Source organism: Scophthalmus maximus, chromosome 11, assembly GCF_022379125.1.
Source record: "Scophthalmus maximus strain ysfricsl-2021 chromosome 11, ASM2237912v1, whole genome shotgun sequence".
Lineage (NCBI taxonomy): Eukaryota > Metazoa > Chordata > Actinopteri > Pleuronectiformes > Scophthalmidae > Scophthalmus > Scophthalmus maximus.
Window position 1 is genome coordinate 21,823,250 of NC_061525.1, and position 69,778 is coordinate 21,893,027.

At 43.6% G+C, this 69,778-nt stretch overlaps 6 protein-coding genes across 7 annotated transcripts; 4 read left to right on the forward strand and 2 right to left on the reverse strand.

Annotated features, from left to right (window-relative positions):
• Positions 1-339: 339 nt before the first annotated feature.
• Positions 340-5,918, reverse strand: mmp13b (matrix metallopeptidase 13b). The gene is made up of 12 exons (XM_035623826.2): positions 5,901-5,918; positions 4,539-4,679; positions 4,334-4,444; positions 3,735-3,862; positions 3,460-3,608; positions 3,219-3,344; positions 2,409-2,564; positions 2,185-2,305; positions 1,440-1,573; positions 1,189-1,348; positions 994-1,097; positions 340-892 (listed from the first exon to the last, which is right to left on the reverse strand). Exons 2-12 carry the CDS (start codon positions 4,629-4,631, stop codon positions 792-794), a joined length of 1,383 nt encoding a protein of 460 aa, XP_035479719.1. The 5' UTR covers positions 4,632-4,679; positions 5,901-5,918; the 3' UTR covers positions 340-791.
• A 6,342-nt stretch (positions 5,919-12,260) lies between these two features.
• Positions 12,261-17,809, forward strand: mmp20b (matrix metallopeptidase 20b (enamelysin)). The gene is made up of 10 exons (XM_035623764.2): positions 12,261-12,470; positions 13,152-13,390; positions 13,921-14,069; positions 14,328-14,453; positions 14,745-14,903; positions 15,041-15,209; positions 15,473-15,606; positions 16,382-16,538; positions 16,958-17,061; positions 17,556-17,809. Exons 1-10 carry the CDS (start codon positions 12,336-12,338, stop codon positions 17,654-17,656), a joined length of 1,473 nt encoding a protein of 490 aa, XP_035479657.1. The 5' UTR covers positions 12,261-12,335; the 3' UTR covers positions 17,657-17,809.
• An 86-nt stretch (positions 17,810-17,895) lies between these two features.
• Positions 17,896-22,474, forward strand: mmp20a (matrix metallopeptidase 20a (enamelysin)). Its single transcript, XM_047335772.1, has 10 exons — positions 17,896-17,920; positions 19,061-19,334; positions 19,454-19,602; positions 19,727-19,852; positions 20,269-20,462; positions 20,556-20,635; positions 20,718-20,860; positions 21,092-21,248; positions 21,810-21,913; positions 22,250-22,474. The coding sequence occupies exons 1-10, from the start codon at positions 17,896-17,898 to the stop codon at positions 22,348-22,350; spliced, it is 1,353 nt and encodes a 450-aa protein (XP_047191728.1). The 3' UTR covers positions 22,351-22,474.
• Positions 22,475-25,361: 2,887 nt separating this feature from the next.
• Positions 25,362-31,707, forward strand: LOC118299769 (collagenase 3). Its single transcript, XM_035623763.1, has 11 exons — positions 25,362-25,622; positions 25,746-25,868; positions 26,923-27,050; positions 27,168-27,316; positions 27,503-27,628; positions 28,262-28,423; positions 28,557-28,749; positions 28,835-28,965; positions 29,068-29,233; positions 31,244-31,347; positions 31,566-31,707. The coding sequence occupies exons 1-11, from the start codon at positions 25,515-25,517 to the stop codon at positions 31,667-31,669; spliced, it is 1,494 nt and encodes a 497-aa protein (XP_035479656.1). The 5' UTR covers positions 25,362-25,514; the 3' UTR covers positions 31,670-31,707.
• Positions 31,708-34,848: 3,141 nt separating this feature from the next.
• Positions 34,849-40,929, forward strand: tbrg1 (transforming growth factor beta regulator 1). Of its 2 annotated transcripts, none has more exons than XM_035623542.2 (15): positions 34,849-35,206; positions 35,945-36,085; positions 36,313-36,370; positions 36,465-36,547; positions 36,694-36,730; positions 37,105-37,167; positions 37,360-37,584; positions 37,683-37,753; positions 37,931-38,172; positions 38,265-38,401; positions 38,496-38,642; positions 39,023-39,120; positions 39,441-39,551; positions 39,975-40,120; positions 40,631-40,929. In XM_035623542.2, the coding sequence occupies exons 2-15, from the start codon at positions 35,967-35,969 to the stop codon at positions 40,717-40,719; spliced, it is 1,626 nt and encodes a 541-aa protein (XP_035479435.1). In that variant the 5' UTR covers positions 34,849-35,206; positions 35,945-35,966; the 3' UTR covers positions 40,720-40,929. The 2 variants fall into 2 exon arrangements, with proteins under 2 accessions (XP_035479435.1, XP_035479436.1); XM_035623543.2 differs by having other exon boundaries at positions 34,849-35,171.
• Positions 40,930-41,644: 715 nt separating this feature from the next.
• Positions 41,645-46,562, reverse strand: siae (sialic acid acetylesterase). The gene is made up of 10 exons (XM_035623544.2): positions 46,326-46,562; positions 46,053-46,214; positions 45,468-45,628; positions 45,017-45,155; positions 44,773-44,950; positions 44,179-44,273; positions 43,961-44,094; positions 43,002-43,156; positions 42,416-42,602; positions 41,645-42,278 (listed from the first exon to the last, which is right to left on the reverse strand). The coding sequence occupies exons 1-10, from the start codon at positions 46,396-46,398 to the stop codon at positions 42,018-42,020; spliced, it is 1,545 nt and encodes a 514-aa protein (XP_035479437.1). The 5' UTR covers positions 46,399-46,562; the 3' UTR covers positions 41,645-42,017.
• Between the last annotated feature and the right edge of the window lie 23,216 nt (positions 46,563-69,778).

Below are 69,778 nucleotides of genomic sequence, written 5' to 3' on the forward strand. Positions count from 1 at the left end.
AATGTTAATGCATTTACTCTGATTCAGTTCCAAAACTCGGGCGTGGAGACAGACACCTCATCGCTCAGAGTCGGACATGGAATATTGTTATGGTTTTAATATTATTCCTGTATTAGTCACTTAACCTTTCCAAGGATCAGGATCCGGATTCTGATTCAGTCCAACAACTTCACATGAAACCCTGAGAGAGGAGCGCCCTCTGGTGGACAACGCAGGGAACTACATGTCATATCTGTCTCTATAGCCTCCTTTTCTTTTACATTTTAACATTTTTACATCGAAATACATTTTCTATCAATCAATCGACGTTGTTACTCATCAAAGACCACAAGCATTGACTTTTTTACTTTTTAAAATGTTTTTATTCGACACTTGAATTCACTGACTATAAAATTCACAGGAATGTTTCAGTGCTACGTTTGAAGCCTTCAAACGACCTCAGAAATGTGATTTTTTTGTGTGTGAAGACAATAACAGATCATTAATTCTGGGACAAGTACAGTTTGTAGTAAACTTGCTGAGCTCTCTGATGAAATTCTCGTACATTAGTGTATCAACAAGTCAAATATCGAGGCGTATCGAGTTGTAAAATAAATAATCTCAGTAACTATATTAAAAAGGAATTTTCCAGCATTCTTCTCGGTCTGACAGTTTGCTTCTATCCAGCACCGGTGAAAATACTGGTGTTCGTGAATGTTTTTTATTTCTTGCCGTCGCCTGCCATACATAAATATATAAATATATATATATAGCCAGCTATATTTAAAGATATATTTCTATAAGCCGCCTCATCAGCAGTTGAGAATGGAGTTGGTCCTCAGGATGCGCATGACCTTCCTCGAGGTGTAGCTGTACTCGTACTGCACGTGCTCGTGGAAGAAATACAAGTGTCCTGAGGGACGAGAGAGAAAAAGGTGTGTTAGAAACGTTCAGTACAGACAAATATGATCTAATATCCGGGGAAAAATATGGAATCAAAGGGCTTCGCCGTACCGTAGTGAAAAACTGCAGCGTCGACCTCGTCATCCATTCCCGGGAAGTCCTGCTCGATGGACCGCGGGGAGTCGCTGTCCATTTTGCCCGTCGCTTCATCGTAGCTGTTTAGTTGGCGACGAAAATGAAACAGACCATTTTCATTCTGCCGATTTTTTCGAATGCAGATACTTTAAAATGACTCTCTGAACCCACCTCCAGTATTCCTCCTCGGTGAAGAGCAGAGTTTTGCCCGTGTCGCCGATGTGCACGGCAGCATCCACCTTCCTCACGGTCTTGGGAAGCCCCAGCTTGTGTATGTACTTGGGGTAACCGTCCACCAGGCTGTAGCCATTCAAAGCCCACATGCGGATCCCTGCGGAAACACAGACCGGAGTCAAACCCAAACAGAAACACCTGCACATTAAAAAAGATCAACTACAACGATAATAACAACAACGACCCACCGCTGAATATGATGACCAGGTCCTTCTCTGGGTTCTCGTAGGCCGCGTCCACCTTGTTGGGAAGGGACGGCCACGTGGACTTGATCAGCGTCTGCTCGGGCTCCACCATCTGAGGGTGGAGGCGCCAGTAGAACCTGCGAGCACGAGTTGACGACAACATGGAATTCACAAATCTCTAATAATAAACACACGCTGAAGAGAAGATACAGCAGCAGGTATCACAGGTATCATTTGATAAACTAAATATGTCAACATAAATCTTGTACGTACATTATTTGCGTTCGAGAAGGGACAGAAAGAAGCAGAAGCTTATCTGGTCGTGCACCTTCGATCTTTACGGCTTCAAATTACATTTCAATTTAAAAAAATAAAAAATAAAGTCTCTCTCAAAACTTAAATGTAAAATCCTGCAAAATAAACAGTATTTTTATACATTACATATTGCATCTACAATACATTTAAATATTGAGCTGCTCCACCTTATACTTGTCAATGAGTAGTCGTTCGTCCCTTTTTTTGAAAACGTTAATTATTATATACAATACAAACTTTAATATTATATGCAATATATACAAAAAAATATATATAAAGATTAAGGAAAATAAATATAAATAATTTATGAATAGAGTGTGGACCCAGATTAATTCTCGTTTGGTATTAGTTCTAGTAGCCTGTGATTATGATTTATGATGATATAATATAAATATCAGCATGTTTGTATGGAGCATCATGGGTCTCACTGTACCTGTCTTTGAAGATGATGGTTTCCCCCCTCAGCTCCGTGGCCGCGTCGAAGCTCAACATGGGGTTGCACTTGTTGGGCGCGTCCGGCTTCGGCTTCACTTTCCGCGGGTTTGGGTTCGGACCTGCGATTGAACAATTTGCCATTATTGCACTGTTCACGAAAATGAATGCATAATCAATGTTTAGCTGTGATTAGATAACTGCGCTGTGACCGGTGAATCCCACCGTAGAGAGCCTGGATGCCCTCGATGTCGTCCTCGGACAGGAGGTAGCCGGTGCTGTACGAGTAGACGGGATACATCAGGGCGCCGGCGTCGGCCGAGTGGGACATGCCGAGGGCGTGGCCCAACTCGTGGGCCGCCACGATGAACAGGTTGTAGGCTGCAGAGAGAAGACAGTGATTGTTCACGTGCGTTGTTCCTCACTGCCACAGTGAGGAGTCTTGCAGAATCAGTGACAACTTTTTGAAATCACTTATCCAAAAGGCCTTTATTTGATCCGAGTGCACCATTTAACTATCTACATCCGCCGTCTGTTTTCATCAAGTCATTGTTTTACTTTAAAGCCCCGGTGTGGAATGTTTGTATTTTTCTGGCGGCCTCTGGTGGTGAAGTTGAAAACCGCAACCAACTGAGAAACCGACGGGGGACACTTTATGGTGACGCACTGCTGATTCTGTTTCCGGTTTCCGGCAGCGTCTGAAAATTCAACGCGACTGGCGCACGCGACGTATTCTGGAACCGTTTTGTGCAACAACCGTATTCAACACGACGTAGAAAAACATGGTCGGGTCCACCTCATGTAGCTATATTTAACTCATTCAGAGTTGACGAAAAAACATTGTGATTATAAATATAAGAACACATAGTTATCAACAGTATTTTCAATTTCTGTGGATAAGTTATTCTAAATAATACCCACTGTAGCTTTAATGTTTAAGTACTGTATCATGTTATTCTTTTGATTTAACCCCGTGTCAACCATGTAACGCACTTAATAATAAAATGCTATTAATAAATGCAGCATAATTCTCACCGGACGAATCTTTGGTCCAGTGCTCGTCCTCGTCGAAGTGCGTGTCTCCTCCCATGCCTTGGCCCGGCGGGTAGGCGTGAGCCAGGAGCCCGTCAGGCCCGTCGAAGGGGTTGTAGTCTCCGTGCTCTGCACAACGTAGGTCGGAGAGGTCTTTTAGACACGTTGAGCAGAATGTGCTCCTCCGCAGATCATGTACAGTAGTTAACACTGTCTGGATGGGGGGGGGGGGGGGGGGTTGTACCTTGTGATCCAAAACTGATCATGATGTCGGCGTTGCCCTGGTGCAGCTTCTTAAAGACCAGCGGCGTGACGTCGGACCAGATGTTGAGCGCGTTGCGAATGGCTCTGTCCACGTCCGACTTCTTCAGATCCGGTGTGTAATTCACGATCCTGAAAAAATAAAACCCCCACCGGGGAGTAGAGGGGACGAGGTGCAGTGAGTGAATATGAAATGTTTGGCTGGAAAAAAAAAAGAAAAAACCCCCCCATAAAACAATAATCGCTTGAACGCTGTACCTGAACGTGACGTTGTTGTTTTGCCATTTGAGGTGTCGGGGGAAGTGGTTGTACTCGCCGACGTCTGGGACGCCACATCTGGGCATCTTCATCACCTCCAGAGTGTTGCAGTCCAGATTCCCCGTCACCTGCTCAGGCGATAAAGAAAAGATATGTGTCGGTAAGAATATTTCCTGGTTGGGTCACTGGCTCAGCAGATTGGCCTTCACGTTTTTAAAAGCTTGGGGTTTTTCTTCGGTGACATTTTGCTAGTTTTAATATCTTCAACAACATAAAAAAAACTGATGCACGTTAATGTATATTTTTGGTTTTGGTTAATCATTTCTTAAAACCGGTGAAGATTAGTAAACCTCCACCTGTTTGCTGTTTCACCCTAATCTTGGATTCCCATCTGCATCTGACCTTCGTCCTTATAGAATGATACAAATTCAATCTCACAGCAATGAGGAAATCCTTCAAAATAAAGTCTCTTTCTTTGGGATTCCTCCCAGGAATGTAGTCACCTGTTGCCATGACCTTCGCTGTCTTTGATCAAAACCTTTCTGCTGGAGGACTCCTGCCGCGACCAAACCAAACCAAAGTAATTCGGAAACGCTCACCTCCAGTTTGAAGAATCTCTGCATCTTCTCGACCTGGGTCCGGAAGGCGACCGGCGACCCCTGTCGACCTTGGAGGCCGGCGGGGAGGCCGTAGAAGCGCCGGAGGTATTTCTGGTAGAAGGGGGAAGCAAACAAACAAACGTCCACAACTGGATCACACGGAGAGCTGAGACGGGACGGGCCCGTCGACTCTGGTCTTCCTTACCTCTGCTAACAGCCGGTCGTCTCTGTCCCGTGGCGACAGAGGCAGAGCGGAGGAGGGAGCGGCCAGCGCCAGCAGCAGCAGCAGAGCTCTCATTGTGGCGGTCTCCGTGTTGTCCCGAGCAGTCGTTGGGATCGAGGCGCTCTGACGGGTATTTATGGTGTTTGTTGGTTCCTGTTTTTTCTTCCCTCAAAGGTCCCCAGTGATTCATGTAAAAGCACCTCGCCACTTCCTCCTCCTTGAGAATGTGCTTGTATCTGTATAACTTCAGTGACTTGTGGTTTGAGTGAACCGCAAGTCTTTTTGAACGCGTTAAACATATTTCCTTATTTCCCAAACTGCCATGACTCCAGGGGGGTTTTTGGCAATATGTTCATTCCTGTCTGCAGATTTATTTTATTTATTTATTTATTTATTTTTTTGAGCAGAGTTTTACCTTTTAAATACTTCAGGATTAACAACGAGCTCACTTTGACTTTGATCCGTCAATCTTACAAGAAATAAAGAGTAAGTGCCGCACTATTATAAAAAAAAGGGGGGGGGGGTTTATACTTTTTAATACTTTCGTGCCGCTGCTTGTCTCATGACAGTGTTATTCTAGGTGAAGACGTGACTAACGGAGACACATCAGAACGAATGACGATCACGACGTTCACGACGTTCACTCCGTCGACGACAACATTTAAGGTGCGCGACGGAAACGCAAATGTATTGGTTTAAAATGTAAAAACCCGTATAAGCTCATATTTTGTAGTAAACATAACGGGACGGGTCCCATGCAAACACATGGAGGAGATAATGTTTTGTCGGATGGTTTTTCCAGCAGAATTACACAATAACTACTGAGCAAACTTCCACAGAACTTGGTGGAAAGATGAGTAGGAACTCATTAACATCTCTTAGTTTTTCGGCGTATTTTTACATTCTTCACAGGAATAACAGATGTTGATGTAAATGTATGAGTGTGTGCAATCTGGTCCAGATCCAAATAAAGATCTGGATGAAGCAGATTTAAACGGAGTATTACGAGGGGACTGTTGGACACCTGGCGGAAGTACTGCGTGCGCTTGTCCGAGTTCCATTCTAGTTTTGTCTTTTGTTTTGTGATAATTAAAACAAAGCTCCCCCTGATTCAAGCATATTTCTCATATTCCCACCGTATGTCGGAGTGGCCCGGATTACACAGGAACACATGGGTGACAAAAGTAATACTTCAACAAACCTGGTCGGACAAATAGATTACAGAAGTATATGGAGGAAAATTCAAGCAATTTGATAAAAGTAAATGTAACATTTGAAATGTTGATTTGTTATTTTTCTCTCTGGCGATGGTGATGATGAGCACGTCTGTTGGTTGGTCCTCACCTCGTCAGACCTTCATCAGATCTTCATCAGACCTTCATCAGACATCAGATCTTCTTCAGATCTTCATCAGATCTTCATCAGACCTTCATCAGACATCAGATCTTCTTCAGATCTTCTTCAGATCTTCTTCAGATCTTCATCAGATCTTCATCAGACCTTCATCAGACATCAGATCTTCTTCAGATCTTCATCAGACATCAGATCTTCTTCAGATCTTCATCAGACCTTCATCAGATCTTCATCAGATCTTCATCAGACCTTCATCAGACCTTCATCAGATCTTCATCAGACCTTCATCAGATCTTCATCAGACCTTCAAGAGATCTTCATCAGACCTTCATCAGATCTTCATCAGATCTTCACCATCAGTACGAAACCTTGTAATTGATCTCGACGACTTTTGACTGGAATCGCCACGAAATGTTGCTCCACAGAGTCGTGGCCCCGACTTCCCCGTGGGTTCTGTGTGCGTCCCCGCAGACGAGGCGGGTGGCGACACGCTGCTTATTGCTGCCTCGTCTCCATCGGTGTCTCTGTGTGAGACAACGGAGCTATATAATTATTAGCCGCTGTCACATCGCTGGAATTCCTTCACCTCCACACAAAGTTGAAAAAGGCCGGTCAGCCACTTTTCTAGCGTGTTTTATTTTTGAAATATTTCGCACTTACCTGAATCAGGTTATTGGCATCATTTACACATCTGGATACAAAAACTAATTTTGTTTCTTCTTTAGAGAAAGCTGTTGAGAACAGAAAACAGTTTCAACTTACTGGCAGCCATCAGATGTCAAACATTTGACAGGATAACGCGACAGGGGTCACGATCGCAGTCTTTATCGACATTCCTTTGGGAACATCACCTCGTAAATGACAATGTTTTGTAAAGTATGAAAATGTTTGTGTCACGTTTTTTTGCGGGGGGTCGAGACGGAATCTCAGACACTCACACATAAATACTGTCACATAATAGCTATTATAAATACATGAGGGATTTAAAAATCTCAAATTGATGCTATACACTGTTCTCTTGTTGGACATGATACATGATGTCTATAATCATCTGCATCCCATGAGATGATATCATGTGTAACGTGGAACGAACACTCCGGCGTCCGTCCTGCGGAAACAAATATTTCTGGAGTGGCATCATTGTTTAGCCAGCGGCGAGCGCGGTGCCCCTGACTCACGCCTCGGGGGGGGGGGGGGAGTTGGCCGTTGGGGGAATTTTTATTTGCTGTTATTTAAAAGTGGTCACTGACACAAACACACGCGTGCGCTGTGTTATGACCCACGTGGTCTGCGAAGAGTTACAGACTTGAACCTGTGAAGCACAAACGACACCGGTACGATGAATAAGATGCTCAGTGACATGAGGCCGTAACGGCTCCTCACGTGGCAGATGAAGAAGTCCGAATTTGGATGAAACAATTAAATCGGTTCCTGATGTTTGTGTCCTAATACAGTACTAGTCGAGTCAAGTTTATTTATATGACACATTTCACTTGACAAGCATGGACCCAATGCGCTTCGTGATATAAAGCAACGAGACTCGACGAATATGTGACATGAAAATATATATAATAAGAGGATACTACTGGTATAAAAACATAAAACATAAAACAAAAACTTGTTAGTGAAAAAATGTAATAACAAAATTCAGATAAAAAACAAATAAGACAAAGAAAAATTAGAGTGAAAAAATTAAGAACAATTAAAATACAGTTTAGTTATTAAGCAATATATACTAATTCTACTGTATTTTGATTTAGCAGTAAAGTATCAACATAACTTAGCGCTTTACCAAACAGGATATTACACAGTATATATATATATATATATACACTGTCAGTTAAATTCTAAAAAGCTGTCAAACTAAGATATGATTTTTAACTGGGCTGCATCTAACGATTATTTTCATAATCGATTAATCTGTCGATTATTTTCTCAATTAATTGATTAGTTGTTTGGTCCATAAAATGGTGAAAAATGTATATCGTGTTTCCCAAAACCAAGAGAATATGTTTGTTTTTTTGTCCCCACACCAAAGATATTCAGTTTACTGTCACAGAGGAGCAAAGACTTTTTACAGATCCGATACAATGTGACTTTTTTTCAGCTGTGATCAGCGGCTCCGTTTCCTTCACACCAACATTGTCAGTTTTCCAGCGTGAACACTTCCAAGAGTGTCCCCCCCCCCGCCCTCGCCTGGTCCCTCCTCGTCCCACGTCAACCCTCCCTCTAATGACTACACGCTGCCTGGTGGTATTTCCCCTTTTTGCTCCTTGTCAACACAGATCAGCACTTTGGTGACGTTCAAAACGAGAGAAAAAAGAACCCCTTGGTGGTTTAGTTATTGGAAGTGGTGTGTAAGGGATCAGCCCACGGCTCTTGTGTAACGCTGGTGCAAGTCAAAGCACAGAGACCCGGTCAGCTCACCAGAGTTTACAGTGATCTAGTGGATCTCTCTCCTTCACATTAAAAAGCATCCCATGCTCACAACACAGATTCAGTGGCTTGCGTGTGCAGCGGCAGGAGGTCAGATCTCGTCCCGCCCATAGGAAAAGCTATGTGACGCCTTTTGCGTCCTGCTCAAATCCGTCCCCACGATAAACCAGATCCACCATTCATTAAACGTATCATCAATAACGTAGTTTTTTTTTGGTAAATACCGTGTCACAGTGCCAGACTCCATTCTGTATTCAGCACATATACTGTAAGTATGAATTGTGTTATAAAACGTGTGCGGTGTGTTGCTGCGGCCGAATCAAACAAGCCTCACAATAAAAGTCCTCTTGAGAAGCTGTTCTCTCGATCTCTTTTAAAAAAATGGTATCATTTGTATATTTTAAGAGCCAGCTAGTGATTTATTTGGGAATAAGGGCGTTGGGGAATCTGCGGTTAGCTCTGCATTGAAGTGATTTACAATCAGTGATGTATCATTAACAGTTTTTTTTTGTGGTCTGAGATTTTGGAAATAGATTCAATTGCTAATGCTGTGACATATTACAGTAACACAAACCCTGGTGACATGCTGAGAAAAAAGGATATTGATGTACAACACTGAGCTCTTGACTGTATTGTAATCAAATGACAATGGCCAGTGAGTGAGTCAGCTGCAGCCTATACAGTAAAAGGGGGGGGGGGGGGATTTAAATTACATGGATGACAGCAAAATAAACAAAAAACAGAACTGGTACAGTGGGCTGTTGAGGCTGTGATTCACTCTGCACACATTGCAAGTCGTCAAATAAAATACCCTGCAAAAAAAAATAAAAAAATATGCAACTGCTAAGATTTAGAGCCACAAGTGACACAGGCCCCGTTCAGCAGAATTTAGAGTGATGCCACAGGAGGGCAGCAGAGAGGCGTCACAGGAGACTCACAAATGCGTTTAATGTCAGATGTGCCCCCCCCCCCACCCCATCAACAGAAGCGCTGCAGAAAGTACATTTCAATAGTTTTCCATTTAATAGAAAAAAGAGAAGAGAAAATGATCCATCCATAAACATCACACACACGATGATTTTCTATCAGGTGTAATCTGCTGCTTTTGAACAATTTTGTTTCAGTGCTATACGCACATTATCAGTCTGAACATAATAAGAGTCGGCTTTGTCGCAGGCGCGTTACGTGGCCGTCACTGTTCACACCCTTCGCTCTCAGAGGAACCAATTACACCACCAATTATCCTTCAGTCGCTGCGGTATCTGTCGTTAGGCTGCTGACCTGAAGAGTTCCCTACATCCAAAATATAAACCGTGGGATTGTAAAAAGACACTCCGAGCAAAAAAACAAAACAAAAAAAGTGTTGCTTTTATCCCATTCATGTCAGACGAGTCGGGGCAACACCGCAGGCTGCCTCAGTCACTTCTTGATCCCACCACTAGGGGGGAGCGAGATAGGTTTTTAATTAAAACATCATATTCATGCTTGTAATATTAAAGGAAGTCTGATAGGAATCAGAAGAGGGGAGGAACATTTCAAAATAAAAGCAGCATTTTGTCAGATCAGTGTTATTTTGTGTCACTGTAGAACATTCTACATACAACGTAAAAGGATGAACTTCAAGGCTTGATGGAAGTTGTGATTGACCTTTCCTGAGTGAAGGACATTAAACGGTGACGTGCAGCGCGGAGAAGTGGATATATTAATGCTATCGACTGGTTTGACGAGTGTCAAATAAAATCAGCATTCATTGGTTTTGCATAATTCTTCGGTTCTGCTCATGACTCATGAGCAGAACATTTGTGAACAGCAAACTCCGTAAACCCAATTTTCCTGACATTTACCGGAGTTCGTGACTGAAAACAGCTATAGCAGCCTCTTCAGTCCTTTGTAGTTATGTTAAAGCTGCAGTGTGTAATATTTACAAGAAATTATTCACAGAAATTGTATATATTGTCCATAACTAAGGGTTCACATATGTGTGACATATGAAGCAATGTTTTTTCGGCAACTCTGAATGAGTTAAATATAGTTCCATGAGGTGGACCCGACCTCCGTGTGAGTCACCATGTTTGTCATGTTGAATACGGTTGTTGCGCGAAACAATCCAGAATACGTCGCATTCGCGTTGGATTTTCAGACGCTGCCGGAATTGGCATCAGCGGTGCGCCACCATAAAGTGTCCCCTTTCGGTCGCTCAGTTGGTTGCGGTTTGCAACTTTACCACCAGATGCCGCCAGAAAATTACAAAAATTTAACACTGGGGCTTAAAGTGCCTTTAAGTAAAACATAAATAAAACTATCAAAACTGTCTGTGTTTTGATAGTTTATTATCATGACAGTCCAAAAAAAAAGACTCTTTCTGATACAGATCTTGCTCATCTCCGCTACTTGTCCTGATACGTAGCATCTCTGGCACGCTCTCCGTGTGAGAGTGTGTGTTTGGAGAACGGAGGTGTTCCCGCTGGTGTAGCTTCCACGGCGGCGTCTCCAACCGCTTGTTACCATGCAGCTCCAAGCTAAACTCCCAGTCATCTTCCCTTCTCAAAATGACTTCATTACACCGTCTGGGCTCAGACCGCAGAACCAGACTGACACAAATTCTCCAACGTCTATCTCCGAAAAGAAGCACAGCGTACTGGAAAGAGTCGGCTCACCGTTGCCCCGCAGAGGAATGCTGTTGTGCCTGTAAAGCGCCACAATGACCAATCAACCGTAATTGTAGCTCGAATTATAGCGCGGCACCACCCTCGCCGGTGTCTAGGCCTCCTGGCTGACGGCCATTTTTTTCCTTATTCGAAGGCCTTAAATCCACCCCTACAATTTCGGCTCTGCTACAGCGAACTCTCTCATTGCAAGGTCTTGCATGTGTTTGGAAGAATGTGGACAAGAATAGGCTTCGATGGCGTTATTTCGGGAGGGCCTGCAGAAATGCGTGGGACTGAGAAGTGGCAACCAGCTGATTGTTGTTGCTTTAAAAACTTCTTCAGAGAAAATCGTTTACTCAATATCAGAAGTAGCTGTATACGACATGTATACGTCTTGTAGAATGAATCTTTTCCTGCGCTGCATCTTAACTCATGTTGCAGTTCCACCACTTGTTTTTGGGCTTAAAAACTCAAACAAAAAAATTATAATCACATCAACCATCATGTCGCCATTTTTAAAATCAGGCTCAATACTTACTTACCTTTTTGATCTAGCTGTAATTGAATTTTGGAACTTGTCCTTTGCTTTATATTTTAGCCTTTTATTAGATATGTATGTGTAACTTTTATTTTTTAATTTATTTTCCTTTTAATAAAATATATTAATAAAATATAACTTATCTGTGAATTTTATTGTTATCATCTTTTATGCATATATAATATATATATATATATGTACATATATATTTTTATTTTACAGTATTTGAATTTAAGTCTTTCTTTTAACTCTGACTCTAGTGTTTCCTCATTGCAAATAGGCGAGACAGTGTTTTTCCTTTGTTAAATTTTTTGCTATTTCCTTAGCCTTGCTATTTCCTTAGCCTTACATCCAGACCATGTTTGGTCTGGATGTTTGCTCGGTAGTAAATGTGTGTGTGTGTGTGTATGTCTGTGGGAGAGGATGGGGTATTTTGTGTTGCATTAATATTTGAATGGAAAGTGCTATATGGATAAAGTCTGATTGATTGATTGATCGAAACAACTTATTGCAAAATATGCATTGCATCCGAATAAGATATTGAAACTGGAACCATTTAAATCACCACTGCAGTACGCATGGGACAAAAACTGTTCAAATGTCATTTCTTCCTTTCTCTTTTTTTTCCCGTTGTCCCTGGCTGTCCGCAAACCCCTCCCTAGTCCCGTCTGAGGCTTTCCCTGGATCTGCAAGTGGCATGAGTCACAATAACCGTTTAAAAAGGGCTTTCTCATTAACCAGAACTCCCGTCTCCTGTGTGTTTGAACTCGGCCACGACAATTCATGTAGGGCAACGTCTGTGAAATGCATGTCATGCTGCTCCCCTGCTGCGTCCTGGTCTTTCTTCTGCCCCGTCCATGTTTTACGGCGCCCACATTCATGCCGGAGGCAGCGGGCTCTCCTTCCACAGAACCACAGGTTGACTTGAAGCTGGCCACAGTAAGTGCATAATTGCATGAGCTGCATGACAAATGTAGCTGTGTGACAAAATGTTAGAGATGCGGACTGCATGTGATTTAATCTCTTGTACAATCCCCCCCCCCTCCAAAAAGACACGGCAGTCTCAAAGTGTTTCTCTACCGCGTGGTAAGCGGAACTGCACGGATCCAGTGTCCTCAGGATGTAGAGATATTGTTTTTTCTATCTATTTTGTATTTGTGTGGGTGGGGGGCAGAGGTAAGTCCCTGCACTGCCCTCTGGGTCCTCTAAGTTGTTATATCGCTCACTTTTGCACATTCTTCCAGCATCTGTATTTTCGCTTTCCTCATCCTAAATCCCTAATCAGCATTATTTAGTTTTCGTTTTTTCTTTGGAAGCAGTTGGAAGGAGAGGAGAACACCATGGGCATCAGAATCGATTACCGTCGGTGCTTGCTAATACTTTACTCAGTTTGTTGTAGCGGATAGAAATGTTTTGTTGTAAATGGAGAAGTTGTAATTTTTACAGTTGACCACAGAAGGGCTGTAAATGGTCACGTTTGTGTAGAAATGATGATTAAACGACGTGTTATCTTGTGTAATGCAAGCTGGAAACAACCTTCCAGCGTTAATTGAGTTGTACAGGGGCCAAATTCATTTGCCTGATGTGATGATCTGACGTGGATCTGAAATCTACTCGTAGGAATACCTTCAGCAGTATTACAACCTGCAGAAAGAGCCTCTGGGGCGCATGAGGCGGAGCGGCTCCACCTTCGCCGCCAAAGTCAAAGACATGCAGACTTTCTTCGGGCTCAATGCGACAGGTGTGCTGGACGCAGACACCCTGGAGGTGATGGGGAGCCCACGGTGCGGCGTTCCAGATGTGGAGGAGTACAGCCACATCCAGGGGACGCGATGGAACAAGAACGTCATCACCTACAGGTACCTGCGTTAAGATCCTCTCCCGTTTAATTATCGTTGAAAGATTACGTGAAAGATGAAGGCATGTCTGACCTGGACTGAACTTTAAAACGATCTGCTTGTTCCCAAGTTGCAAACAAAAGCTGCCAAATATGTGGCAAACATAACATTTGAGCAAGCAGGCAATGAAAACCTTTCGGCAGGAACACCGTCACAAAACATTGTGGTTAACAGATTTTTGGGGGTTTGGGACTCCAGCCTCGGAAAGTTATTACGGGATCGTTACAGAGCCAGATTCAGAATACATGCTTGAACTTATGTAACACTGTCTCAAAACGCCCGCATGCATCTCTGATTGCGACGTGTCAGCTGGATTACAAGTAGAACAAAATGTATGATTCAAGAGAAAATAAGAAACACAGCAACTGTCGTCATTTAAAAAAAAAGATTTTAAGAGTGGATTTCCAGCATAGCCATGCAGTTATTTCACAAAGAGAATATACCGTGTCCTGATCTTCATATTAATCAACAGCGTGATGCATACTTTGCAGCATTGGCAGCTACACCAGGGATCTGCCACGCAACACTGTGGACTCGCTGGTCGAGTCGGCGTTCAGCGTTTGGGCCCGAGCCAGCGGCCTGACGTTTGTCAGGACGCACACCCGCAACGCTGACATCATGGTGGAGTTTGTGACCTATGGTGGGTTTCGTCATTAATGAAGGACAGTGGCAGAAGATGCTTGACCCGAGTCATGCTCACATAAAGAAATATGAATCTGCTGTTATGTAAATGCTTGAATTATGGTGTAATGGATATGCTCGTTCTCCATACAGTGGTGATTTAGCTGCAAACCGAGGCAGCGTCATCACGCAGCCCTGTAATTTTACAGTGGCATGGAAGAAAATGGGTTTTCTCTGTGGTTTCTGTTCCATGTTTGGTCTGGATTCTATCATGAAGAGCACGGTGACTTGTATCCCTTCGATGGACCCAGAGGCACGTTGGCTCACGCTTTTGGCCCGGGGCTGGGTGTCGGGGGTGACACGCACTTCGACGATGGCGAGCACTGGAGTGCAGGAGAAACAGGTGCAGAAGTGAACGAGATTCTGTGGGTTGACATTGTAACAGACGTCACGTGATTCGTCGCTCTCACTGGTTGTACGTCTATCCAACTGCGTCCGGAGGCATTTTGGTCTGCCTCCGTTAGTAACGCCTCTTGGAAATCAAAAATGAACCGAGAGGTCCCAGATTAATACGCATTTGAGTATAAGTCTGGCTACGCCACGCTAGTGAATCAGACTAACACGGCACATTTATACTGAAGGGATTGTATAGATATTAATAGAATTGCATTACTCTTTCTTTGAACCACTGCAGGTTTTAATCTGTTTGTGGTAGCTGCACATGAATTCGGCCACGCTCTGGGCCTGAAGCATTCCAGAAACCCAAACTCCCTGATGTACCCAACCTACAAGTCCTCCCATCCTGCCAACCTGTTATCGCGGGAAGATGTCACCGACATCAACGCACTTTACAGTAAAGAGTTTTGATTCATCTATCTAGCGATACACTACACGGGAAAACTGACACAGCTGTTATAGTTACTGTATATTTCACTTTGTATTTCCCCCTAAGTGGAACCTGATACATAAGTGTGTGCTGATGTACGTTAGGCCGAGCCACAGGTCGTCCGGGTCACGTTCCGAGGTACGACTGGAGCGCCCAGTATCACCCCTGGATGTCGGGACCGTTGCCTCGACTCATGCAGAACAAATGTGCTCCAGACCTGACCTTCGACGCCGTGTCCACTCTCGGGGATGCCACCTTCTTTTTCAGAGAGAGGTTTGTGCATGGCCTTTAGATTTCCATGTGTATTTCATTCACAGAAAAAAGAGCAACACAAGAATTTCCACTTTTTTGTCTCCTCTGAATTCTGTACTGTGTAAAAAAAATATAATCTACAATTCAGGTTAGTGTTGTCTTCATTTGAAAAGAACCTAATCTTGTGGAATTTATAATTCTATGAAGTTATGCATTTTTTTTAAATTAAACAGACAATAATCAAAATGTGTTTTTGACCTAACTGACAACGTTTCTCCGACAAGATATCTCTGGATTAAACACAATGAGCAATATGACATCAAGGAAGGTCCCATCACCAACTTTATGCCCAAGATTGAAACGAGCATCAACGCAGCCTTCTGGGTCCCTCGCAGATCCACTGCTTACCTTATTCACGGTAACTATATTTAGAGGTTACATCATGCCTTTTCAGTTCAGTGTGTTATATAGTGTGTGGGGTATGTAAAAGATCTGCACAGTTAAAGATCAGTGGTAAAGGGAACTCATCTCCATGACAGAAAACTCTGCTCCTGAAACGCCTCTTCAGTAGCCCAGCGAATATTTCCACAAAATGATGACATCACCACATTATGGACGTGCATGAAGCACGTCTAGCGGCTGGTCTGACACGCCCCCCAACAAAGCTGGGTAAAGCCAGAGAACTTCCTACATGCGCTGGAAGTGGCTGACCAATAACAACAGAGTGGGTCAGCTGGCCAATCGGAGCAGTCTCTGGGCTTTGTCTGGAGGGGGGCGGGGGGCCTTAAAGAGACAGGAGCTAAAACCAAGTGTTTCAGAGAGAGGCTGTGAAAAAGGGGGTGCAGGAAACTTATGTGTTTACTGAACTTTAGAGCATGTGAACCTTTTCCCGTTATAACCCAAATTAAAATGATGAACCTGAATATGAAAATAATCTCCTTTAACTATAACACTCATCATTGATCTCACGTCGTGCTCATAACTAAATCTCATCCCAGTCAAACCATTATTCATCCCGGACACTCTACATTTACATTGCATTCGAGATTCAAACTCATTAAAATTATTAAATGCCCCCTAACATCCAAATAAATTAATTAATAAATGCCAGCATCACATGAAAGTAAACAGTTCAAATGTTCATTTGAGAAATGAAAAGAATCACATTTCCATTGATCTTTACCCTTGGACAGAATCCATGTTCTGGACAGTGAGGGGCTCGCTTGTGAAGGGGAAGCCCCGGGCACTCAGCCACTTTGGGTTCCCAGCCTGGGTGCAGGACGTGGACGCAGCCGTGCACATTGTGAAAACGGGACGCACACTCTTCTTCATGCATGATATCTACTGGAGGTGAAGCAATTAAAACACAACTGTTCCCAACTTCTGTTTACATGCACAGTTTGCAGATTTTGATCATATAAAGTTATTGTAACAAACTGTTTACCGCCAATTATGGAAATATATCAAAATATAACACTTTGCACTGGACGATGCCTTTTTTTTTCATTGATAAGCAAAAGAGAACGTTAGTAAATCTGATTGCACTCCTTAATTTCGAAATTGTGTTATATCAAATGACAATGTAATGAGTTGAAGCACAAAGCACTGATGCACATGAACTTGGATGACCAAAAAAAAGTTTACCGACATTTCCCCTGTCACGGGAGAAAAGGGCTCAGTTGGCGCTCTGGCGTTTAATGAGACCATCATAAAGTTCCGGCATATGAGAAGATAATCCAGAGTCGTGGCTTGTTTTTTTGTTTTTCCAGTTACAATGAAAACCGAAGGGTCATGGATTTCGGTTACCCAAAGTACATCAGCGAGGATTTTCCAGGAGTCAACGAGACAATAAATGCAGCTGTTCATAAAGAGGGTGAGCAAATGTTACCAAAGCACAACTTGTGCGATGGAAGTTAATGCAAAAAGAAAGAAAAACGCTCCATGGCAAATCTCCTAATATACGTAACAAGAGTTAACTCATTGTGTGATGCTGAAAAGTTCAGTAATCTTGTTTTATGTTCAGCAGGTTGTATATTTCTGTACTGTAGCTTTAAGGGGTTTGCGAGTTGCTATTAGTAGCGCAGGAATGCTAATGTTCCTGCAGCATCAGCTCCGTGTAGTTAAGTTTTTACAGAGCGCATCCTTCCCCTCTGTCATTTCAACTGTATAATTGACCAACTAAGAGTCCTTCATATGATATACTGTAATTTCAGCGGTGGAGCTCAGATAGATGCTCATCATCACCATTAGGATCATAAACAGCTAACAGCCCCTAACAGTTCTAGACAGCACAACATGAAATATGTGAATCACTTTGTTTTGCGTCTCGCTGGTCTGATTCTTTTCCTTTTCTCTCCTCAATCTTAGGTTTCATCTACTTCTTTGTCGGACCACAAGTCTACAAATACGACTACACCCAGAAACTTGTTGTCGGAGTTGAGAAAGCAAACTCCTGGCTCGGATGTTGAAAGAGCCCAAATCCACGAACCCGCAAGAGGGAAGTTACCTGAAAACCTTGATTAAATTAAGCAACAAAAGAAGCAACACTGTTCAGTTTTGAGCGAAGATTTATTTATCCGTGGTCACGCTTTTTGTTGAAATAAAGAAACTACAATTCCGAACGACAGTAACAGGAGTGTGTGGTTTTTACATGTGCACTGCATTAAAATGCTCCCAACATTTACAGACAAGCTTTTGTAAATCTAGAATGCGCATCGCTGTGGAGGAGAATGGTTTACAGATATGGTGGCAGAGTTTAAATAAGGTTTTCCTCACTAATAGCTTCACTTTTGGCTTCTGGCTTCTATACTACAAAACACACAGTACACACAACTTTCATCATTACAGACGGAGAGCCGCAGACATAGTATGTAGACGTTTCATCGGGAGGTTTTAACCACAAAACCTTCAGAAAATTGGGGCAGGTGCTGTACACCCGGCTGTTACTACCAGGAGTGTGTGTTGTTGGGCCATGTGATTGCCCAACCTGCCCGCGGGAATGCTCCCATATAAAACATGTGAAGCCTGCAGAGAATGTGCAGTCTAAAACATGGAGTCGCTCTGGTTGTGGATACCTGTTCTGGGCTCCCTGATGTTTGTGGAAAACTCGTGGACTCTTGCCACTGATCGGGATCGGCAGCTCAGGACCGAGGATGCGGTGCTGGCTGAGGTTTGTGGATGGAAAGCTGTCGTGTAGTTTATACAGTAACAATCAACAGGCAGAAACTGCCATGCTTACTATAATGCCTGTATTTTTGATGACTAATGCGATTTGATTTTGTTCGACTGTGAAGTTAAGCTACAGTACAATGCAGATGGGTCATAGCTGTGTTTCCAGAGTCTGTATATTGATGCAAGATAGTCATTCAAAATTCAAATACTTGTTTTTGTCACTAAGTGAGATTATCATCTCATCATTATTCTCTTTATTTATACAGTAATATTGCTGAATTCAGTCATGCAATTCCTCTAATTTAGATTTGCTCAAATTCCAATATTTGTCCGAAATTAAGACCCAAAGAAATGATGAACTGGTCATGTCTGCACATTATCTATTTTTCTAACACTAAGCATTTGACAAGTGAAATCAATTTGTGATCCACTTAGTTTTTGCCACAGTTTGTCAACCTGAAATAATCATTTTTTTAAAACGCTTTTCCTGAAAAATCTCTTCTGATGGTCAAACAAATTATTTATTTTAATTTGGCAGAAAGTTACTTGTATACATAGCGAACATTTAGTCCTGGGTGTCTTTGTGCATCGTCTCTCATGAAACGCACAATAAAGTCATACCCTGCATTATGTGGCAGGGCAATAATACAAATGTACAGTAGGAATACCTTCATGGCATTTCATTTAAACATAGACCTGAGCCTCCTCTCACACAAAACAGGGCTACCTCAGGAGGTTTTACAACCTGAACCCCAGAAGCAGATACAGGGTCTCAGCGAGACGGATCAGGTCCACGTCAGCCGTGGAGGAGAAAGTTAGGGAAATGCAAAACTTCTTTGGTCTGAGACAGACGGGACACCTGGACCCTCACACCCTGGATGTGATGAGGGAGCCGAGGTGCGGCGTCCCAGACGTGGAAAACTTCAGCTTTTACCCTGAAAGGCCTAAATGGAGGAACCACACCATCACATACATGTGAGATGTTTTGTGTCAACTCAGAGATGACTCATTTGTTTTATTTCGTACCTTCATCATTCCGTTTGTACTATAATATGCAAAACTGGTCATTTTCTTCTTTGTCGCTGGCATTGCAGGGTTGCCAAATACACTCCAGACATGAAGAGAGAGGATGTGGAAAAGTCCTTTCGCTCGGCGCTGAAGATGTGGAGTGACGCAACCCCGCTGAGGTTCATCAGGGTCAACCATGGCAAAGCCGATATCGTCTTCTCCTTTGCACGCAGAGGTAAATGTCCAAACAACTTCTGAAGCTGCTTTAGATGCACTCAAAACTAATTGTGGTAAAAGATGTGATTTTTTTTTTTCAGATTTTCCGATAAACCCTGACTCATATATTCTGTTTGTTGTAGCTCATAGAGACTTCTCTCCCTTTGATGGGCCCGGGGGTGTGCTGGCACACGCCTTTCAGCCTGGAGACGGGATAGGAGGAGACGTGCACTTTGATGAGGATGAAACATGGACGGCAGGGAGGCAAGGTTTGTCCGTCAAACGCCATTTTTTGCGATTCTGTGAGAAGTGACAGGATTTCCACAGAAAATAAAAGAATGAGTCCATGAATCACAGCAACCTCTTTGTTGAGACTCAACCTTCTTTCCGCCTTGTGATGAATCAATAAATGAATAAAAATCCCTGTGCACTTTTAGTACTGAACATGAAAGGGCATTCACATCACTAACTGACTCAGTCACTGGACAAAAATGAAATTGATGTAATGTGAAAATTGTCAATTGTTTTTTTTTAAAAAAGACATCACTGAGATGGGTGTGGCCAGAAGTACCCGTGAAGCTTCTCAAACCCACAGGCAGCAGCGTGGTGACACTTCCCAGTGTCACCTATTTCCACTCTTCTTCTTTTTTAAAGGGACTAATGGGACTTTGTCACTGTATTTCAGGTTACAGCCTGTTTGCTGTTGCAACTCATGAACTGGGCCACTCGCTGGGTTTGACTCACTCAATGGACCCCTCTGCTATCATGTACCCCAATTACAGGCATCGCAGCAGCACACAGTACTCTCTGTCCAAAGATGATGAGCTCGGGATCCAAACGCTGTACGGTGAGAATGAAATTGAAAAGGTGAAAATAGTTGTTTGCTCCAAAACTGACTTACAGTATGGTATGTAAAGTCTTGTATGTTATTATTTCTCAGGCAAGGCCACCACAAATGTGGAAACCAAACAGGTTCCCAAAAAGTGTGACCCCAACTTTTCTTTCGATGCAGCCGCTATGATTGGAAATGACATTGTTTTCTTTAAAAGCAGGTACGTTGTGGTTTGATCATGAGTGCAGAATGACTTCGGTGTGGTTTCACTGTAACTGAATCTACTTTTTGTTTCAATCCAGGTACATGTGGATGAGGACAACACGGGCCACCTATTGGAATCGCCTGAGAGATGGCCACAGCAGCACATACTTACCGAGCATCAGTTCTCACGTCGATGCCGCTTATGACATCCCTGCCAAAGGCGTAGCGTACATATTCACTGGTAGAGTAATGGGCAGTCTGCAAAGCATCACTTAGGCCTTGTCAGCATGACAAGGCTAGATTTACAGGCGGGCACAATGTTGCACCAAATTACAGCCTTGTGCAACCTAAGTGTTGCAGTTCGTAAAAGAGGAGAATTGAGTTTGTCAGTGCTTGTGGTGTGTGTTGCTGTTGTTTTTTTTGTTTTTTTCATAGCATCCCAAAATGCAGTGACACGGCTGTGTTTTTCCAGGTCATAAGTACTGGGTGGTTCAGCAGCTTAAGACGAAAAGTCGCACCGGCTCCATCTACGAGTACGGCTTCGCCTCCAGAATCCGGCAGGTTGACGCTGCCGTGCATATCGGGGAATATGGGAAAACTGTTTTCTTCACGGGAGAGTTTTATTACAGGTGACTGTTTAAAGGCCAGCATCCTTCACAGTTTACGAAAACACACTGACATTTGAAAGAAAAAAAAAAAACAGCAATCAAAATACTGAACTGAATGAAAGTCTGAATTGAGAGTTTAAATTCATACCGAACAAAATTCATGGAAAGCTGCAGCCAATGGTTATTTTCATTATCCACCAATCTACCAATACTTTTTCTCATTCTTCTATGATGTACGTTGTCAATAAAATGTCACAAATAATGAAAATGTCCTACAAAATATCCTAAAGCTCAGGTGACGTCTTCAAGTGTCTTGTTTTGCCTTTAAAAACCAAAGATATTCAGTTCACCATGATGAAAGCCCCAAAAATAAATCAGCAAATTTTTCTATTAGGGAGGCAAAAACATTGATTTCATGATTGAAAAGGTGATTAATCGATTGTCGACAGAGTATCAAAATTGTATTAATTGACTAAAGGAGCTTTACACTATCGCTAGATGGCTGACAGTTTAATCAGGGAATTGAATTCTAGAGGGAACTGGACGAACCAAACAAACAAATGATGCATGATCCATCCTCAGGTTCGATGAGCGCAAGAGACAGATGGACCCCGGATTCCCCAGACTCATCCAAACAGACTGGCCTGGAATCCCGAGAAGGGTCGACGCCGCCTTTAAGTTGCAAGGTAAAAATAAAATCGGTGAAACACATTGAATGGTCATGAACCCTATATAATGTGGACCTGAGCGGCAGGATGCGAATAGAAAGAGGCCGAAATAGAAGCTGTAATTTCTTGTTTTTTAACGTGTCGAGGTGGTAGATGGGTGGGGTTTACCGCACTGCACACACTTTCATACAGAAAACACCACTCTTTTTTTTTAGAACAATGTTTAGCTGAAGCGGAGATTCTGTTTACAGCTCAACTTTGTCGTTCACATTTCCATCAGCACAAGTAGATTATGGAGACTTTCTTTGCTTGTTTGATTTTACGGCGTTTTTTGTTTGATTCTTCTGTCTTCAGGAAGCATCTTCGTTCTCAGTGGGACCAAGTCCTACCAGTATGACTTCCGGCAAAATCGGGTGGTGAATATCATTTCAGCAAACTCTTGGCTGGGCTGTTGATGCAGCTGATATGACGCTGGGGACCAGTTAAATTGCTTCTGAGAATATAGCCTACAAGAAGAACTCTGAAACGAGAACTGTTGAGAAGAGGCAGTTGTTTATGTCACATAATAATTACGCTGCATTATTTATTTGACTGCAGTGTTACAGTTTTGGGGCATCTAAGTTATACCTCTGACGTCCCTCTGGGGAACAATGGTGCTGCATGACTTATGTGTAAAGGTGTAAAGTACTAAGGATGTCAAATGTGGAAATCGAGTGCAAATCTTTTCTTTTTCCTTCAAGAAACCTAGTGACGACATGACATTAGTATACACGTAAGTTTGTTTTGTAAATCTGATACACACGATATGTGTCATTAAAGTGAAGTTAAATAAAGTGGACTTTTTATTTTTGGAAGTTGCTTTTGTACAACTCATCTTTGCTCTCTGGGGCATTAGTAACTCTAATTGTTTATCTGTGTCTTCTTGGTTTGTCAAAGCACTTTGTAAACCCTGTTTATAAAGGTGCTATATAAATAAAGCTTATTATTATTATTATATTCTAATATAAAAAAAATTGGAAAAAAAACTGTACCACAAGTAAAAGTCTTGCTAATTTTACTTAAAGCAACAGTGTGTAATATTTAGAAGAGCTTTTTCAAAGAAATTGAATATATTGTCCATAACAATTTGTTCATAAATGTATCAACACCTTCAACAAAGAAGCAATGTTTTTTCGTCAACTTTGAATAAGTTAATTATAGTTACATGAGGTTGACCCGACTTCCGTGTACGTCTCCATGTTTGCTAAGTCGTGTTGAATACGGTTTCAGAAAATGGTCCAGAATACTTTGCATTCGCGTTGAATTGTCAGCGCTACCGAAAATGGAAACAGCAGTGCGCCACCATAAAGTGTCCCCTGTCGGTTGTTCAGTTGGTTGCGGTTTGCAATTTTCAGAGCACATCTGTATAAAAACAGATATAAAAAGACATCACGTAAAATAAAGTCTATAAAATTGGGTTTTTAAAAGTGACTTAAAAGAAGGCACAGACTCTGCCAGCCTTATCTTCTCACACAGGCTGTTCCAAAATCGAGGCGCCCTAGCATTGGGACATTTCATATACTCTATTACAATGTATTGTTACTTTGTTAAAAGTTTGTCAAATCTGAATCAGCAATGTAACCTATAACTACATCGGTCATATAATAGTAGTGGAGTAAAGGATGATAGTATCTGCCTTTCACATCTGATGAAGTACAAGTATAAAGTAGCATAACATGGATGTAATCAAGTTAAGTATTAGTACCTCAAAATGGTACTTTAATGAGTAAATGTATAAATTGTTTCAGAAAGGTTTTTTTACTGAACAAAGTGAAAACACTTTGTTATTGCTGAATCCTCCCTCCCACAGGATATCTTTATTTCTCAAGTGGAGCCAGACAGAGTGAGTTCTACCTGCCTGACAAGAAAGTGACGCGTGTGCTGCTCAACTACGGCTGGCTCAACTGTTACTGACACACAAATAAATGTAACGGTTAGCATGATACTAAATTAATCACCAACTAATTGTGTGAATATTCTATGATTTTAACATCTTAAATGTGAATATTTTCTGGTATCCTTGCTCATCTATGGTAATAAACTAAATACCTTGTGTGTGTGGACATATTAAAAAACATCATCTTAAGGTTTGGGAAACATGATCAACATTTTATGACATTTTATGGACCAAACAACTAATTGATTAATTGAGAAAATAATCAACAAATTAATCGATTGTGAAATTAATCATCAGTTGCAGCCTTATTATCCAGTCCTACCACCCATTCTATACAATGTTAGTTTTAATAATACCGATAGTAATCAATAATTAATCGCTTCCATAACAAATTCAAGTGTTGAAAAAAAAAAACAAGCAAAGAAAACCCAATCACCACAACAGTAACAGTAATAGTAGTAATTTAGTTTTGAGATATTGATTTCTCAGTACACAGAAAACTGACCCAGTGTCCTTGTTTCTGATCATCCATGACCCGGATGCTTTGCTCACATGGGTTTGGTCGAGCGAGTAAGATAGTTTGGTCGCTGGAACAATTGTGCTTACTTGCGTCATTCGCATGAATATTTACCGTTCTTCCTTCCACTTTCTCTGTCAAACCTCCTCTGAACAAACACACGTAGACAAAGACAGACACACGCACGTGAACATGAACTGTTGAAGGAAAAAAAGACAGACAGGAGTGACGATGGCAAATCTACACAGTTGTGGAAACTGGGGCGAAGGCTGGCGATCAACTTCCTTGTTCACTTTCTGTCAAGCCCTCTCCTCCTTCACCCGGTCACGATGCAAATAGCAACCTGGTTGGGCTGCACACAAGCGACTACAGTTATCCTCCATTTCTGACACAATGACAGAACGCCTCAACGGTAATTGGCTGTCGCGTCTATTGTGACGTGAATTTCACGTCTTCCACCATCAGCCTCAATCAAATACCAAAGAGAGATATAGTTACGGCCTCCATGAGAGCGTAAACACCTCGGTGCTTCCATGTCAAACCATGTTACGTTGGGAAACTGTGTACAGAGCGCTCGTGTTTACCCTCCAAACTGAACTGTGGTCTGTGAACATTAAAGGTTATCACAAAGCACACAAGAAGACTGTAAACACAGCAAAAAGAAAACGTTGGCAGAGTGAGCTTTTTGCTGCACTTCTGCATGTGGTTTGAAAGACAGTTTGTAGGTTTAAGTTTCTGTTGTTGTTGTTGTTTTTTACACCAAACCAAAGAATATAAAATGAGCAAATTAGTGCTTTAATCCGGGATGATCTTCATTATTGCAAAATGTGATTTTGACTACAAATATAAAGTAATGTTCAAATTTCACAAATGATGCAAAACAATTACACAAAGGAGAAAATACCAAAAGCATCAAAATTAAAAGAAAAAAGTCGGATCACAAATCTTTCAAAAGTGAAGTGAGACTGATTGTATCATCTCCTCCCACTGTCTTATCGCAGGGGCCAATCTTCACTCCCCTTGCCCCTCCGGCACAGGGGCTTATCTTAACATTTTCTGGAATCCTCTTATTCAGCTTTCATCAGAATCATTCACACCACAGGCTGTTGGGGCTGCTCTTTCTTATAAGAGGAGAGTGGATGTAGATACTATAGGTTCTGAACAAGATGTCTCTCACTGAGGTTTGGATTGTGCTGCTGGTTGGTTTAACACTTTGTCAAGCGGCACCGACCATAGCTCCAACAGTTTCACCAGAGGAAGAAGACCTTGCTCAGGTAATGCAGAGTAATATTCTGCATATGTATTAGCAGCTCTGCATTTTTCAGTCATATAATCATCATCATAAATGTCATTATTATCTCTTGCTAATATCCAGTTTCCTCTCGGTCTTGCATCAGGGATATCTTTCTCAGTTTTACGGTGATGTTGGCACGAGTAACTCCTCAGTGCGAGGCATCGTCATTGCCAACAACTCCTTCAGCGAGGACCTAGAGGCCATGCAGTCTTTCTTTGGCCTGGAGGTAAGTACAACTAATGGAATATTTCATTTTCTACAATACTCTACCTGCGCATCGTTGTGTCAGATTACTTTGAAATGTAGTCAGTTACTGATTACAAATTACATGGACATTTTTGTAACCAGTAACGTAATCCATTGGATTACGAAAATAAAGTTATCTAATCTAAATACTTTTGTATTACTTCAAAATCAAATATTGAAAATATTGCACGTCATACCAAAAATGAGGAGTAATGTTCACAGTAAATGTATACAGTTAATATATATATACTTTTTAAAACGTGAGTTTTAAACTATTTTAAAGAGATCATCAAAATGTAATTAAAGGGGCAGTAAGCGATTCTAGAGAAAGCTTGTTTCTCTCTTTGTTGTTAAGAATTTCCTCAACTGGCTAGGCCCCAAACCCGGGTCGACGAGTGATGTTTACAAACTGCGCTCACAGTGTTGTGTGGTGCGGTCCGCACCATTTTTTGTTTCCGATTTACTGAGCCTGGGCTGCGCCAAAGACACAGATTTTTTTAGCTGCACACACAATGGCGACAGCTAACGTACGGTGAGGAAATATTTGCTCATTTTTACAAATGTGTATTGCTTTAGAATCGCTTACTGCCCTTTTAAGTAATCCTTCAGACCTTGACAATGTAACTAATCTCATTACAATTTTTTTTCAAACGTAATCTGGTCTGATTATAGTTACTTATTTTTGTAATCTGATTAGGTAATCCAGATTACATGTAGTCCATTAGTACCAAACCCTGTTTACCGGCTTGAGCTGGGATGAAGACAGAAAAGCCTACCTCTGTGGAAATTCTTAGCAGTTGGATGTAGTATCTTTCAATTTTTTTTTTATTTTTTTTTTTTTATTTTAGTTCCACGGTGTAAAAAGATAAAATTCTATCAACTGAAACATCAACTGTAACATCACTGTTAATGACGATGCAATTGACAATACTTTATAGGAACCATATGGCAGAAGGCAAAATGTCCCCATGTTTCAACATTCACTTTAAGAATCTCTATGCTGAGGATAACTCATGTAATCCTCTGACCACCAGGTGACTGGTGTCTTGAATAGAGAGACCTTGGAGGCAATGAAAGCACCGAGGTGTGGTGTGTCAGACATCAGCCGATATGGACACTTCGGCGGGAAACCCAGATGGGAGAAAAGGCTGATTACATACAGGTAAGTGGAACCTCAGAGGGTTATTATACTGTCAGTGCTGTGGTTTAATACTTGAATTCCATTTGGTGAAATGATAAGAATGAAAACGATGATGAGGATGATTTATGGTTTGAACAGGATCACAAGATACTCTCCAGATCTGACGCAGAGGCAGGTGGATATTACCATCGCTCAGGCCTTCCAACTCTACAGTGACGTCATCCCGCTGGACTTCAAACAGATCTACTCTGGCAACGCAGACATCATGATCCTTTTCAAGGGCGGATGTGAGTCTGGATGAAAAAATAATTGTTTTTTAAAAACTTCTACCAATAAATAATTTAAAGACAAAACAAAACAATAAAAATAGAGTAGGGCAATCAACATCAGTAGGATCTGAAAATCCTTGTTGTCAGAACAGAGTTGCAGACACTGAAACTATAGATCACATTATCTTCTTCGTGCTTTTGCAGATCACGGGGACTTTTACCCTTTCGATGGAGCGGGTGGAGTCTTGGCTCATGCTAACTCTCCTGGACAGGGCCAGGGGGGGGACACTCACTTTGACGATGATGAAACCTGGACTCTTGCCCAGAGAGGTAAACATACTGCAGCAGGTTAGGGGAGCTGAAACTCTGTGCAGTTCCTCCTTTAATAGCAGACGAATAAGAGCTGACAACTGTTTGGTTTTTATGAGGCCTACTTCCTTAAAGAACAGACATTTTAAAATTTGTCTTTCAAATGCTCTAAATCACGCAAATTTCAATCCAAATAATAAACATGTGCATCATCATCATCATCATCATCATCTTCAACCGCTTATCCAGGTTCATGTCAGCTCCAGCAGGGGACCCAAAACTTCCCTCTCCCAGGCCACGTTAACCAGCTCTGACTAGGGGATCCCAAGGCTACCCAGGCCAGTGTGTAGATATAATCTCTCCACCTAGTACTGGGTCTTCCCCGAGGTCTCTTCCCAGGTAGACGTGCCTGGAACACCTCCCAGGGGAGACGCCCAGGGGGCATCCTTACCATATGCATGATCCACCTCCACTGGCTCCTTTCTACGCAAAGGAGCAGCGGCTCTACTCCGAGTTCCTCACAGATGACTTAGCTTCTCACCCTATCTCTAAGGGAGATGCCAGCCACCTTTCTAAGAAAACCCATTTCGGCTGATTGTACCCGCGATCTTGTTTTTTCGGTCTGATTTATTTTATTGTCATGTTTGTGTTCAGGCGTGAATTTGTTGTTGGTGGCGGCCCATGAGTTCGGCCATGCTCTGGGCCTGGATCACTCCAGGGACAGACGTGCACTGATGTACCCGACCTATCAGTATGTCAACACACATGGGTACAGGCTACCTGATGATGACAGGCGTGGGGTTCAAGCCCTTTATGGTAAGAAAAAAACAACCTGAAGGTTTGGAGCATAAATATATTTTTTAGTTTCTTTATGTCGATGGTTGTTTGCATTATGATGCCTGAAGATCGTTGTTTCGTCACTTTTGATTTTACCACTCCTTTTCCCCAGGAAGCCGTACACCAGTGCCCACAACAGCACCAAAACCAAAACCAACTCCTCGTCCAGAACCCGAACCAGAGCCAGAGGAACCAACGGAAGGACCAGACCCTCGGCCCAACCCCCGAGATGAGCAGTGCAGCCGCGCGCTGGTGTTTGACGCAGCTACCTCCATCCGGGGAGACCTGTTCTTCTTTAAAAACGGGTACATTCCGAAAATACTAATATCTGTTTATTTATGTTGCAAATGAATCCCACTTTTTTTAATCATACTCCAATTAAAATCCTAGATATTACTGGAGAAAGAGTTCATCTTTCAATGGGATCCGTTTCACGAAAGTGAGAACAAAATGGCCTGGGATCAACTATGTCGATGCTGCGTTTGAAGTTCCACAAAATGATGCGGCGTATATGTTTGAAGGTAGTTTTCAAGGGTTTTGTTCACTTGATTGTGCTGATGTTGAGCCGTACAGATGTTAGCCGGAAACAGATCACGACATAACCTCCAACTGTTTCCCTACAGGTCGTCAATACTGGGGCATAAAGGCTTATGCAAAGACAATAATGCCAGGTTATCCAAAGTCTATCAACACCCTCGGCCTCCCCTCCTCTGTCACAAAGGTCGACGCAGCCGTTTATGTGCCAACTACTGGAAAAACACTCATATTTGTGAACAAACAGTATTGGAGGTGAGTGTTAGTCATTTTGATTTCAACATAGAACATATATTCTGCCCTCACTGCTTCCCCGACGCTGCTATGCAGATAGCTAACCTCCATTGAAGACTCAGGAAAGTAGTTGTCATTCAATAACCTGCAATAACAAGCTTACGCTAGCGGCTGACGCGCTAATGCTAGCGCCATTATGCTAACAGCTAAATAAAAGAGAAATTGGCGTTTTGTATTGTAAAACAACTATTACGAGGCAGATACACACAAAAACATTATTTATGTTTTATCACAAACTAACCGGCTGTGCTCAACGTGGGCATACAGAGCTTCAGGCTTAAGCATGTCAAGCAGAGAAGAAAACAGCAATACATTTTCTATTTCCTGTGAAATCACAGGTCAAGTGTCAACTTAGTTAAACAATGATGAATTTAAAGTGACCTAACTGAATTCCTTTAAAGGGCCACTAAGCTTTAATGGAAAGAGCTTGTTTATCTCTCTTCGTTGTTGTTGTTGTTGTTGTTGTTGTTGTGATTTTACTGCTCGGGCCGCGATCTCGGTTATGGGAGTCCGACGCGCTAACCACGAGGCCCAAACCGCAGCATTGCTGCATCAAGTTAGGGAGAAAGCTCTGCAAGCAGGCTTCCTGCATGGAGCTTTTTCCCTTCGTTGATTAGTCTCAACTATTCAGACTGTACATAGCTCTGTTGCTCTGGTTGTGATGCACTACTGATTTCTCTGCACGCTGAGCACGCACTCACGGCACGCTGCCCTTAAACGTGAAAGAATGATGGCAGAAGGGAAACAGAGTGTGGTGTGGTGCTACTTTTCATCTGTAAACAAAACCACATCCAGATGCAGTATTTGTGACAATGATGTGCCACACAGCAGCAACACCAGTAATTTATTCAAACATCTAATCTAACGATTAGATATTAACCTTTATAATTACCTCTGCCAAAGAGTTGTCAGAGACTATATTTATGTCAGGCTGTTTAACTTTGTAAAAGTCATCATCACATTCTAGTTAAAAATTCTGTTGGTACATGAGGGTAAATAAAAAAAATAAAAAGTACATTGGTAATCCATTTTATTCATATTTATGTTATAATTACTAGTTTTTTATTAATTATTTAATTCATTTTTCTCTGTATTTTACATTTAATAGCACACACATTTTCTATTTTACTTACTTGTGATGAATTTATTATTAATGGCCAGCATGTGTCATGGGATTTCAATACCTATTCAAGACTGGTTCAGTGTCTCAATCGGTATCATCCCTACCTCACTGCTTCCCCCGACGCAGCTATGCAGATCGCAAACTCCTCAATTGATGACTCAGGGAAGTAGTTGACGTTCACCAGCTTCAGTTCAAAAGGAGTTCCACAGACAGTGTGAAAACTGCAATAAAAGAATAAGCTTGCATCAATAACGAATAATCATATCCTCAAAGTTCAACAACCCATGAATAAGTCTTTGTGTGCTCACGTGAACTGCACAGGCCGAGTTCGGCATAGCTAGCTAACGAGCTACACGTGCTAAAGCGCTAACGCTAGCGGCTAGCGCGCGCTAATGCTAGCGCGCTAATGCTAACAGCAAAACGAAAGAGAAATTGGCGTTTTGATTTGTGAAACAACTATTACCAGGCAGATACACGCGACAGCATTTCTTATGCATTATCACAAACCTACCGACTGTGCCCAACGGGGGCAGACAGAGCTGCAGGCTTCAGCATGTCAAGCAGAGAAGAAGAAGAAAACTACGAACTTCGTATTTCCTGTGACATCACAGGTCAAAGGTCAACACAGTAAAACAGAAGTGAATTTAAAGTGACCTGCCTGAATTTCTTTAAATGACAATTGCAGGGCTCAGAATACCTACAGGAGCCAGAACAATGTGTTTGTTGGCTTATTGACTGAATGGACAGAAATACCCGAGGGATAAGCGACCACTGAACTAGCCTATTTATTAGGGACGGCTACATAATTCACAAAGCATCTTCAACTTTCCCCCGATTCTCTCTTGCAGCTACGATAACAGCAGAAACCAAATGGACGGTGGATACCCACGATATATCTACCAGGATTTTCCGGGCGTTGGCTCCAAAGTAGACGCAGCCTTTGAGAATTACGGTGAGAAATATTCCCTCACGTTTGTCGCGTCCCAAACAGGCCACGATTTAACCAGAAAATGAATAAATGCTAATGTCACACTGTGTCTGCCAGATGTGTAAATAGCCAACTGTATACTATCGTGTCTGCCATTTTACATTTAAAAAAATTTGAAACTGTTTTCTTGCTACTGCCCAAAGTGAAAACACTCTGTTCTTGCTCAATCTTCCCTCCCACAGGATATCTATACTTCTCAAGTGGACCGAGACAGAGTGAGTTCTCCCTGCTGTACAAGAGAGTGATACGCGTGCTGCTCAACTACGGCTGGCTCAACTGTTACTGATACACAAATAAATGAAAATGCTGTTAGCGTGAACAACCTGGAGTCATGTCATGTCAATGACAGTGTTGAGGAATTTTCGTCCATCCTCCCTGAGAAACTGTTGATAAGAGTCTTCTCAGGCACCAAGCAAGGTCGTCTCATCTATGGCAAGCCGAAACAATCACTGAGCAGCTGATGTCTCACTCGAGGTATCATAGTCGCGGGGAGATGACGACATCACTTTAAACTAAATAAACGAAAGAGACCGGGGATGGGCAGACTATCTTGGGACGCCGAACACTGTGAACCTGTTGATCTGTGTAGCGAACTGGAGGTCTCCTCAATATTGAGCTCTTATAATAAATACTTCTGCTTAATACATCCACGGTTTCCGTCTTCCTGAATCAGCATCAACTCAATCAATTATTCCATTTTAGCCGAGTCAGGCGAACAGGACTCTAGATTATTCCGTTTCAAACAGTATTTAGTTGTTTTTTTTATGATATGGGGAACAGTTCTCAGAGTCAGATGTTGTTGTGTAGTTTAACTGCTTGACTGTTGATATAAATAGCCAATAAGTCAACCTGAGGCAAAGGCCAGTGGAAGTTTAAAATTGTATCTACTCTTGGGAAAGAACATACTCATGGTGAATCTATCTAAATGACGTTTCCTCATTTTAGTGACGCCAATTGGCACAATTTCAGTTGTGTTACAAGTAAATGATCAAATTGAGCAGCAATGCAAAACGCTCCTGTGCAATTTCACTGCCCCCTCTCGTCGTGATAGGGCCCAACTTGCAGGATTGTCTTAATTGAATACTGTAACAACTTCTGTTAACTGCAAACGATTTAAGCCATTAGTTATTCTCAATCATGTCGGTCCTAATATGTTGTTAAATATTTTTTCCTGGATGAAGCCATTCAAGAAGTAGAACCACAGAGTCTGTTAAGCCACATCAGAGGAGATCCAGTATAGACAGAGAGCCACATCACTATACTGTGTCATGAACTTGGATGGATTTAATAAATTAAGCATTAAATTGTTTGCTGTTACTTGTGGGCATGGAGCAGAATGCAAGAACCAAAAAAACCCCAACACAACCAGGTACAAAAGTGCAGACGATACAATCAACAAGGTTAAAAGTGTGTTTCACCAAAATTACAAAAAGATATTTTTCTCATGCAAAGAGTTTTGTTTTCATTTGCCCAGATTTTGCGATATCCATCCCTGAGGTTTCTGTTGCCACACAATGCGGGGGAGCTGAAGGGGATATTTATTTGTGACTATCTTCACAGCATTACACAACAGCAAACTTGTGTCCCAATACTACAAATAATCCCTAGCACACACTGTCAACATTTGTTATTTCTATAGTAGAAAGCAGTCTGACTAATAACTGTCCAAAGTGAGGCCTACGGATTATAAGATAAGATATACCTTTATTCGTCTCACAATAGCAGAATATAGCTAGCAAAATGGCGGAAAAGAATGACATTTTAAGAAAAAAAGAAGAAGTATTTATGTACAAAATATAACAAAATATCAAAATAAAAAAACGATGTACAGAGCAGTAGCAATAGTTGCACATGGAGAATAAATATAAATATTGCACAGCTGGTTATTGCACTTTTGTACCAGTGAATTATTCTTTACAGTGGTTGAGTCCTGTGTGTGTGTGTGTGTGTGTGTGTGTGTTCTATTGAGAGCAGTGGTGGTTGTACAGTCTCACAGCAGCAGGAAGGAGCACCTGTTTCTGGAAAAATATGCTGTTGTTAAGAGAATTGCAAATATAATTTTACCACACCACAACGCAAATTTCATTCACGCCCACTGCACAACAGATTAAAAACAAAAAACAACATGTAGGTTATTCTAATTTAGGAACCAACACTTTAATAAATCTGGATTATTGGTGGACTTGAAAACAGGCTGATTGTAAACAAATATTTAATTCATCTTTAAGGAAGATCTATCCATTTTATTTCCTTCCACAGTGAAAGAAAGGTACAGAATGGGCAACTATTGGGCTACTAGTGATTTTAGTTTGGGTATATTGATTTCTCAGTGCAGAGTAAATAGACCCAGTGTCTCCTTGTTTCTGATAGTCACCCGTGAATTTAAAGGATTTGACATTCTTGTTACTTCCTCGACATAGGTGTGGCGTATTTATGCTCTGCAAGATGTGACTGAAATCTATGAGCTGTTCTGAAACAACACATACATTTAGGTCTGAACCACACACTGTGGGTTATTTTGCAATGACTAAGCATATGAGTTAAGTTATGACTGTGAAACACTGATGCTGCTAGAAAGATGAGGATATAGTTCTTCAGGTCATCATTGTTATCGGTAAACTTGCAGCTACAAAAGCAGAGAGTGTATGGTGTAGTGGATTATATCTACATACTTAAGGGGCGTGCATTAACCCCAACACCTTGACAGAGAAACGTGGATCCTCCTTTGGTGCTTCTGACTATTGTGAACCATGGATGGGAGTGGGTGAAGAGAAACAGTCCAGATACACCGGGCATCAGAAGAGGTAGGAAGGTTATCGCTGCATAAAAAATAGAGAGTAATTACAGACAAAACACATCAAATGTTCTCAAAGAAAATGTCCCACGTATTACACTGCTCTTTGTACTTTTTTGTGTACATTAAAGGCATAAATTTCAATGTAAACTTCAAACCGTTACCCTAACTGTTATCTAATGAAAAATTAAAATGTATTATTCATTGATTTATTTAACAGGGACAGTACATATTAATTAACATTGCTCTAAATGCACCAGAGTTTACCAGGTGGCCATTTTTCATATATAGTCCCAGTGTCATCCTGTGATATAAAATGTATACAATTTAAATTAAAAAAATATTCATTATTTTCTTTATTAGGAGAAGCAGAAAAAAATAAGTTAAAAAAGATATTATACTATGTTAATAAAAAAAAAAAACATCATCCTGGGAACCAACATATCACATTGACAGGTAAAATCATGCAACACACAAATGAAATGAGGGATATTAATGTTAATAGAAACATGGACTGAAAACAATTGACACAAAAAGCATGCACATTATAAATATTTTATTCCTTAGTATCAATATATAAAGTAAATGACAAAGTATAATAAGTATATCCTTATTTTGTCAATAACACAAGCTAAAAAAAAGAATCTAACCGGATATCCGGTTAATGTTCGCTCAGTAAAAATGTCCGGTAGAAAACACAATATTATGTGTTCTCTCTAAATCTCCGTTATCGTTTTTGTCTTTTCTTCAAACCGTCGATTCACGCGGTTTTTCTAAAACGACATTACTGAAAAACCTAGTGTGAACAACGCTTCGCAGTATCACCGTGTTCGCGACCGCTGCTGAAGCGGGTCTGTTGGCTAGCTGTGGCTAGCGTTAGCCTTTAGCCGCTCAAACTCTTTAGCGTGAACACCGCGACTTGGACGACCGAAGCTTCCGGTTGACAACAAAACAATCCGGAGCACGAGCTGGAAGGAAGGAAGGAAGGAAGGAGGTGGGCTTGTCGGTTTGCTGTGCAGTCAAACTCTGGTGTGTGTTTTGTGTTTGTTTGTTTGCTTCTACACAACATTTACTCACTTACTGTTTGCTGTATGTATCTTATAGTAGCTGTTAGCACGTAGCACGCGTTAGCTTCTCTTTAGCAGGTGTCTGTGTTGCAAGTCTTACTGTTGACAGTGTGCCAGCTGAGTGTGAAGCATCTGTCGACTGAAAGACAAAAGCTGAAGCAGCTGCTGTGGTGCCAAAAAGTGATCGTCCGCCAGAAACTGATTTCCGTCCTTTTTCCGTAATACACTGTGTTTTATGGGTTTGCATCATGGCCCATTTAAAGGGATTTCAACAGGTGAACAACTGCATGGGTTGTGACAGAGCAGGTAAAACAATGCAGGCATAAGGATTGAAAAAGCAATCATTTCTTTATTTTATACATTTCCCAATGACCATATATAATGCTAATTATTTACATATTCAATCAATCAATTACAGTGTTGTAGTAGTAGTCATACAAACCTTAAAAACAATAGGATTATATTTCCCGATGACGCTATAAACGGCAAACACGTCAGCCACAATTGTGATCATCCGGTCACCACAAACGTTCAGGTTTCATAAAGACCTATGTTTGATATTACTACGGACATAAAGTCATGTGCCCGTCATGAGAGTTTGATCCATATAAAATCACTTTTTGGCAGACGATCACTTTTTGGCACCACACCCGCCCCGTCAGTCTCAAGATTAGTAACATGTCTTCTCTCCACCGGGCAGAGGTTCGTCGCCGTCTCCTCCGATGGAATCCCTCAACACGTTTGAATCGGAGATGGAGGCCGACGGACAGGGGAACTACTCCCTGTTCCCTGCTCTGGACAGCATCGCGAGTCTGTCGTCGACTGCAGAAACTCTGGAGAGGTGATTGTCCAATGTAAAACTGTCACATTTGAAGCTGGAGTCCGAATGAAACCCGGTAGTTCACGAGGAATCAAATCGGTGTTGATGACGCGCTGTGATTTAAAAGCAGCTACATGATTTGATATCAAGCTTACGTTGTGAAATCAAAAATACGGAGTGTGTGCTTCTGCAGATTTTTGCAGATCACTGGATGATACTGCCTTGTTTTTCCTTCTTTCTATTTGCAGTGAACCATCCGGTGACATTGCGGAGAAGCCAAACCTCACGTGGCTGGATGCCGCACAGGTGTCTCGCACTTGTATTCCTCAAATTTCAAACATTTTCTTTGGTCTTTTAAAAAAAAAATGTTTTTGTCTTTAACATTTTTTATTTCGTGCAGATTGTCTTGGAGGAAGCGGGACGTCCCATGCACATAAGGGAGATCAAACAGAGAATCATCGACAGGGGGCTCGTTCAGTCCAAGTACGGCAATCCTCTCAATTTACTAAGCATCTCTGTTTTGGCACGCCTGCTCATGGGCTTTTTGTCTCTCCGCTGAATATTTAATTCTAACGTTAGACCACAAACTTGTACCTGGACCACATTTAGACTCTGCTTATCCTCTGCAGTGCAAAGTCGAGCCTGGAGGCCGTCATGTACCGTGAGGTAAGGGGGGAGTCTGACACTCAGTCTGACAGCAACCTCTGCTGTTGACTATCACACTGTGCACCTCCACTTCACATCTGTGTCGGTCCATTTGATACAGCACAAGTGTCATCTGTATTTCTGTTGCTATTTTCTTCTTTTTTTACCCCTTCCTCCATGTTTTTTTTGCCAATCCTGCTTCTTTGAAACCTTATTTCACAATATTTAAACTTGGAGCGCCACTGTAAACCGAACGTCGGAAGCCCTGTGCTCACACGCACAAGCCTTTCAACCCTTTGTGTCTAATAATGATGGAATTTATAAAAATTTTAAAAAGGCAGATTTGGCATTTTCCAGCGCCGTTGCACGTGGCCTCAGTCTCACATGTCTTTCAGACACAAAAGGGCAGCAGGAGATTCAAGAGGATTGAGAACAGAAATGGAGTCTTTGCGCTGCTGGTGAGTTGATCGGGAGACTAATCGGAGTAGAAATAATTTCCGTCAGTTCTTAAGTTTTGCTCATGCACATTTTTATTTCCGGTAACTTTTTCATTGTTTGTCATTCATTCCCCGGAAGGCAACATTTGAGGCGCAAGCCTCGGGCACCACCCAGCACGTGTGAACAGCTTCTCTGTCCGTCTCTCCTCACAGACGGACGAGGAGCGGCAGCAGGCGCTGCAGGCTTTCCTCGGCTCTCCGCAGCAGAATACCATGGGCAGCTCGGGCTCAGGCTCCTCGGCGGCCGGCACCTTCCCGTCCCCCACTGGTTCCTCTGAGCCGAGGGCCAAGGTCAAGAGAGGCTCACGAAAAAGCCAGAATGAGAAGTACCGGCTCAAGTACCTGAGGCTGCGCAAAGCGGCTCGTGCCATGATATTTGTGAGTGAACTATGGGTTCATTTGAAGCCGAGCTTGGTTTCTTTTACTGTCGGTAACAATTTAGATATGTGGCTATTTAATGTCGTAATCCTGTTCAGGAGAATGCTGCTCTCTGCGATGAAGTTGCCCACTTGGAAGAGAAGTTTCTGAGAACAAAGGAGGAGCGAAGGTGATTTTTTATGTTTCAGCTCTGCTCATGATTCTCATATTGTTCTGGAAAAAAAAGTGGTGTAGTCCATCTGCTGTGTGCCGATAATCTGTTATTATTTAATGCTGTATGATAGATCTGATTTGTGATGCCAGTGGAGAGGATTTATGATGCTCAAGTGTCTTTTTTTATTTCCAGATTTTTACTGAAGTCCTTGTTGCAGTACCAGTCCCTGTCAGAGGGGGAGATACCGTCGACACCCAGCTCAAGCTCCCATCCACCTGTGCCACCGGTGGCACTAACCTCAGTTGTTGCAGGGGCGTCGGGCCTGTCTGGGGGGCACAACGTGGGGTCAGTGGGGTCAACAGGGGAAGATATCCCCCTTAAAAAGCCCAAGAAGGAAAGGAAAGAGCGCGGGAGGGAGAATGGAAAAGAAGAACGTGAGTGCTCTGGTCAAGTTTTACTACTAATGGAATTTGAATAGTTTGCATTCAACCTTTAAAAGCCCAAGTTGGCCAATCGTTTTGTTCAGTGCCAAAGAAGATGTCTAAGAAGAGAAAGCTGGCCGACGGGTCCCGGAAGCTGGTGCAGCCGATCCCCCTGGACTCGTGTGGTCGCCCCGTGTTCCCCATCGTCCTGGGAGGTCTGACGGTCTACAGTCTCGGAGAGGTCAGTGTCTGACGGGTCATAGCTTTGACTTCACCATGGTGCAGTTATTGTAAAAAAAACTACAACAACAAGATAATAAGTGCCTGCTCTCCAGATCATCACAGACAGAATGTTGTTCAACGACGAGTGTGCCATCTACCCGGTGGGCTTCTGCAGCACACGAGTGTTTGCCAGCATGAAGAACTCCGACCAGCAGTGCCTCTACACCTGCCAGATCAAGGACGGTGGAACAGGTCCAAAGGTACACACACACACACACACACACACACACACACACACACACACACACACAAACAAGATGACGGCGGGTGTGTCACCAGACGTTAACATTTGCAGTTTGTTAAAATGTGTTTTCTTCCACCGGTCAACCGAGCACAAGCAGCTGTGGTGGGCGGGCCTGTGTTATTTGCATATCATGAATATTCATAGTCTCACAATTCCTCAATGAGGGAGAGAGAGTGGATGGTTTCCAGCCTCATTTCAAAGGGTCTTTAAAAACTTTTTTTTAGTAATTGATGTTAAACAAAATATTAGACATATATTATTTGTTTATGCTTTAAAACGTGACTGGAGGGGTTCTTTAAACATTTTCAACACTGCCCACTCCCCCCCCCTCCCCAGTTTGAGATCGTTCCTGAAGAAGATCCTCAGAATGCCATCGTGGCCTCATCGGCCCTGACTTGCCACTCCAACCTCCTGAAGGCCATCGCATCTGTCAGGTACAGTCAGGACTGAGAGTTACTGTGGCTATTCTGCATAAATTACACAACAGACATCTACAGGTTTTTGTGTTGACGTTGGTCATGTTGGTACAGAAAAACTAAGTCAAGGGGCAGTAAGCCATTTTGGAGAAAGATTGTTTGTTGTCTCGAGTATGGGAGACCAACGCGCAAACCACAATGCCAAACTTAAACAACTTTGATGCAGCTGCAACTTTAACATAGTACTTTATGTCTTATAAAGTATATTTTTTACAGTGTAACTGTACAAATACTTCATGTCTTGATTGTCCTGACTTTAATTCAACGTGTCCTCCTAGTTCCAAGTGTGTGGCGCCCATCGTGCCGTCAGGAGCAGACTTCTTTGGCTTCTCTCATCCCACCATCCAGAATCTCATCCAGAGTTGTCCTGGAGCTCGCAAATGCACCAAGTAAGTTCACTGTGCCAACTGAGGGTGTGTTTTTTAAATTTTTTTATGTTATTTTAAAACATCAGATGATGAAAAGCGCAATATCTGTGCTCAGTAAATCTGGACTATTCTGGTTCTCATTAATAAAACCAGAGCATATTGTAGCTGATATTCCTGTCAACAACCTAGTGGCAACAAGACGGGTTCCGAGTGAATTGGAACTTTGGAAAATTGTCCAGATCAAACTTCAGAGGGGACCTGAGTTCATGTCTGAAAACAGCTTGAGATAATGATGTTTCTGTCTGATGTGGAAACAAAGGAAAACGAGGAACTGACTGGAAAAATAAACATGACCAGGAACATGGAAACATGCTGGCATAGTGAACCTATGCTGTGTTACAACGAGGTCATCTTGTACTCACTTTTTTACCCTCGTTCATTTAGCTACAGGTGGGTTCGTTTTGACGTGTGTCGCCCCAGCGACGGCCAGGTTCCTCACAGCCTGTCGGAGGACGACGCCTCGGTCAACTTCGAGGCCTACCAGAGACACCGAGGCTTCGACGAGAACATCAAGACAGAGCACATCACAGGTTCGTGGTCAATGTTTTTTCGCTTTGCCATCGTGAATATAGACATTTAACATTTACAGCACCATGATTATTGCAAGTGCGATAGAAGCGACCATTATCTGTCAGACGCACGGGACGGGGGGAAGGCTCTAATCGTGTCTGGCTCCTCGACAACTGCTGTCAAAGTGTCTGAGTGAATCGTCGAAGCTGCTCCAGTGGAGGCTCTCGGCTCAGTTTTGATTGTTTGTCGATAACGCAACTAACCCGCACCAACTGCTTCTCCAGTCCTCGTCTGTAAACAACACAGTGCACCATGAATTTAAGAGGCTGAATTAGCTGGAAAGTAGAAGTTGTACTCCACCTACCGGAGTCACAGACTGTTAGTGTTTGGTTCTCAAAGTAATCGTCTGCCCAATTTTCTCACCGTCATTTCTATTTATTAATTTTCTGTTGCTCGACATGACTATCGCTCACCATCACATTGACGGTGACTCTTCTTCCTCCAATTTATCCGTCTGGTTTTCCCCTCAGGACCGACGCCGCAGTCTCCCGGCTCCTCCCACCAGCACCACCTGACCTCCCCCACCATCAAACCCTCTACCTCATATTTCAGCTCCTGATTCCGACAGTGCCGCCGAAGTCAAAGTCGTACCTCATGGTAATACTTGCGAACTTTTCTTATTTACAAGGCTTACATTTTTCTAATTAAAGGTGACATATCATGCTCATATTCAAGTTAATACTTTTAATTTGTGTTACCAATTGAAAAGGTTTACGTGCTCTAATGTTCAGAAAAGCCATCAGTGTTCTCACACTGCCCATTCCTGCAGCTCCTCTTTTCACCCTCTGTCTAAAACGCCTGGATTTCTTTTAGCACCTCCCCCTCCCGATAAACCCCCAGTCTGCTCTGATTGGCCAGCTGGCCCAGTTTGTTATGATTGGACAGCAGATTTTAAAATGTCAGTCAGGCAGAAATCTGAACCAGTGGTTCAGAGCCAGGCTGGAGGGTCTGACAGGCTCCACAGATACACAAATGTATGTGCACAAACACTGAAAATTGGATTTTTGCATTAAATGTCACCTTTAAAAAAAAAACAAAAAAAAACACTTCCTGGTTAAATTATTTTTGAAATGGCAGCAGCATAATGAATCAAATTGATGTTATTTTCTGGTCGTCTTCTCGCTGGACCCAGACACAATAACTCCAAACACATCTGTGGTAGAAATAATATGCTTTACTGTATGTATAAACATATGTGATATTTTTTTAGAAATTGAGTCCAATTTGACATCATGTTTAAAATGTAATTTTTTTTTTTTTTTACACTAATTGGGGCTCAGACATGGTATACTAATGCGCTGCAATTGAAGCAAGTTTATATTATGTTTGTATTAATCCATCATTTCATTGCATCTAATTGTGTTTTTCTGGTTTACCAATGCAAAACCTATGGCTTTGAATGTAAAGGCGCCCCATGCTGTCGCAAGTGAAAAGGGCTTATTTCAATCTGAGATTTGTTAAAATAATAATGAAAACAACAAACATTTGTCATGCTTTTTTTTATTAATTCATTCAGTGCAGGATTTATTTATTGTCAGTGGTACTGATGACATAGATTGAGCGAACGATAAAGGTGCAGTAGGCGATTTTGGAGAAAGATTGTTTGTTTGCCAGAAACACAGATATTTTTTTAAACTGCGCACACAGAACCGACAGCTAGTGGAACCGTGAAGAAATATTAGCTGAAGTTTACAAAAAGTGTATCCGATTAAAATCTCTTACTGCCCCTTTAAAGATTGGAACCAATGTTATTTTTTCCTAACTGCCACTAAGGGTTCTAAGTTTCAAAAATCACTCAATTTACAGATGCAGTGTCTGTCCAGTCGGCTGATTTCATCGCTTTTGAATTGCGTCTTCTCACAGCGTGTGGTTCTGGTTTCCTGGGCAGCATTCGGATAAAAAAGGAGGGGCAGGTAGAAGCCCGCCGGCGCTGTAGATCGAACAAGCTTTGAAGTCACAGGGCCAATCTCTCCACGCGTATCGAACAGCCACTACTTTGTCAGCGATTGGACAGAAAATGGAACATAACTGGACGGTGGTCGGACTCAACTGCTTGACAGGTGCTGGAACCCAGAGGGACTGAGGCCCGCATGGCGCTTGAATCCCAGAGCAACAAACCTATATTATAAAAAATAATTATTATTAACAGAGCAGGAAATTAGCAACAGGACCAAAACCCCTGGTTCTCTAATAATGACCAGGTTAAGGCAGTGCCTGAACGATGTGTGATGGTACCAAATTCTGGACAGCCCTACCTCAAAGGCGTTTATAGACCGTGTGACCGAGACTGTCTGGTCGTAGGTGATGTTGACGTGCCTTCCAGACGACAGGATTTCTTTGGGGAACGGTCCTTGGAAGTGCACGTTCTTCTCATTGTAAGCCACTGCCCTTGCTCCCAGTGTCAGCCTGTGGGCCACGTCCCGCTTGTACCGTGGATGAATCCTGACAAAAAAAACAAATATCATGTAAAGGAGACACGTATAGTGTCATATTCAGGTTAATAATTTCCATTTGGGTTATTGCTTGTGTTATAGCTCCTTTTACTGCCGACTTTGGGCTTTTTGTTAGATCTACGCTGCGTCTAGGCAGCGTATCATGGAACATTTTCTAGGTGTTTATAAGAATCGTAAAAATCTATGTGTAGAGCAACTGGAAGCCACAGCAGAAAGGTTTGGCCTGATCTGAGCTCGATGCTCCAATTAAAAAAACTCTTGCTGCAGCATGTTTTATAAACTTCTTCTGAGGTCACTTGAGGTCAAACCTGTGTCGGTTGAAAATAGCACGGACCACATCTCTAAAATCTAGAGTTGGGGTTACATAAAAAGGACTTTGTGCTCTTACGTGCCAAAAGGAGACGTTTCATCCGGCAAATCCATCGCCACGGCCATGAAGGTCCGCGGCATCAGTGGGTTAGGCACATAGCCCATGTCCGCCGTCTGATGCCAGCGGATGTTCGGAAAGGCATCACCCGTGGAGCCTTTTTGGAAGGTGGACAGCTGCACGTGGGGAGAAATCATGGATCAGATCTAAATATAATACAAATTACATATATGCGAAGGCTGGTCTATGTTTTAATTTCATCTACTCCAACCTTTTTTTCCACAAACTCTTGATTAGCGTTTCATTTTTGTCAACAATACTATATTTTCATCATTACATTTATTTTGCTGACGCTTTTATCCTCACAATCATCGAGTCAGGTAGCATTAAGGGCCCACACTGGGATGACCTGGAATCAAAACTCCGACCTTCTGCACCAAAGTCAGTGGTGTAACCCATGAAGCCATACCAGCTGCTATATAATTCTCTGTTTTTACTGTAATGTTTCTTTTCTTATTTGTTTCTATTTAAAAAAAAAAAAAAAAATCTTATACTGTTTTAATCATATTTAAATTTTTCACTTCTTAAAGCCCCAGTGTGTAATTTTTGCAATTTTCTGGCGGCATCTGGTGGTAGAGTTGCAAACTGCAACCAACTGAGCAACCGACAGGGGACACGTTATGATGGCGCACCGTTCATTCCATTTCCGGATTCATCACGATGTAGCAAACATGGAGACTCACACGGAGGTCGGGTCCCCCCCATGTAACAATATTTAACTCATTCAAAGATGACGATAAACACCGGTGATTATACATATATGAACACATAGCTATGGACAGTATATTCAATTTCTGTGAAAACGTTTTTCTACATATTACAAAATGTAGCTTTAATTTTTATGTTTTATGTTTATGAAGACTACTATGTTGACAGTTAAGCAACGTTTTTTTTCATCGTCTGTCCATCGAGTACCATACCTGGACGAACCCAAAGGGGAAATCGGAAGCCGTCTGCCCCCCTGAGCCCTCGTGAAATGCCGTCCTCCAGTCATCGACCATAGCAGGAAAGGAACACTTGTACTCGTCCTGATGATACATTGAGTTTGACTCACCTGACAACATTGAGAGAAAAATGTGGTGCATTCGACAGCGATGAACAAAAACGCGACGCCTGTGTGCAGTTCGTCCCACTGTACCTTGGTACCAGATGGCTCCCTTGATGGTCATTTTGAGCAGTGGGTGGATCATTGAATTCCACAAGACAGAATTTCTCTCCCAGGCATTTCTCCGGCTGCAAAAAGTAGAAAAAGTGCGTCTAGTCTAGTGCAAGCTAAGCTTTTTCTTGTGGCAACAGCCCACCGTGACGTCGCCCACTGGTTTGTGAGCTGCAGTTCCGAAGCCTCAAATTTGGCATTTCGGCCAGCGCCATCTTTGTTTTAGTTTTTTACCTTTACCCTTTGGACGGTACTAGCTGTACACATGATGCTGTATTGAACATTTGAAACTAGCGATTGGGAAAATGTCTATTGCGGTTGTAAATCACGTGAGGAGTTGAGTCATTTTCTCATACACTTTTATAGAAAAGAAGAAGTGGAGTCGCCCTCTGCGGGTCATTCGAGAGAATGCAGGTTTTAGGCACTTCCAGGTTAGGCTTTACTTTCCAAAAAAGGAGTTTATGTTTCGTTTTAATATAATGTCTTTGTTGATTAGAAAAGGGAACACGCTTGCCCGAGACCAGAATTAGCATCTCAGACAACAGACTAGCGGAATTTGGGTCTTTATATCCTCACCTGCTCGTCCCGTCTGTGCTTTGCTGTAGTCCACACTTCTCCAACGCTCTTGCAGAGGACCAAGCTTCGACGGGCGTGCCCCCCCAACAGGACTCCACCAGTCCCACGGGGTACTTCAGAATGTCGTGCATGTAGCGTCCAAACAGCCAGCAGACGGCGGAGAACTCGGCCACAGACCCTGGAAATACACACCTTCCCTTTAAACAACTCTATGAATGGATGAGTAAATAAAACCTTGACCCACCTGCCGTGGGCACAGTCCAGGGAAGTTGCACTTGGATCAGGTCAATCAGCTCGGTGTCACTCATTTTCAAGGACGCCATGAAAGGTCTCACATGAGGGTAGGTCTGCGCGAGGGCCAGCTCCTCGGATGCGTTGAAAATCTTTTGGACGGTAAAAACATGAATAAAGGGTCAGTAAGTTTGTTGTTGATGTTTTGACTACAGCCGTCGGGGCTCGAACCCGCGGCCTCGGGTACGGGAGACGAAACCCCCGAGTCGCGGCATCTGTCGCTGGCACGTCTCTTAAGGTGACGGGGTGTGAACACGCGCAGTGTTTTGTGGTCCGCGCCACTTTTTTGAATTCAGATTTACAGAACCTCGTTGTTTTGCTTGGTGTGTCCAACGACAGACTTCTAGAGCACATTTACCTCGTGTTAACGCCACCTTTGTCTCTTCTCTCTCAGCCTGCTGTACCTGATCTGTTTTAAATGCCATGTTGCTCTGCCCTCCGCACAGCCAAACGTCGCCGAACAGCACGTCCGTGAGCGTGAGCGCGAGCACGCTGCCCTGGACGGACGCCGTCACACTGTAGGGACCGCCAGCTTCCACGGGCTCAAGGGTGACCTGCCAGACACCTGTACAGTACATCACGTGAAAGGTATTAATTTTAACATGATGGCTGGAGTGGGAGGGCTGCACGGCGGCGTAGTGGTTAGCACTTTCGCCTCACAGCAAGAAGGTTCTGGGTTCGAACCAACCAGGGCCTTGAAAGGATAAAGTGGTAGGCGATGGATGGCTGGAGTGGGGGGAAAAAAGTTATGAAAGAAATTAACCATTTCTATCCTTAAAAAAACTTGAGGTTCGCTCTGGAAGAAGACAGAACAATTAACAGCAGATGGGTTTCCTCAATGCAAAAAAGAAATTCAGAATATTTGCAGGCCACAACCTAACATGCATAAACACACACAGTAGCTTTAACTCTAATATTAGTCTTTGCCATATGTGCCCCCTCAGTTTGACCCCTGCAGGTGGCAGGATTGATTGCCTGGCTGCGTTTACCTCCCGTCACAGTGGCCGGGGAGGTTTTCTGATGCACTGGCCCGGACAGGGAGACGGTGACGAGTCTGCCCTCGCGCCCGTATCCCCACAGCACTGCGCTCTCCGGAGACTTCTGCAGCACCATGTGGTCTGAGAAGTAGGAGGCGAAGCTCAGACTTTCAACTGGAGAGAGAGAGCGACAGTTATGATTCCCCTTCAAAGTGCTGTACGAGAGAGCCACACAACGGTGCAGGTCATTGACCGCATGTTATTTGAAAAAAACCGTGTACTAACCAAAGGTGTCAGTGAAAGCTGCAAGTGTGAAAACACCACACAGCGTTAGAGCCAGAACGAGGAGGCGAGCCATTTTACCAGAGAGCTGGAAGCCTCCGCCAGGCGAAAAACAGCGACGACGACGACGACGACAACGACAAACTGACTCGGTGAAAAAAGTCAGTGATCGACTGACAAAAATAACTAGCTGATCTGAACTTGTGACTGGGGATGTTTACTCTTCCCAGTGACGGCGTCCAGAGACTCAGCTGACCGCCGCCCTTCAGAGTAAAAGCACGAAAGAGCATACGTGTCAAAAATCATAGATTCAATTAGAAATATATGCAGGTTACTCACCTATATTATTACATTACACACATTAAGTCGTAACCCTCAAAGAACCCTTGTGTCAGAAAGTGAGGACTGATGAGATCTGGACTCTGGACTTGTGTGGACACACACACACACACACACACGTGCACACACACAGTTGCAATTGTCTTCAGCTTCGCCAAATGTCCACATCATCATTCTCCTGAAGTATTTTTTTTAAAGATGGGTTGTACACACAATACCAAAATATCTGAATGACATGAATAAAAGCTGTGTAGCGAGAACAAATTATTTTACATGCCACTAACAGTCGTTTTACATGAACATTAATACACACAGTAGCTCTCAATAAATAATATATATATATATATATATATATATATATATATATCACCATAAGGACAAATTGTAAATAAGCAGTTAACCATTAAAACTGAAATTGCACAAAAATGATTCATGCGCCCTCTAGTGGCCCCATAAGTACATAGCAAATAATATGGGCCAAGATTTTTGAAATCCATAAAACTTCCAAAATTTGAAAACTATTCACAGTATTGTATCGCTTAATTACTCACAAAAATAAGTCAATTATTCAATTAGTCACATTGTCAAACAGAGACATCTCCAGATGTTTACACACTTTAGGAAAGTTTCTTTTTAGTTATCAAAACTCATATCGGACTTTTCAAACATAGAACCTGATCACTTCTCAGCCCAATGATGCCGCCAGTTTCATGATCAATCACACTTGTGGAGCACCAACAATTAAATTGTCAAGCCAGTTTTTCTCGTACAACCCCAAAAATAACATATTAATCCTTAAAGTGCTTTACAGTCTGAACGGATACAATAACGCATTAAACATTTATTAGTCAACTACCACAGCAAGTGCTTGTAAAACTTAATTACATCGGGGGGTTTTTAAATCACCCCCTCAGATTATTAAAGGCAGCACACGACTGTGAGCCGAATCCTCATCAAGGCCAAAGTTATTAACATCTACAGACTAAGACTAACGGCGGCATGAAAAATGAGAGCAGGCCGAACATTAATAACCCAACATTTTACCGGCCAGGTGTATTTACCGGAGCGCTTTTTTACCCCGTTCGCCTGCGGTAGAGACGAATGGACACGCCGCGTTCTGTTGGCAATGCTATCTAACACGAAAAAGCTCAACACCAGAAAATAAGGGATACAGGCAGGACGGCTGGGGGAGAGCTGCTGGCTGCAGCGTACAGTAAATGAGAGGGCTGTAAAGAAACGCGTATTTAAAAAGGTACGTGAGAATATTCTCCCTTTTTTTTTTTACGTTTATGCCACTGGGTCATCCACTCTTCAGGGGTTAGTGATGATATTTTAAAATATAGAATTATCGCATTTATCTCAATTTGAAGCATACCTTACCCAATGGATGTAATTCAGATATATAGAGAATAATGAAAGCTTAGATCTCATTCTCCTTTGTTCACACCTGCAGCTTATTATGGCTGCTAATATCATACATCAAGAAGACAAATAGCATTAGACATACAGAAAACTGTGTTTTCTCCATTAATAAGCTACCAATGAACTAGTCATACACACACACACACACACACACACACACACACACACACAACACAGTAGAGATCAATACACACATTTCTGGAGGACAAAATAACCATTTTTTTTTTTTTGTTTTGGAATCATTTGTCATCATCAGCTCGTCCAGATCTGCAATTCATTCCTCATGTTTCCGTACACGCAGACCGAGACGCCGTCAAACTGACGTGACCGTGAATTTGCATTACGAAGCGATGCCTCAGCATTAACACCTATTCACGTGACGAGAGTCCCCGACCCGTGGCCTACAGTTAGCTGTCAGATATTGGGATTGAAAAAGAAATGTCTGTCCCTCCTCCAGCGCTCAGCGGCACGGGCTCTGGTCTGGTCTGTTCCATCACGTTTTGTTTTTTTACAGATAATTTCTCACGTGGTGAGAAAAGTCACTCAGCAGCTATTGGGTGCATGAGAGGAGCCCACGGATCATCTCCCGTGGGCCCGGACTTTTACACACTCACCGCCACTCAAAATCAGTTTAACACAGGAGTATGCCTTTGACCCATTTGCGCCAAATACAACCTGCTGAAGAACAAATGTTCAGGCTGCAAAAATCCCTTTTCAATACAGTCCTGACTGATTGAAGATATGAGCTATAGGACTATCTTCAAGACCATTCCCACCTTAAAACCCCAGTGTGTAAGTTTTGTAATTTTCTGGCGGCATCTTGTGGTAAAGTTGCAAACCGCAACCAACTGAGCACCCGACAGGGGACACTTTATGGTGGCGCACCGCTGATTCCATTTTCCTGAAAATTCAACGCGAATAAGACGTATTCTGGACCGTTTTGTGCAACAACCGTATTCAACACGACGTAGCAAACATGGCGACTCACACGGAGGTCGGGTCCACCCCATGTAACCATATTGAACTCATTCAGAGTTGTTGAAAAAACACTGGGTCTTTGTTGCAGGTGATTATACATACATGAACACATAGTCATGGACAATATATTCAATTTCTGTGAATAGGTTCTTCTAAATATTACACACTGTAGCTTTAAATCATTTGAAATGAAGGCAACGTAATTATTGCATAAGAAAAATACATTATTTTTTGAGGAATTAATTCACTTCTTAAACTCATTATGTTTAAAAAATATATTTTACTGTAAAAGTTCTACTGCACACCAGTGTATGTGTGCATATGTGTACATTAAATCATTATTTGAATGTTGACTCGAGCCCACTCTTGAACAATTAAAGTAAACAGAAACCTGCGCGGTTTTATTTCCCCGATTTTCCTTCGTCGCCACAGAGCTCGCAAATCTCACAGAAGTTAATTAGTATCGAAACACGTCTCGACTCTCTACCACTCCTGCCCCTCAGCCACCTACGCACACATCGGGCAAAAAATTGGTTGCAGCCTCGCGATGCGCTAAGGATGTTGCAGCCTCGCGTAATAATAATGTTGCTGTTGCTGCGGGAGAATATGACTTATTACTGATGCGTCCGTCTTCCCTCATCTGCTGTCTGGGTCGATGGTAGAGGACACTGAAGGAGATCAGCTAATTATCTCACTGGAGTCATACACAGTCAGATAGATCAGCCAAGGGGAGAGGGGGGGGGGGGGGGGGGCTCTTCATGTTTTAGCCCCTGTCCGTTTTGTTTGTGAGCAAAATTATGCAAAAACTGCTAAAGAACCCGAGAAAGAACCCGTTCAATTTTGGGGGCGGAGCCAGACAAAGGTAGGGACGCAGCGATACCTCTTTTAAGTACTCACATTTGGCTACTTGCCAATATGAGGACTTGCCCCTGCTCGAAAAATAAGAAATCTAACTCTGGAAAGTGTTGAGACACGACGTTCATGTGCTGTACGGCTTGGTAGCATGAAATATTATGATCGTCGGTGCCGGCTTTTTTTTTATAGTTTTGGACAGTTTTGCGTGTTTCTGCAATGAACTGCTGACCTTGCTCAACTGTCTGGACGACGGCATGTTGCCGCAGTGGTACCTGCTGCCGTAGTATCTGAGCGGTAAGTAAGTGCGAGTACATGAGTCGCAGTATCCGACCCGATACCCGATACTCGATGAAAAAAAGAATGCGCTTGTCGACAACTCATATCTGCGAGTGTGTGCAATTTGGTGCGGCCTGATTGAATGTAAGGGCGGATGTTGGGCCTCGGCGCACGTGAGCGCTCTGCGAGGAGAGCCATGATTCTAGTTAGTGTCATCAGTTCACTTTGTTTGTTAACTTCGCCGACACGCTGTGTTGCCAAGCAACAAGCCCTCCTCCGCCTGTAGAAACAAAGACTATGGCTCTTTTTATATATAACCAGCAGGACAATAGCACACACAGGGACCGGCAGCACACACGCACACAACTGCTGTTAAGCGTGGTGTGAATCATTACTTTATCGTGACGTACCTGCTGTTTCACACCCTGCGGTGGAAACCACGCAGGCGTGCATCGAGCGATACATTTACAAAAATACATACATGAATGTGAATGTGTCAGGCCGTCTCTGAAGAGGAAGATTAACGTTACGAACGTTTTATTATTTCTCGCAGTTAGTTGAGTTCATTTTCATTTCGCCTGTCTGTGATGTGATGTGAAAAAATAAGAACTGACCAAAATTAAGAGCAAAACTGAATCTGTTATTGAAAACCAACATCCGCAATTCCTCTTTGTAATTCCCGACTGCTTTCAGTACAACGTTCATTTCTCCTGTATCTGTTTTCCCTTATAGAAATGGAACAATCTCTTCAGCTCCCTCGTCATTTACAGGCCGCGTCCGTTTGTCTCCCACCTTCGCCGTGACGTCACAGCTTCTTCAGAATTAACAAGCAGACCCGGCGCGGCGTAATAAACCGTTGTTGATTTGGACGCGCAGGGTCCATTAGAGGAGAGACGCAGGATTGGACGCGGGACGTGAATCCGATCAGCAGGTGGCACTGTAATGACAGGAAAGAACAGGTACAGTGCGGCCCCGTGTGCTCTGACAGGATGTGATGACGACGATGACGATGATGATGATGATGATGATGATGATGTGCCACGCTCAGGGAGCTGATGTGCGTGTTTGCCTCTTTGGTTTATCCAAAGCCGTTCAGAAGAGAATAACCAATGATCTGGATGATCACAACCAGGGTTTCAGAGATAAGCCACATCAGACCGACGCAGAGGGATTTCTTTCTTTTTCATTTTGTACTGAAGAGACACGAGAATATTCTTTTACACTCAAGTAGGGCTCCTTGAACAGAGTGACATCACTTTAAGATGGTTCTTGAATACTGTATAGCGTGAACTGAGACACTGAGATGTTGTGTATCAGTATCCTCTTATCTCTTCTCTCTCACGTGAATAGATGAATAGCGTTTCATGGGGGAACCTTGGCATGATGACTAATTAATATCCCAGGGATCAAAATATAAATTTTTCATGGTATAATGTGATGTAAAGGAGGGAGGAGGAGGAGGAGGAGTTTTAGACTGGTGACACAGACGTGCAGTACATCCCATAGACTGTATATAAAGATGGAACGACAAGATGGCGCCAAAAAGTGAAGGCAGATCATTCTTGATCGCCCCCTGGTGGCTGGCTGCGGTGCATGTCATAGACCCCGCCTCCTCCATGTCGGTGAATGGGACATGGGGCCGAACTAAAGCATTATTTGTGTACAATGGGAGGACGTGGAGACACGTCATGTGTCTTTCTAGACACAGTCCATGGTTTATGAATATGAAAATTTTTGCAGTTGACATAATTTTGTTACACTACAACAGTATGCCCTGCTTATTAATGGCTGCGTGCACAATACCCTCCATAGCCTCTGTTCTCCATCGAGATTGCTTGCGAACACACTCCGTGTTCATTCTTTATGACAGTGACAGTTAAATAATAGACTCATTTACATCCACTTGTTTGTGAGTTTATGCCTCGAAAGGAAACTCAATATTTACTGCAAGATTATTACCGCAGCCTCCGCCCTTACATGCCTCCGCAGGTTTCCAATAACGGGCCAGCTTGTAGCCGGACGACAATTACAAAATCTATTATGCATATTCTCATCCCTCCGCGTGGCTCCGGTGCAGCGGGCAAAGCGGTTGCGGCCCATCAGCAGTAACCGCGCGTCTATCTGCGCTCACTGACCTTTTCACGTGAGCGGAGTTTCCATTTTCTACAAAAAAGACTAAATCGAGCATAAAAATGAAATAATCATATAACATAATGCCACAATTTCCGAGTTACTCACATCAACAAGAATAACTGCCTCCAACTCAAACCTGAATTAAAGGCAACCAAGTCCCACAGTGGCAGCGGGTCATGTGCTGGTTGAAATGAGCTGCATGTTTCCAATTTTACCCCGGCCCCAAATTCCCTCGATAAAGATCCCCCCCCCCCCCCCCCCCCCTTTGCAGTTTCCTCTCGGCTGAATGCTCTAGAGGCTATTGGAGCAATTTCCTTCATATGCAATCAAACGCGAGCGAGGTGTTAATAGAAAGGAAAAGTACACACCGACGCGTCTCGCCCCCACACGCCTCTCGGGATTAATAAAGTCTGCGAAACTGTGTGCTTGCGGAATCTTTTCATGAACAAAAACGCACTCCCTAAAATCCGGGGTCAAACCTCTGCACGCTCTCAGCATGACGGAGTGCAAAAAAAGGACGTCTAGGAATGAAACGCCTCCTGAAGTGATTCAAAATTGAATGCCGCGCCGCACGGAGAGATGCACATTTCCGAGGCCGCGTGGTGAAAGCATGTCTCCCTTAATTTACAACGTGAGAGATTCACTCCGCCGCACGCGCACATTTCCTCCCGCAGACCCATTTCTGGTGAGATGAGATGGGAGAGCGACGCACACGCGGGGACGCTAATGGCTTCATCCGAGAGACTGAGGCTGCATCTCGCCGCGCGCACCCTAATGTGTTTTTGGCGACAGTTGCCGGCGCGGTTTAATATTCATCTCTTTTTTTGTCCCTCGCGTTTCTAAATGAAACTCCACATTCATGGATGGACGCGTAGCCACGTCACGTGAGCTGATTATCAGTTCGGCTGATGGAAGGTGCGATTAGTGTGGACTCTACTCAGACCCCCTGTGGAGCGGCAGGCAGCAAGTCGGAACCGCACGGGGACACATTGCATCCATGACGCGCTGATTTGCGTGAGCAAAACTTCCATTTGAATGTATCGTGGTAAATAAGGGTTCCGTCGAGTGCCGTCAGACCTCATTTCAACCTTGTCGGGCACACCTTGTGACGCGTCACTCGCGAATAATTGAACCACGCCACGTCGCCGCGTTTTAGCACAAACCTTTCTTTTTTTTTTTAAGGTTGATCCGATTGCACTTGACAAGACGGGAGTGAAGGTGTAAATGCCTCCGAGGCGGCCCGGTGACGCGCTGCGATCCAATCGGCCACCGCGCCGCTCGAGGTGGACCGGGGACACATTGTGACCACGCTCGACACGAGCATAAATGTCAGTGCACATGTCGCAGCTAGGTGGGATCCGACTCAAGAGTTGTGGAAGAGCGGCGATGTCAGGTAAGTGCACCGATATTTCTTTTTTCCAATGTCATGACTACATGACATGGCACTACCACAAGGAATCAAGCAGTTTTTTGGTACGTCAACATACAGAGATAGTGAGCGTGTAAGAACTCAATGCAAAATATTCAAATAAAACGTAATTGTACAGTTTAAAAAAAATTATATATTTCTATATTGGTAAATAGATATTGCTGAATCATCTTAAAAATGTACAGTACTTGAAGTGCATTCTGTATATATAGCTAATCCTGCATGACTGTTCAAAACCACTGAGGCACGGTAAGAGCTGAACAGCTAGCCGACATTAGAACAGTCAATACACAGAGAAGTCCTCACGTTATTCAAGACATCCGTCGGTTTTAGTTAAGAGACGGAAACCAAGCTCCAGTTTTGGACAAATGAGAGAAGGATGTGACACGAGACACTGACCCGAGACCTGACATTGTCCCCATACGTCCCCATAATGTTACAGGCTTAGGTCCCCACAACACACACACACACACACGTCACAAGACGTAATACTGACACACCGTTTAAGAAAGCCGCCTGTTACTCTAATGAAAGTGTCACTCTTGCTGTTAATAAAGCTCGGTGCTGGAGAACGCGCGGCCTCCGTCGCTGCCTCGTCCCCCGGGGGTGGGCTGCTTTTCTTCAGTTTTTTCCATTAGATTTTTTTAAGACAAAAAACACACAGACACCTTAATACATAAATTTAAAAATAAATAAATAAATAAAAGTAACCAGTCAGTAAAATCGCATATGGAAAATTATCAGAACACACAACATGAGACTGAGATCTCAGGACAGGTCGTCAGTCTAGCACAGGGGTCATTCATGTTCACACAGCTGTGGACACCACAGACTATATATATACAGTATATAGTGTTACTGTATTGTATTATATAGTCCTTTACCTAGAGCACACGTTCCATACTGTACATGCACAGGCGATTGGTGTTTGTCGCCGCTCATCAAATCAAGATGGTGACCTCCATGTCGTGTAGTGGAGCTAACTGGCGGTGGGTCCGAGTGTCCACGGCGTTTCACGTACACCTTACCGGACTCGCACGGTAAAACATTGGCGCTCCTTGACGAGGTTTCTCGCTGCGACCGAAAGCCCCCGAACCGATCTTCCCCCAACCTCGCCTCCAACGCGCGTCGCGTCATAAAATGTATCAGCGGCGATTTGCGCCACTCACGTCGGTGGCAAACACAAACATTGCTGAGAGAGCGTCAGACGGACTTTGTTCAAGAGGTCGCAGGGTCATGACTGGTTTCATTTTTTAAAGCCAACGTCAGTGTACGTCATGATGTCAGCCCCTTTAACTGGAGAGGAATACCAATGTCTGGGAGTCGTAGAGAATGATTCACGCTCAGATTTGCCTCGCGACGGCAAACGATAACAGATCAGCCGCGGAGATCGCGGGGGATTCGAAGTCACCCGTCGACTCGAATAAATGATTTATGTGTTTTAGCTCTTTCCCCCTCATATCTCCCATTAGTTCATCATCCCACCCAAACTCCCTTACTTACACCCAGCGCGTGAAGGATAAATCCAGAGGCGGCCGGGTTTATGTAAAGGAAACATGATTTAGCCATAATCACACCGGGAGAGAATCCCTGTGGATGCGCTCGGCACAGCCGCAACACTTTATCTTGGTTACGTCTGACGGCGCTTCCGTGTCGACAAATTGCGCGACCGGCGACGGGCCGTCGTAAATCACACGAGTGGGGGAATAACGCTGGTTGATCCGCATCTAATGAGAACCCATCAAGTCTGGGAGCCAGACTCTGAGATACCCGAGTGTTTTTATTGGACGACAGAAAATAAAACTTTCCACGCACCCCTCGCATTAATAAAGGCATAACGATGACATATTTCCCCAGACGCCCCGCGAGAAAATAACAATTTTAACAATTCCGTTTTCTCAATTTCCCTCGAGACCGGATTAGTGTCCGTCGTGCCTTTTAACCGGGGAGTTACTTCTGTTAGCTTGACTTAATGGCTGAACTAATAATCTCATTAGGAGCAAAGTTATCACAGTATCAAACCAACCGTGCGATTGTGCGTACACACTCTCTCGTCTGGTTGTTAACACTCATTCACTCAAGTTTTTCCGTTCACCTTCGCTCAGTGGACAAGGCTGCAAATATTCTTTATATTGTCATCGTCACACCGATTCAGCAGATTTTTTTCTCGATACGCTCTCATTTCCCCAGCCTGTCTGTGACGTTTGTTTCTCTCGAGGACAAAAAACGGGGTCAAAATTGATTTAATTTCATTTTGGAGATCTCCTGAAACTGTTGGGCTCCGTGGTTTGAATCTGGTCAGTTTTAACAGAGCGACGTTTGTTGGACGGACTGAAATCACCGAGGTGTCTTTGTTTCATTCAACACGCGTTAGTGTGATCAGTTCATTTTTTAAGGTTTCGGAACGTTTTTGGATCATTAGGAAAAAGAAAAATACAATTGTTGCACATCCATGGCCATTACTGTACCAGTGGCCAACAGATGACGATGTCTCTGTAGCATTTATATTACAGGATATGGAAAAAGACTGTGTGTTCAGAGACTAACTGACAGTTGCCGTGTACTTTGTTACTTTGGTAAATATCATATTGATATTTACTATTCTTTGCTTTTATCCCATTGGGCCAATACGGACGACACTTTGGTGCTGTTTAAAGTTGAAGGTGCAGAATAAAAATAGCTCCCATTTAAACTACATGAAACTCCATTATTATCTCTACCTGAAACCTTAATGAAGACTTAGTGCAACAAATTGGCGTTCAGAAAAATACCATTATTTGCGTCGCTGCCATTAGTGGAGTCCATTCATGCTCGTGCTATCAGCGGCTGATAAGCAGATTAGCGGAGTCGGGTCGGGGCTGTTGAGTTGTTGAGTTGTCGAAAGTGGGTGCTTGCTTAGATAATGTGCTTCCCGGCTTCTGTCAGCACTGTGGAGCACCAAAGGCTGGTAATGAAAAAGCATCTGACCAAAAGGTTTGCGGAATCAATTCTACAGATTTGGGCACATTCGGGAGCAAGGCAGCTTAAAAAAAAGAAAAAAGAAAGAAAAAAGCAAATAGTGGCGATAACTGTGGCTTTTTCTGAGCAGATGAGAGGAAGAGGTGAGGAAACTCCACCTCACAGTCTACTGACAGTCAGGAGGAAGAAACGTCCTGACTCCTCGTCGCTGTAAAACTGGTAAACTATATTCTATAGTAAGGATAATACGGAAGAGTATAAGGGCCAGGCGTGAGAAAGAAAAATGAGGGGGCAAGATCTTGTTTATTTATTTAACGTTTCGAGAATAAAATTGAAATTTCGAGATTAAAGTAGAAATGATGAGATTAAAGTCGAAATGTCGAGATTAAAGTCGAAATGTCGAGAATAAATTGAAATGTCGAGAATAAACTAGAAAAGGTCAGGTCGAACTGTCGAAAATAAATTCGAAATGTCAAGAATAAAGTCGAAATGACGTGGTTAAAGTCGAAATGTCGAGAATAAACTAGAAAAGGTGAAGTCGAAATGATGAGATTAAAGTCGAAATGATGAAATTAAAGTCGACATGATGAAATTAAAGTCGAAATGATGAGATTAAAGTCAAAATGGCGAGAATAAAGTCGAAATGTCGAGAATAAACTAGAAAAGGTCAGGTCGAACTGTCGAAAATAAATTCGAAATGTCAAGAATAAAGTCGAAATGATGAGATTAAAGTCGAAATGATGAAATTAAAGTCGAAATGTCGAGGTTAAAGTCTACACAGCCCTACACGTCCGTGTTGTGGTTCCAGTTCAGCTGTCACATCCACGTTAGCTAACGTTAGCAAAGCTATGCTAACCTCGGTAGCCGCACGCCTCGCGACATTCATCAACGGTTGTTTTGCAATTGAACGTTCACGTGCAAACACCCGTTGTCCCACATCATTTCTTCCAGATTCAGTCTGTCAATAACGATATGGCAACTTGACGACTTGGCTAGCAGCTAGCGTTAGCTTGGCAAACTGGCTAGCAAAACATCAACATCCGGTTGTTTGGTTGCTGATGAAAAGTGCCTTCAACTTTATTCTCAACATTTCAACTTTATCTTGAAATGTTAAATAAATAAATAAAATCTTCCCCCTAGTTATTTTTTCTTCTAATGCCTGGACCTGTGTGTGTGTGTGTGTGTGTGTGTGTGTGTGTGTGTGTGTGTGTGTTTTCTGTCTTGTTTTGGTGAACTTCTGGGTATGTTTGTCTCCCACTGTGCTCCTTCATCTGGTTGGATGCAACTGAGCGAACCCATCGGGAACTTCAGTGTTTGTACTGATGGTTGCATGTTGCAACTCACCGAACAACAGCTCTGTATTGTCACATGTTACGCCCCGTGTCTGGTTGGTCACAGGGCCACCTTAAAGACAAAAATCGAAAAGATAAAAATCACTTTGGTCAGAGGAAAAGGATGCGTCCCTATGAATCCAGCAAGGCAAACAACACGAGTGATAGAAAGAAATTGTGTAGGTCATTAGGTTGTATCATTTCCTGACTTCAAATGATCCCGATCTCGTGTGCAATTCGGTTGCGGCTCCATTGAATTTCACGGGGCCGCGGGGCCCCTCGGCGGAGCTGTAGGTGCTCTGCCGAGCGCCGTTATGGTGATTTGTTTCTGTTTGTTCTTCCTCCGTGCGGCGAGGGAACGTGGACGAGGGACCCAAGACGGAGCTCAGAGGAGGAAAGAGTGAAAGAGGCGAAACTTCAAACGTATGAAATCTGGGCGGGATCCAGATCGGCGCAATGGGCCAAGACCGAAACCTCGGCTGTACCATACCTCGAGCGGTGAGTTTCTGAAATAATGGAAATACATTCAAATATTCTGCATGAACATATATCCCATGGTCACAAACCTCCGCTAACTTGTGCAGTTCTGTGGCTGGAGGACAAAAAACTTTTGGTCGATAAATCTTCTCAGAAAACAAGAAAGGTGAACAGCCTGTTTGACAGTTTGTGTTTCTGCAGTTGTGTGTCCCCGTCGATACATACGACTACGTCGGGTCTTCTCTGTCTCTTTAGTGCTTGTGTGAGAGAGAGAGAGAGAAAGAGAGAGAGAGGGGGAGGCAGGAAGATCACATGGTCCCTTTCCAGCCATCTGGGTTCACCTTGAAAGGTAACACACACACACACACACACACGCACACGCACACGCACACACACGCGCGTGATTGAGAGAGATACAGAAAGGGAGATGCCAATTATTACGATCTCCGAAAGACTCGCATTCGCTTCATGTGGTAATATATGTAATACACATGTATGATATGAATGTTGTGAAAGTACTGTATCAACAGAGCATCAACCTCTTGTTTAATGTTCCAGGTTTAGTGGTTGTCGAACACATTTGTGACATTTCAGTCGCAATTTACAGCAGCTTTTTAATAAACGTGCCCATATTCACCCGGGGCCTTTCATTCCGCACCTTATCTGCATGTCTTGGGGTTATTCAGCAGGATTCGGGAGCTTTGACGATGACCTCTCGAAAAGGTCAGCGACCCTCGCTTGTGTAGTTTCTGATCGGTTGGTCACGTCCCATAGTCCACTGGCTGATATATATATATATATCTTTCCTTCTACATCACATTAAAACCCCGTCAAAAACATTTGAGCTTCAAAATGACATCCAGACACACGCGCTCGGGCGTGTTTCATAATCCGTCGGCGTTGTTGAATGTTTCCCCAGAAGCTTTTACGTTTGACATTCTTGAGTTTGGCGCGTTCGCGTCTTGTCTGCGATGTCGGGACTTTGAATCGCAGCGTGTTTTTCGTCACTCGCTACACACGACGTGAGCTTCTGTGTATATATATATGTTGTGTTTTAATGCGGCCGATGGGGTGTGGTCGCTGCTACTCATCCAAAGAGGATGGAGACTTTTGGTACATACCTGGAATTTCAATACCTGGCCGCAGGCGAGGCTCACTGAGAGACAAGTTTTGTTGATGGCGGTCATCTATGTAGTTTATGTAACAGGTTCGGGTGCAATTGGAAGAAAAACCACCATCAGATCTGATCCAAGCATCAGAGAACTGGTGTGTGTTTTACACGGATAACCGCAGTTATGTGCAGCGTGCGATTCTTTTATTTTTCTTCTTCCATCCAGGAACTAAATATTACAAATGTAGAAAACGCGGAAAAATCCCGCAGACCATAAAACGAATCTCCCGATCGCATTCAACATTAACAACCAATCACAATAGCGCTGCTCGTCTGTCCACCGTCCGTTTGCCGGGACCGCGTTCGCTCACTTGTTCAGAGTTTCGTCACGAGTGTGACGCAGGTAAACATCCAGAACGGGGACATTTAAATAACAGATGAGGAAGCACTCGGAGCGCCGCCGCGTCCCACCGCGTTCGCCGTCCCGGGGCCCCGAGAAGGTTGGCGGCTGGTAATCAAACGCCGGGTTCCGCAGCGGTCACTTCCGTTTCCTTATATGGAGCCGACGGAACAGGAAACAGCTGAGCGGTACTAAGTGGGACCCGGAAATGGTTGCGCAGGGAGCGCATTGATCCAGGCTCCTTCGGCGACGCGTCCGCGATTGCAATGGTTTCGCTCCAAAGCTGGTGAAAAAGGCAACAGAACAGAGGAGTTCTCTGTTGGTGGCAAAAGGGGCTTTTTCCTCCTTTTTTTGTATTCAAACAAAACAGTCGAAACAGGTGAAGCCACAGGCCTCGGCCCGCCGGGGGCTTCAGGTGGCGCCTGTTGAAGCCCAAAGAGAGCGAGCGAGTTCTCCTCCTCCTCCTCCTCCTCCTCCTCCTCCCCCTCTCGCTGTAATAACCAGCTGTCGCTGATTGAACCTCGGCGCCTGGAGGAGGGAGCGGGCAGATGCTCTGGTGCCGCAGACAAGGAGGAACGCCGTCTGCAAGCATCTGTGCGCGCACACACACACACACACACACACGCACACGCGCACCGAACACACACACGCCAGATCAAACGAACGCCGGCCACAGAGACCCTATGCGAGAGCGCCTCTCGTCTCGCGCGCCGTGGCGTTCGAGGACCGGTCTGTTGTGCCTGACGGAGTGGCGGCGTAATGAGTGATCTGAAGAGGTTTGTTTGATTTGCTGTTAAGCTGCGCCGCGCGTCTGAGTGGAACATCTGGCTCCTTTTGGCATATTAATGAAGTGCTCTTAGACCTGACGGCAAACTTGAAATCAGCTCTGTTGCGGCGATGATGATGATGATGATGAGGATGATAATAATAATAATAATAACGTCGGTGTAATGTGCCAACTTGTTAAAGACAAAGAAACCCGAGGGAGAATATCGGGTCGGTCAGCTGCGACCTTGTCGCACGCACAGGAGGCTGTTGAATTAACCTCCCTGACGAAATAGAGGTTCAATTCAATTCAATTCAATTTTATTTGTATAGCGCCATATCACAACATACATTGTCTCAAGGCACTTTACATAGTGAGGTCAATATTACAATATTACAGGGAAAACCCAACAAATCCCACAATGAGCAAAGCACTTGGCGACGGTGGAGAGAAAAAACTCCCTTTTAACAGGAAGAAATCTCTGACAGAACCAGACTCAGTTGTGGGCGGTCATCTGTCTCGACCGGTTGGGGTGAGGAGAGAGAGGAGGAAGAGAGGAGAGGTGGGCAGAAAGAGGGTGGGAGGAGAGACAGTAGGAGAGAAGAGAGAGAGAGGACAGTTGTACAACCGCCGCTGTAATCTCTACCAGACTGATACTTATAATTAAAAAATACAATTATGTTGTTGTCATTATATAGTGATGATATTAATATTAATATTAATAATAGCAATAATAATAATAATGACGGGTTTGGGTCCTGCAGCTCTGGGGTCAGAGATACACTAGGAGAGATAGAAAACACAAACAGGGTTAGTGACATGTACTGTAAACATATCGGGGGATGGGGGGGGTAGTATAACAGTTGCTTTAATTTCTACCAGACTGATACTTATAATTAGTGAAAACTGATACTTATAAATACAATGATGTTATTAATAATAATGATAGTAATAATAATAATGACGGGTTTGGATCCTGCAGATCTGGGGTCAGATCTACTAGGGGAGAGAGAAAACAGAGTTAGTGACATGTAATGTAGATACATGGGGGCAGAGAGAGAGAGAGAGAGAGAGATTGAAAAGGTGGGAGAAGGAGAGAGATATAAAGGGAGAGAAAGAGGGAGAAGGAGAGAACGGGAGAGGGAGAAAGATGCTCATGATATAAGTTCCCCCAGCAGTCTAGGCTTATAACAGCATAATAAAGAAATGGTTTATTAAACACCTGAGCAGTTCTAACTATAAGCTTTATCAAAAAGGAAGGTTTTAAGTTTAACTTTAAATGTAGACAGGGTATCTGCATCCCTGACACAAACTGGGAGCTGGTTCCAGAGGAGAGGAGCCTGGTGGCTGAAGGCTCTGCCTCCCATTCTACTTTTACAGACTCTGGGAACCACAAGTAATCCTGCATTTACAGAGCGAAGTGATCTATTGGGATAATATGAAACTAGGAGCTCTGTAAGATATGATGGAGCTTGATTATTAAGGGCTTTGTAGGTTAGGAGCAGTATTTTGAATTCTATTCTAAATTTTACAGGAAGCCAATGCAGAGATTCTAACACTGGAGAAATATGATCTCTTTTTCTAGTTCCTGTCAGAACTCGAGCTGCGGCATTTTGGATTAGCTGGAGGCTTTTCACAGACTTATTGGGGCATCCTAGCAGTAATGAATTACAGTAGTCCAGTCTAGAAGTAACAAAAGCATGGACTAGTTTTTCAGCATCCTTTTGAGAGAGGATGTTTCTAATGTTCTTGATATTGCGCAGGTGAAAGAAGGCTGTCCTAGGTTCAACATGAGGCTTTGATCATCAGTGTATTTCACAGGTCAGACGGTGACCAGATGATACACACACTCTCACAGCGGGGCGCTGTGTGTGTGTGTGTGTGTGTGTGGGGGGGGGGGGGGGGGGGGGGATTTTGGGAATCACCAAAAAATTCTCTTTGATTATAGTTGATCCTCTGGGTCTGTGAGATCAGAGATCGGGGGGCGTACACACACACACACACACACACACACACACACACGTAGAGCTCTGTAATTTGCTGCCGCACATTCCAATTAATCCGTGCGAGTCGGTTCGGTGTTGAAAAAATGAAACGGTTTGACCACCGTGCAACAATGATGTAATCGTGTATTTAAAAAAAAAAAAAAAAAAGGCCTCTGCAGCTCAGAGGCAGTTCATCACCTCTGCGTGTCTCCGGCTCCACCTTTTGAATTCTGGCTGTACGGTAACGTGGATTTATGAAAATTCAAAAAACTGAATACGGACAATTATTCGTTTCGCCGCCGTTAGCCGAGAGCTGCGTAGAGCTGCTGTCGGGTGGCGGGGTGTTAGATTCTCAGTGGGATTTGGCATCGCTGCAACAACCCTTTCACATTAAAGTCATTTGAGGATTTAGTGTTAATATGAAAATGAGCTTTAATGCGGCATCAGTTTGACACTGACTGGGACACCGTGGGTGCGGCGGCATTTGTGTTGAATGACTGACAGTTGAATTTAAGTCGCATCCATTAAAATGTCTATAATATTTAACATCTCCATCACGTTTGACGGCTTAAGTTATTCGGACTAAACTTGTATATATAATATATTGAATACATATATTTTATATTAGATGTATATTGTATGTTCTATCTTGAATACATATATTCTATATTAGATGTATATAGTGTATGTTCTATCTTGGATACATATATTCTGTATTAGATGTATATAGTGTATGTTCTATCTTGAATACATATGTTCTATATATATTGTTAAACTACATTCGTTGTATAATTTATGTGATTATATAACCATGTTAAAGGATAACGAGACAATATGATTAAGATATATGAAATTGGTTATGAATCTATTTCTTATTATTGAAAGAAATGTATATTTAGAGATAAAGATAAAAAGTTATATCAACTAAAGTATAGATTTCAATCAATAAGGAAGCTGATTCATCATTAATTCTCGATGAATGACTCGGGGAAAAGGGGCGAGATGAAATAAGTTCTTCTTCTTCTCGTCTCTTATCGAACATGTAAAAACAAGTGTTGGACACTTTCTTTTGCTTTGTGCTCTTATTGTTTGTGAATATCACTTTTCTAAGTCTGTCCACTTGTCTCATTATTTTCTTTTGTTGTTTTTCCCTTAACATATTCGGAATAAACACAATTTCGAGTTTTTTCTCTGCTCTGGAGTCACCGAAAATATCATCAGAACAAAGATGATAGATCTTAGGAAAGAAAACAAGATGACACGAATAAAGATGAGGCTGCTGTATCATTTTAAACTTTAATAACCCTCTGCCTGACAGCGCTGTGGCTGCTCATATAGATTCCACTCGTATGGATTCTACTTTGTTCTGCACATCAGTTCAGTTAAAACCCTTTAGTGGAGATTTCAAATAATTAGATATCATCAGCCCACCGATCGTAGCGGCGTCGTCCTGATGATATTCACGCAGCTTAATGAGGTGGAATAATTCATTGGCTCTCTGACTCTGATGACAGTAGAGTGCAGTACTGTACACGGCGTCAACCGCACACCGACTTCACAACAGTTTGATTCCCTTTTTTGGGGGGGGGGGGGGCATAGGTCTGTAAACTCCGTGAGCACATTCAGAACGAAAGGTTTGATTATTACTGTTTTGTCGTAAATACATAATGAAAATTCATTTTTAAAAATCTTGAATGTCAACGTGTGAGATCCAAACTCAAAAGTTATCATTATTATGATTATGAAAATGCGACTGAATCTTTAAGAAGTGATCGTTGGTGTATTTACGGAAGTTATATTGATCCACTCTCCTGAGCACTTGTTTGACTGATTCGTCCGTTCAGCATGAGCTAATCCTACAGAGTCGTAAATACAGTTGCACATATCTAACCTTTTATGTTGAAAAATACAATCCATCAAATTGAAAAACATGCTGTTTGGGATAATCACTATACAGAAACGATAACGTGCACTTTTTTGATGCTGAAAAATATTTGACCTTCATGGACGAACGCTTAATTTATTCACATTATTCATATTATTCTTTTTGTGTGTGTGTGTGTGTGTGTGTGTGTGTGTATAAAAACATTTTGCAGCTCATCGCCCGAAGTTACAAGGACTTTTCCGTACTGAGCCTCCATCCTCCACCATTTGTCACGACCCAGAAAAAAAAAGAAAGTTGATCTCGCACCGTATCTGACGTAATCGTTTAATTCACCATATCCACGCGACTCTCGGGACGTGTCTTGGTCCTGGCTGTCTCCTTGACGGTCCACCGAGGGCCGAGTCCGCAGCTTTGTGCCTTGTGGATTAAACAGAAATCGTTGGTTCTGGCAGGTCCGGACCGACTTCGGGCTTTCATCGCGTATTTGAACCATTCATTCAGTCGCCACCCTGCGAAGCCTTTTTTCCACATTATCCGAGTATTTCAAAGAGAGCTTTGGTCTCTCCCTCTCCTCTGTCATATGACACTGAAGACGATTGTCTGATTGAATTCCATTCGTCGCCGGACATGTTTTCCATCGTGGCGAGAGACCCGTGCGGCTCTTTAATGAAATACTTCATTGCTGCGATTTGAGTTGTGACTCACACACATCGCGCCCCGTCTCTGGCAGTGTGCTGTACACACCGTGACTCGCACGGCAGCGACGAAGGTGGAGGAAATTAGGATCGTTATCAGGTCCAGCGTCGGAGCACAACGGCATGTTAACACCATCCGACATGTAATTACTTGTACCAGGAGGACCCCTCCTCCAGGGTGTGTATTTTCCATCTGTCTGTCACACGCAGATGGAAAAAAAACACGCTCAGAGACAAAACCTCCGTCGAATTCCTGCAGCACAGTTTCACCGTCGCAGCAGTTGGTTCAAGCCGCGGCTACACTTTCACCAGGAGGACTGGGAATATGGTGCAGCGGATTCTATTTCGAGACTCGGCGCACGAGCTCCGATGGCTGGGGAGTGGGAGGGAGGGGTGGGGGGGCGAGGTAGCACAAAGCTTGCTGAAGGTGGAACAGCTCTGTTACACACTTGGCCGGGATCCACGGACTCGGTCTAACCAATCAGTGCGCCGGTTAATGAGGAGAGATGACGCCGGGGTCCCTCAACACAACGAAGCGCCTCGAATCCCTTCGCACGTGACGGTAACGGGCAAAGTACGAGAGACAGCTGTGGGAGGTTGTGTCAGCAAAAAGGGGGGGGGGGGGAAGTGCAGGAGCAGAGGTGGGGCGTGGGGGGGGGGTCAGGGGATGACAGAGCAGTCCAAGAATAGGGGACAACAGGACAAGGTGATGAAGGACGGGCCAGTGGAAGGAGACGAGAGGGGAAGGAAGGGAGAGCACGGGGGGGGGGGGGGGGGGGGGGGGGGTCGGACAGGACGGGGCCGGGAGAGAGCGGCGCTGAGTCATCGCTATGGTAATGCGGGGAGCAGCCGAAAAGACCGCCGCGCTGACTCACTCGAATGCACTCGCAGTGAAACATGGGATGTCATAGCTCAACCCGGGGGGGGGGGGGGGGGAGGGATTATCAGTCCAAGGTTAGAAAATAATATACACCGCAACTTCATTCGTGTGTGTGTGTGTGTGTATCAGCTTCGAGTCCAGGAGGTGATCCGGTCCACAGCCGCGTGCTGAAACGCTACCGTCCGACTCTTCTGAGGCAAACATGACTTTCGCTCAGATTCCACTCTCTTGACGTGACGTACGCACAGTTCACCGTGACAGAGTCATCAGTCCCTCTCCCGGAGCTTTGTTGGAAACCCCCTTTCTTTTAAAAAGCGGAACCCCGTAAAAGAGATCTGAATACATCTGTGTGCACCGCATCGCAGCGTGACCCGTAGGGTCAAGTAACGTAGGTCCGCTGCTGCGAGGCCGTGAGAGAGTTAAGCCCCGGACTGCTGACATCTGCAGCTTACAGTTACAGAGAGCAGGTGACTGCATTATTTAATCCGCTGCACACACACACACACACACACACACACACACACACACACACTCTTGTGCTTTGGGGTTTTGGGGAAAAGGCTAAAGTACAAGACGCCGCCCTCAACCACTCTGCTCTTATGTGGGGGAGAAGTCCAGACCTCGACAGGTCCGCTGCTGCCTCGGGGGGGGGGGGGGGGGGGGGGCGTTTTAACTGCGACTCCCTTCAGGAACAAAACTAGCTCGACACGAAAGTCATATCAGGCTGCTGTCAGAGCATTTTTCAACATTTGTCACGCCGCCGCGACGTCACCCGTCGTTTCGCGAGCTTCCGATCTGAAGAAGCTGAGTGTCAATGAGACGCCTGCAGGACTTTTCCACCCCACGTTGTCAATGGGCGCTCCTGATTCCCTCCCCCCACCGGTTCGCCGTCGGTGAGCTGTTTTCAGGGGAATGATAAGGATATGATCAAAGACATCGGATTGCGCTGAGTGTCCGTGCTCATTCCGCACACGCGTGTCACACAGCGCCGGCCCTGTGGGGCCCCCTAAGCGGAATTCAACACCGCCGCTAATATTTTTTGTCATTACCTTCTGTAAATCTATCACGCCCGTTACCAACTATATTAGTTGTGGCTGCGTTGCTTATGTTATAACGACGTCGGCCTTTGTGCTTCTGTGGTTTGAAATCTTAAAAGTAGCCGACTCACGATAGGGGGTGTGACAGTTTACTTCATAAAATGCAGCGCTCAAAGAAGTGTAAAATATCATGTTTGAATAATAAACATGTTTGAGGGCCACTTAAATGGAAAGAAACACTATGAGATTTAGAAAAGGAAGTCACATTATTACTGTTTAGTAATTCGGTATCAGCAAATGTGGAAAATACCGGAACTTACAACCCCTGTTGTGTTAGTAGAAAAACTCGATCCGGTTGAGATTACATTTCCTACAAAGCATACGAACAACGTAACGTTGAGGAGGCGAGGTGTCTACAGTCTCTTGTTCATTATCGGAACTCGCGTGAAACGTGTCAAAGAGTTTCTATTGTCTTTACGATTCTGTGCCGTTTTGTCGACCTGCCGTCGATTCGCGACGGCATAATCCCAAATTTTGACGTTTTTTTTTTTTTAATGTGCGAGACGTAAATGGGCGGTTCAGAGCGGCCCAGTGCCGGTCAGGTGGTGAGTGCACCGCGGACCCCCGACCACGGAGAGCAGGGAAACAGCTCGGTGTTAAATTTCTTAACTAGGACACTATGAGTGGATTATCCCTCGTGTTTGAACGCCACCCATTTGATCCCTTCGGTGCAGCAGGATGAGCTCCGACACGAGGGATTACGCCCTCGCAGTTCTGCACCGTAAGCAGGACCCATGTGGCGTTGGCGGTCATTACAGCTGTCTGGTCTGGCGGCTCTCGACCTTTTCAGAAATAACTTCTACGTCAAAGCGCTCCTGTGTGAGTCATCTCGGGACATGTAGTGGGACTTAACTCCGCTGGCGCTGCCATTTGCACAAATGGAGCGCGCGGCGGCGGCGGCGGCGGGGGGGGGGAGGGCGCTAAGCGGCTGCGAGCGAAAAAACATCTGCACGAGCGCAGGCGGGTGGGAATCGGGGGGGGGAATTTAATGTGTGTCGCGAGTCACCTTATTGTTTCTGACCTGGGGGCTTATCTGGAAGATTAAGTGGTGATGCAGGGGTCACCATGGTGATGTCGTTTTGACGCTAACACCAGTGGGAAGGCTGCCTCTTTAGGTTCCGTTCAGAGCGGCAAAGAGCACATTTGTCTTTTAAACGTGCCTCCCATTATCCTGGGAGAGAGGCGAGCGGCCACAGATGCTCTTAATGCCAACGACAAAAGCAAAATAAAAGGGAAATCTGCTCGTGAGCGGCTCCGGTCAGGCCACTGCAAAGCTCCGATAAACCTTTAATGGCCTTTGTGAACCCGTTCAGCCGCACTGAGGAGCGCGTGTCGGTGTTTACTTTGGCTGATAACCGTCATGTTGTCCGTTTGCTCTGTCGTCCTGTCGTTTCACCGTTGCCCTCTCATTTCGCTTTCGAGTTAGGTGGAACAATTTTCGAGGCCGTTAACGCCACCACAGTAATGCAGGCGAAGGAGACTGAGATTCAAGGTCAGGGGGACAAGAGCATTTGACACTGTCACGTCTGGACCGAGTGGCGACCCACCGTGACGCCGCCCGTTGGTTCGGGAGCTGCCGTATTTAAAGCCACGGGTTTCGCATTTTGATCGGCGCCATGTTGGGTTTTTTTTGCAACCAAACGTAGGAGGGGTGGGTCTGACTGAGAGCCCCTCCACTGCCCGCCAACCTACACCTGCAACCATACACCGATTGGACGGTACCAGCTGTCAATCACGACCCCAATCGTCTATTTGACTCTACATAGACCATAATGTGCAAAATGAATATAATGTTGTATTGAAGAAGACTTGAAACTAGAGATTGAACCATAAACAACTCATGGAAATGTGCACTGGCGCTATAAATCAAGTGAGTTTCTCATAGACTTCTTTAGAAAAACAACCAGTGAGTCGCCCTCTGCTGGTCATTCCAGAGAATACAGGCTTCAGGCACTTCCGCATTGGCTTCATTTTCCGGGCCCGGTGGCTACGTCTATATTTATATACAATCTATGGTCGGGACGATTTTGTGTTTGATAATATATATTATTAGTCGTGCTATCATCATTAAATTAAATGACTAAATGATCGTACGCATTACTTCTTTGTAGACGTCATATCAGTGCTTTCCTTTCTTGCTCTGAATTTGTCTCACAGATGCTGATTGTGTTGTTGACACGCGAGGCCTTTGGTCCACATCTCGACTTTATATCCCGACGTCAGCCGACGCCAGACCAAATTCGATGAACGTGTGTTTTCTCATCAGGCGAACGTCCGTGTTGCCAAGTTTGCTGCCATGGCTAGTTTGAGAGTTTCCCTCTTTTCAACGCTCACAGGCCTCATGTGCCAATTTGTTCTTCGTGTACTCACCGGAATGGGAGAGCTCTTTTCCCGTCTCCCCTCCAGTTCTTCAAAATACCTTTTCTTCTCTCAGACACG

Excerpts from the sequence above, each read along its gene's own strand:
- mmp13b (XM_035623826.2), bottom strand. The coding sequence starts at position 4,631 with ATGAGAGCTCTGCTGCTGCTGCTGGCGCTGGCCGCTCCCTCCTCCGCT. Across the intron at positions 4,445-4,538 it reads ACGACCGGCTGTTAGCAGAG|AAATACCTCCGGCGCTTCTA; the intron begins GTAAGGAAGACC and ends CCCTTCTACCAG. Across the intron at positions 3,345-3,459 it reads GATCAGTTTTGGATCACAAG|AGCACGGAGACTACAACCCC; the intron begins GTACAACCCCCC and ends TACGTTGTGCAG.
- mmp20b (XM_035623764.2), top strand. The coding sequence starts at position 12,336 with ATGCATGTCATGCTGCTCCCCTGCTGCGTCCTGGTCTTTCTTCTGCCC. Across the intron at positions 14,454-14,744 it reads CTGGAGTGCAGGAGAAACAG|GTTTTAATCTGTTTGTGGTA; the intron begins GTGCAGAAGTGA and ends GAACCACTGCAG. Across the intron at positions 17,062-17,555 it reads TGCAGCTGTTCATAAAGAGG|GTTTCATCTACTTCTTTGTC; the intron begins GTGAGCAAATGT and ends CCTCAATCTTAG.
- mmp20a (XM_047335772.1), top strand. The coding sequence starts at position 17,896 with ATGCGCATCGCTGTGGAGGAGAATG. Across the intron at positions 17,921-19,060 it reads CATCGCTGTGGAGGAGAATG|CCTCCTCTCACACAAAACAG; the intron begins GTTTACAGATAT and ends CATAGACCTGAG. Across the intron at positions 21,914-22,249 it reads CGCCGCCTTTAAGTTGCAAG|GAAGCATCTTCGTTCTCAGT; the intron begins GTAAAAATAAAA and ends TTCTGTCTTCAG.
- LOC118299769 (XM_035623763.1), top strand. The coding sequence starts at position 25,515 with ATGTCTCTCACTGAGGTTTGGATTGTGCTGCTGGTTGGTTTAACACTT. Across the intron at positions 27,629-28,261 it reads CTGGACTCTTGCCCAGAGAG|GCGTGAATTTGTTGTTGGTG; the intron begins GTAAACATACTG and ends GTTTGTGTTCAG. Across the intron at positions 28,966-29,067 it reads TGCGGCGTATATGTTTGAAG|GTCGTCAATACTGGGGCATA; the intron begins GTAGTTTTCAAG and ends GTTTCCCTACAG.
- tbrg1 (XM_035623542.2), top strand. The coding sequence starts at position 35,967 with ATGGAATCCCTCAACACGTTTGAATCGGAGATGGAGGCCGACGGACAG. Across the intron at positions 36,548-36,693 it reads AGGGGGCTCGTTCAGTCCAA|TGCAAAGTCGAGCCTGGAGG; the intron begins GTACGGCAATCC and ends TATCCTCTGCAG. Across the intron at positions 37,168-37,359 it reads ATGGAGTCTTTGCGCTGCTG|ACGGACGAGGAGCGGCAGCA; the intron begins GTGAGTTGATCG and ends CTCTCCTCACAG.
- siae (XM_035623544.2), bottom strand. The coding sequence starts at position 46,398 with ATGGCTCGCCTCCTCGTTCTGGCTCTAACGCTGTGTGGTGTTTTCACA. Across the intron at positions 45,629-46,052 it reads CCCGGCCACTGTGACGGGAG|GTGTCTGGCAGGTCACCCTT; the intron begins GTAAACGCAGCC and ends TGTACTGTACAG. Across the intron at positions 42,603-43,001 it reads GAAACGTCTCCTTTTGGCAC|GATTCATCCACGGTACAAGC; the intron begins GTAAGAGCACAA and ends TTTTTTTGTCAG.